This window comes from Myotis myotis, unplaced genomic scaffold, assembly GCF_014108235.1.
Source record: "Myotis myotis isolate mMyoMyo1 unplaced genomic scaffold, mMyoMyo1.p scaffold_m19_p_10, whole genome shotgun sequence".
NCBI classification, from domain to species: Eukaryota; Metazoa; Chordata; class Mammalia; order Chiroptera; family Vespertilionidae; genus Myotis; species Myotis myotis.
Window position 1 is genome coordinate 59399051 of NW_023416314.1, and position 72089 is coordinate 59471139.

The 72089-nt window shown below is 42.1% G+C and overlaps 1 protein-coding gene across 2 annotated transcripts; it reads right to left on the reverse strand.

Moving 5' to 3' along the window:
- Positions 1-11566: 11566 nt before the first annotated feature.
- On the reverse strand, positions 11567-48250 carry BDNF (brain derived neurotrophic factor). Of its 2 annotated transcripts, none has more exons than XM_036325691.1 (2): positions 47943-48250; positions 11567-12653 (listed from the first exon to the last, which is right to left on the reverse strand). In XM_036325691.1, exon 2 carries the CDS (start codon positions 12630-12632, stop codon positions 11889-11891), a length of 744 nt encoding a protein of 247 aa, XP_036181584.1. In that variant the 5' UTR covers positions 12633-12653; positions 47943-48250; the 3' UTR covers positions 11567-11888. The 2 variants fall into 2 exon arrangements, with proteins under 2 accessions (XP_036181584.1, XP_036181585.1); XM_036325692.1 differs by lacking the exon at positions 47943-48250 and adding an exon at positions 46760-47082.
- Positions 48251-72089: the final 23839 nt, after the last annotated feature.

Below are 72089 nucleotides of genomic sequence, written 5' to 3' on the forward strand. Positions count from 1 at the left end.
TAAGTGTCAATCCAGACTGACTGGTTGGCAGTTTGAGGTAGGGGCAGGGAGAGATAAAAGTATTAGAAGGAGCAGAAGACAAAGCCAACAAGTAACCTAATGGTTACTTATAAAAACAGAGAAAACATGACAAATGATCGTTGTGGATGACTTGTTTTTCTTCTCTTTATTTGGACTTTGTAAAGTCCTCTGGAGTCCAGCAGAGTAAGATGGGCATTAGTGAGATGCTCTGTGGGACCTTGTCGCTGGCTCAGATCAGGCTGGTGAGATGTGGCACTGGTGATGACCTGCCTGCTCTCTGGCCCCTGGAACTCTGTTCTTTGCACCATTGGGACAGGTGACGCACACCAACAGGCTGAGCCCTCCCCTAGCAGGTAGCAATGCTCTTGTTCCAGGGAATGTAAAGAAACGTGAGAATCCCGGGTCAGCATTCAGTGTGAGAGGGAGCTTTGGGGTCATCCCATTCTGACATTCTGACTCTGAAGGTTGATTTTAGTATCAAAGGTTGTTTTTTGTTTTTGTTTTTTGTTTGTTTGTTTTTGTTTTTGTGGTTGGGCTCCTATTTGTATTTCCTGTAAGACTAAGGTCTTGGCTAGTCAATCGCCAGCATTAGAATCCCTGGCCACCAGGATAGGACTCTGCTTCCCATGAGCAGAATTCTCTGCTACCTCTGACTGGTGCTTACCTGGAGGAAGAGGAGTCTGGGCCAGTGGTTCTAGCCTGGCTGGTCACAGAACCACTGGGAAGCTCAGGGATTCTGAGTTAACTCATCTGGGGTTGGTCTGGGAAAAGATTTTTTTTTTTTATTAAGTTGCCTAAGTGATTTAAATGTATGGATCAGGATCGAGAGCCACAGGTCTGGTGGTTAATATTGGGGATCTTGGTGTTCGCAATGACATGGATGGATCTTGAGGATATGATTGATGCTAAGTGAAATCAGTGAAGTCAGATAGAGACAAATACTGTGGAATCTAAAAAAGCTGAACTCATAGAGACAGACTAGAATGGTAGTTTCCAAGGGATGGGGGGTGGGGGAAATGGGAAAATACTGGTCAGAGTATAAACTTCCAGCTATAAGATGAATAACTCCTGGGGATCTAATGCACAGCATGATGGTAATAATTAATAATACTGGATTGTATACTGGAAAGTTGCTAAGAGAATAGATCTTAAATGTTCTCACCACAAAAAGAAACGGTAATTACGTGATGTGACGTGTTAGCTAACATGATGGTGGTAATCATTTTGCAATGTATCAAATCAACATATTGTACATCTTAAACTTATACAATATTATGCCAATTATATCTCAATAGGCTCAGAGGGGATGCCAGAAAATATAGGATTATACAAAGAATATCAAGAGATTATTAACATAGGGGCAGCAGTAAATTTACTAAGGATTTTAGGTAACATTTGGGAAATTTAAGGAAATAAAACAATGCTGATTTGAAAAAAAAAAGAGATTGGGGGCATTGGGATTATATGGATGTGGCTTCAAACCTGACTTTATTTTTATTAACTATGTGACCTTGGGGCTAGTCATTTAGCCTTGTGTGTTGTCGGTGTCCTTGTCTCTAAAATTACTCCTATCGCGTGGTTCACATGGATTTTAGATAGCATGCAAAGCATCTAGCATGGCATCTGGTACAAAATAGGGATGTAATGTGACTGCCTGTTGCCAAACTCTTTTTCTTGTGCTCAACCGATGCCTTGAGTAATTACTCCTTACTGGGCTTCTGGAATTGGATTATCTGCCTGTGGCCCTTGGATGCCTCGCCCTATGAACATGTCTGTAGAATATTCTTTACTCTTTTTCTCACCAAAATTCTGCTCACACCCAGTCCTCAACACTTTGACGTTGCTGCTTAGCCCACCACCTATGGGATCTGTTCTTGAGAAACTAGGAAACGAGGATAGCAAACCTAGTTCATCTTTTGGGTCAGTTCTAATCAATTGGTAGTGCTATATAGAGCACAGCCTTAAGGGTCTGAGGCCGAAACTAAGCCAACCAAGATCATGAGTGACATTCCCTGGGAGAATGAGGAGAGATGGCACCCCTCTGCCAATGTTGGTGTCCAGGATGACAGCAGATCCAGAGGCCTGGACCATTGCTCTTTCTCTCCTCCACCAACTCCAAACACAAAACAACTCAGTAAATTTTTGACCTGGGAAGGAATGGGCATTCCTGAATTTAGGAAGTGGTTCCAGAATACTGTTGTGGCAACTCACAGGAAGCCCTTCTGCTCTGCTCTAAGGTAGAAGGGGTGACAGCTGCCCCATTTCCAGGCACTGGAAACAGTTGGCACAGAGCTCTAGAAACCCTGCCCTGGATTGTTCGGCACCTGGCAGTGTTGTGCCAACCTTTGGAAGGGCTTCCATGCAACATGAGCCTCTTTGCACGTTAACCCTTGAGAGAGCCAGCCTATGTTCTCTGGAAAGCTAGAAAGTGTAAACACCCTGAGCGCTCCTCCTTTTTGATGGAAGCTCAGAAGCTACATCTTCTTAGGCATGTAGCTATTTTCCATTTCTTCTGTTTTCACAATTCTCCAGTTTCACACGGTTTCCATGTTGCAGTGGTTAGCGGAGGGGCTCCATATCCTAACTGCATGGATACTCTGCTACTCACTACTATGGGACTTTTGGCTACTTAATTGAACTGTGCCTTCATTTCCTCATCTATAAAACAGGACAACCTGGGTGGGTGGTTAGGGCCTGGGAGGAAGTGTATGGGGGTGGGGGAGATGGGAGATATCTGTAATACTATCAACAATAAAAAATATATTAAAAAAATAAAATAAAATGGGAGTACAAATACTGCCACATGGACTATGGATTGTTGTAAGGATAAGTGAGTGAATCCACGTCGGGTGCCCCTGACAGTGCCTGCTTACAGTGAGCACCGGTCATTATAATTGAGTAATGGGCTGGATGACAGGCAGCTGAATAGTGAGGGAGGACCTTCCTGATAGGCCACGGCTGTTTTTAGAAATGTGACTGGGGCTTCTTGCTCCTCTTTCAGACCATGCGAGTTCATCCATTTCGCCATGGCTTCAGTCATTTCCATTCAGCTGGGAGGGACACGTAAGGATAATGGGCTTCGTTTGGAATGCACAGTCTAGAAAAATGTCTTTTATTGCAGTGTATCTCCTTCTCCATTTGCCTAAGTGTGTGTAGTGGTTGCATCTTAACTGCCAAGGAGTATTACCAGTGAATAAACAAGATGCCTCTTTGCATCTTCCAGAACAGACGAGTGGTCCTGGATGCTGGTGGAACACAGGGGAAATGAGACACCCTGTAAGGGTCAGAGAAGAGTCTCAGGTACCTGCACTAGGTGGACCCAGCTTATCTGTCAGCAGAGGAAGAGCCTGTGAACACTTTTTGAGACTTGACCGCGGGACCCATAAATTTTCTAAGTGCTTTATGTGTATTATCTCATCTAATGCTTACAAGATCCTATGAGGTAAGTGATAATATTTATTTACTTGTCCAAGTAAGGAAATTGGGGTACAGAGAAGTACCTTTCCCACAGTCACACAGCTCTAGTAGCAGAGCTGGGGTTCAGACTCGAGCACCTATACTCTTAGTTCTCAACTTCTGGGAGGTGAGAAGTTGAAAAAAACAGACTGCCAAGGTCACCAGGAAGAGAAGATGGGCGTGCACTGGGTGCCAAAGTGGATTGAGCTAGAAAGAAAATGGAGATTTCTCAAACATTCGGGCCCAGAGGGTGGCTGGAATGAGGAATCCTGGACCCTGTTGTGCCAGGGAGGCCTATCTCCTGAGCTGGCCAAAGCCCCACTCAGCATGCCCTTCCCTATGGTCTGCTTTGAAGAACTCTGCTATTGGGTGTGGTTCTGCCATAACTGATCATGTGACACCCTTGTTTTCAAGGCCATTGTCTCAAGAAAGAACATACATCCATAGTGCTGGGGACGAGTGAAGCAAGTAGAAGGCTGCATGTTCTTGATGACGTCATGAAACGCAAGGAGCTGAGGTGCAAGCCCCTTTCGGTTCAGACAGCTGCTATAAACAGTGGCTCCCCAGGATGCAAGCCCCATGGTTTGATCCAGGTTTTCCTGACTCTGCCACTTGACACCACATGGGATCTCCCTTTGCCAGGTGCCGTGTAATAGGGAGTGACAGCAAACACAGGCCAATACCGTCTGCCTGGGAAAGGGCGTTCAGAGCCAGGCAGAAAGTTTGCACCGTGAATTTTTGGACACGTTCCCCAAGGCCCGATTGTCAAACAGTTGGTAACGTTTTCATAGTCACATATGAAGTGAAAACCTTCACTGGGGCACGTTCCCCGCCTCCCCAACTCCCATGTTGACCTGAGCCCCTCCTGATTTCAATCTTGTCACGAGTGCCCAACAGGAAAACATCAATGATGGAGAAGGCAGGAGATGAACAGTGAATTCTCGGAATGGTCCCCAGCCTTTAGGTGCCTGAGAAATCTCTTTAATCTCTCTCTCTTTTTTTTTTTTTTAAACACCACAGATGAAGCAGGAAGAATGAATGATAGACTCTGAAAGCTGAAATGTACCTCTAACACCTGCTAGGTCAGTCTCCCCCTCTGACAGACAAAGGCTGGAGGCTAAAACTGGAAATGGCTTGGCAACCGACTTAATGGCTAACCTACCAAGACTCCTGGCTCCTAAGGCAGGGTGGTCAGAATTCAGGTTGCCATATCACCTGAGACGGGTAATGTGGACACTCTCCACCCCAGTCCGTAGACAGAAAATCTTCAAATGCCATTTGCAGTGTCTAAACTGTGCACACACAGACACACACACATACACACAAAGTATATGTCATTGTCCTACTTCCAGACACCAGTTCCTACAATCAGAGAAAGGTTGGCCACGAAGATTGGAGAAGCCCTTGGTAGTCACAGTGTGGTCATTCTGGAGGGGCGCACCTGGGACTCCCCCGCTGGAAGGTAATAGCTGATGAATTCAGGAAGCTTATTTAATTTGTGACCAACATAGCAGTTTCACAGAGAGAGGGCCGTGTTGGCAGGTGCAGAGCCCAGCTCCCCAGATGGGATAATCTTTTCCTTATTAATTTGCTGCATGCTGCCTCTCATTTCTCGCAGTCGTTCCAAACGTGTTACAAACGACCACATGCTCTGGGTCCTGAATCCACTACTGCTGTAGCTTTGAAAGGAAAAAGCGTTGCCCATGCACTGCAGTGAGCTCTGCCGGCACACATTTCACAGTTGCCTTGAAGTCACCAGTGCTCTCCCCCAACTCTGAGCCTTGCTCCTCCAGGGATACCCACTGTCTGCTCTCCTGTTTCTTAGGAAATGGAAATCTAGATAGTCAGAATGTGTTCAGGGCCATATCAGTTCTAAGTTTGGGAGCTGCCCTATCTTGCTATTCTCTAGAGTACATGGCAGGCTGGTTGTCTATGGCCCTTAGTCCAATGACTCTCAAACTTGAGTGGGCGTCACCATCCACCTGGAGGGCTTGTTTAAAAACACAGGCTGCTGGGCCCCAACCCCCGAGCTTCTGACTCAACAAGTCTGGGGGCCTGAGAATATGGATGTCTAACATGAGAATATGGAGATGCTGGGAGGCTGACTGCAGGAGTCCAGTGAGAGAGCATGGGTGCTGCTCCCTCCAGGTAGACACTGCTCGGTAGCTTCTGAAGAAGGACACTGTTGTTTAGAGGGTTTCTGGTTTGTTTCGTGTATGTTTCCTCTCCCCTCCCCCATATACATTAAATCCCGGTTCAGAAACTTTAAAGAAAAAAATATTAGGGCTCAATGGAGAATGTAGTTGACTAAATAAATTTGAATGTGTATTGCAGTACTTGATACGGATTTTTCCACAATGTGAGCACTTAAAGCTAGACAAAAATATTTCCCCTGGGTTCAGCCATTCTACACAGATCTGCTCCTGGGTTCTAAGGAACCGTTTGGAGAGAACAGTCCCAAAGTGCAGTGTGCTGCAGGAGCATCCACGGGAGGGCCTCCACGTGCAGAGCACACACCTCCACCTCAGTCTCTCAACACTTACAGGCTTACAACATGCTCTGTCATTAACTACAATGTTTTGTGGGGGGTATTTTGGGACAGGAACTTATTTTTCCAAAGGAAAAGTACTTTTGCTTTTCTAGATGTAAAAAATTAGCAACCAACACTTAAATATATAATGAATGCAAGTCCTGTTTAGCGTGTGGGAGAAGGGGAGGGGGGTTGGGGGAGGGGAGTAGATTTAATTAATTGGAAGACCAGCTTTTACAGTTCCATACTACCGACATTAGCAAGCATACAGTATTGTTACTCAGTCAAGCAAATACCAGGTCGGGGATGTCCTGATCTAGTGTTTTATACCTAGTAAATCATTAAAGGGCTTCAGGTAAAGACCTATGGAAATCCTACAGCGTGTCACATAAATGGTTCTTTTTTTCTTTTTAATGAGGAATATAATGTGTAAAAATCACAATATTTTTGTTACTATTTAAACATATTCCTCAGGCATCTATTCACATATCAAAAAACAAGGAGGTTGTCTTAAATTAAAATGGTGGCTAGAATTGAGGAAACAGATGGAGGTACTTGGGATAGATACTTGAAACAGATGGGCAGGTGGCTCATTCATTCGGTGGATGGACATAAACACCGGCTGCTCTGGAGTGGCTGTACCTACTCCAGTCACTGAGCTGGCTCTTAGGTGGGGACTTACAGAAACAACCACCAGTGAGCTTAATGTAGACAAGAGTCAGATTCCCTACTCGCCCTCCCCCTAAACCAGTGGTCGGCAAACTGGCCCCTTGAGTGTGGCTCTTCCACAAAATACCATGTGCGGGCACACACGTATAGTGCGATTGAAACTTCGTGGCCTATGCCACGGGGCCAAAGAGCCGCATGTGGCTCGAGAGCCACGGTTTGCTGACCACTTCCCTAAACTAGCCAATCAACCAACAGCCTTTAAAGCAAGTTTAAAAAAAAAACCACCCCACAGCTTAAAAAAGAAAAAGCCCAGATTCCATCACTCATTTTGCTGGTCAACATTTTGAAGTTTGATCAAATCCATAGATGATGACTCTTTCTAGGCTAAATACTCTACCTACATTTATGTAGACATATTATTTCTTATCCCAATTATTAACACTCTTTACTTAACAATGGATTGTCAAAATGCAGCAATTTCCATTGACTTACAGAATAGGCTTGATGTGAGAATATGGAGGAAAACGTATGTCTTGCTTTGGGCATAAGCCCTGGTACTGCCAGTGTGCTGGCTGAACTGAGACCGGGTCTGAAGCCTTTGGTTGCCGGGCCTATGGTGTTTGACATTTTACCCAGAGTCTAGTAACCACCAAATGAATAAGGGATAATTCCACACTGATCTATTCTAAAATTTAGTTCCCATTCCCACTCAGAACTGTGATAGTAGTCACAGAGTTAGTACAGCTAATAAAAAGAAAACTCCATAGACACCACTAATGACCACAGAGGCTTACTAAGAAACAATAGGTCAAAGCAATGCTCTGGGTTATTTCCAGGCATCTTAATGATTAAACAGGTTTAACTGCTTGTACCAGGGAATAGAATACAAGTTGGCTACTCCCACTAACTTTAAGTTGGTTGATTTAGTAGATGCCTCTATTTTTTGTTTCTTTCTTTGACCTCATCTTTTAATGAAAACTTCATGTTTACCAAATTCCTTTCACTTCAAGTAATTCACATTTTATTGTCATTTATTTTTTTACCCTTTCAACAATGTTTTAGTCTTCCTTGACAATGAAAATTGTTTAAGCCTGAAGTTTACTAGAGTTCTAATTCCACGGCCGGGTTCAGGCTTTGGTTGGCAGTGGCAGATTGCTCTGAGAGTTTAGAGTACTTTGCAAATTTACTGGTCAGATTAGGATTGAGTAATTCATCTCATTCGATCCGCTCCTCCATCTACACAACACAAGTCAATGTTTGTTATGACTTTCTTGATCCTTATTTATAAGACAATACAAGAGGAAACCATGTGTGTGTGTTTGAAATAGAAATGATACATTGCGCAGATATAGTTCACCACGTTCTGGGATGGGTTGACTGTTCAAATGGAGAGTTGGAAGAGTAGGAACAGATGCTTTTTTTCCTTAATGGCTCTTTCTCTCATTTAAAATCCTTCCATTTATTTCCCTAAGATTTAGTGATAACTTTAAACACTTTAACTAAATTACCCAGCGGCTTGGCAGCCATCACAGAGGCAAATCTTTTTAGAAATCCTAGCAATCTGTTAGATTGTGGGTACAATGACATAAAATCTGTGTGGCTCCATGTACAAAAATTAAATCAGTGCAACGGATACAAACACATAATGCAAATGGCACCGTCTCCAAACCGAGGGTACATGACCCGCCTCTAAATATTGAATTTTATTTTTTCCCCCAGTCATTGACTTTCTAAATTTGGGCCAATTTATTCTCATTATCCCTAAGTAAACCTACTTTGATTTTTTTTTAACAGTTATTTTATAATCAAATAGAGCCAGCCAGCCCTGGATCCTGATGTTGCTAGGATACATAGTTGGTACTTGATGAAAGTATATCACTTCAAAGGGGAAGGTTTTCAAGTGTCCTAGAAAATGACACTCCCGCCTTCCACTGTGGAAGACAGGCCCAATCCTCGAGCTTCTTGGAAGCTCAGGCTGCAGGATTGGCCTCCCATGCTTTGAAGTAAGCATCCTCTCTGGAGGGCTTGTGCAACTGCTAAAACCAGTGAGGTTGGTCTTAAAGCAAGGAACACACGTATTTATAATAAAACACGTTTTCATGTTTGTTTTATAGTGAAGAGAAAAAACCCAGAACCCCCAGATTTTATGTACTTTGAAAATATATTTAAAAACATTAAAAATTCTATATTTAAAACATATATTATATGTTAATTAGTACACTTAAATAGAACTTGTATTTACAATAGGCTTCTGATGCCGTTACGTTTTAATGCCAATTTTTTTCAATAACATAATTATATAAATATACTAAAATACAATAAATATTTTTTGTTTGTTTTACATGGTGAATAATATCTTTACCATAGAGAGAACAAGGCCACAGACATTTACTTACATTTTCAATGGGAATCACCATAAAAAAGCAACAGGCCCGCTGCCATGCATGAAACACTTCTGCCACAAAGAGACCACAGCAAGACTTTAAAACAAAACAAAACGGAACAGAACAAAAATGAACAGCAACAGAGAACGATCTTAACAAAATAAATCTTAGGTCAACGGAAACCACCAAGCGTGTGACTGTGATGTAATTTATTGGGTAAGAGAGAGCCACTGACCACACAATTGCTGAATGTCTCTTATTCAACCACTCAGCAGACCTGCCCTTTGAGCTCTTGGAGACTGTGATGGGGACTCTTTTCTTTTTCTTTTTTGTGTTTTCTTTTTTTAAAATAATTTCATCCCTCAAAACGGTGCTGCAAAAAGTTAACATACAGCGGATATTCCACATATTCATTACATGTTCAAAATAATTACAAAGACAATATTTTCAAACAGTACAAAACAAACCTATGCTATAGAAATGCTTCCTTCAATGACAGGTATTCAGATGGTACTGTAAAAGATAGGCTCATTCTAAATGAAAGACTGAACAAAGGGAAATTATTTGCTGATAGTATCTTCATTCCCTGGGTCATGGTGGACGTTCCCTTTAGCTTATCCCTCACCTTACTACGAGACAGCAATGTCTTGAGGTTTTTTGATACTCAAGAACACTGGTTCAGGACACTCTCAGATTTGGACAGTGGGCTGAAAGGGACAATAGGCTTAGCCCTAACTTTCACTGGAGTCCATTTTTGCCTGGACCACCATTCCAGGCTCCCAACTTGACTTCTCCTAACCCAAGATGGCAGAGGTGAGGCAGGGACTCTCTCCATGAACAGACAGGATGGGCAGGAAGTGGCTGTGGCCTTCACTGGGGAGCAAAACTCTACCAGTTCTGTCCTGGCCTCTTCCATTGAACAAGGCACCTTCGAGTGTTTGGTGTCCTAGCTGTGCAGATACCTTCCCAAAGCTTGTCTCTGGACAAGATTTTCTATTGGTAGCCTTGATCATTCAACCTGAGTTTTTGGGGTCTTTTCCTGTTCCCTTCCCCCTTCCCCAAAGTTCTCAAAAGACAAAACCCTGGTTTCCTCAAGTCTAATTTAAAAGCTGTCAGTGCTCAGGTAGCTAACGCATTGTATCTCATAGCGTAGGTCTCATCATCACAATGTCGCACTTGGTTTTGAGCCTGCTCCAGGCTAAGCCAGCTTTATGCAATTATCCAGGGGTGGAGGGCCTTAAGTCGGCTTGAGCATGGTCCTCCAGAGAGAACCTCTTAGCACAGTTAGGTAATGTAGGCACTTAAAGCGGGAGGTCCAAAGCAACTTAACACGTGTCATTCCAGAGCCACCTCTGAAGGGTCCTTCAGAGGCCTCCCTTTTGGAATGTCTCAAGTACCATTTTCCACCCGCACCTAGACCTCATGATGGCCACTCAGAAATTCCTCCTGCGCCGCCCGAAAATATGTCAGCTCCACACAGCCACCATATGGCCAATGTTCAGTCTCATTTCACCGGCCGTGTGGGTACCTGTTCTGATCTAGGTGTCTCTGGGTCCATACAGAACTCCACCTTTTGCTTGCAAGACATTTTTAAGCCTTACCATGATTTTTCTTTTAAGCCTTACAATGATTTACCCAAATTGTTTACCTCTTATTTTTTTTAAAAAAAAAATCTTTGTCTTTAAGTTTTGTTCTTTTTCTCATCTATAAAAGGAAGGAAAGAAGGAAGGAAGGAAGGAAGGAAGGAAGGAAGGAAGGAAGGAAGGAAGGAAGGAAGGAAGGAAGGAAGAAAGGAAGAAAGAAAGTCACTATTCTCCATGCTTATGAGTGCCACAATGTGACATTTGTTCAAACATTCACAGCAGTGGTAAACTATTTCAGAGCACGGAACTGATTTTTCTTCCTTAAGAGAAAACAAGAAGGGACCAAAGAGGGAGTGGGGGGGGGGGGGGGGAGAGAATGTGCTCTAAGTTAATGTAGGTCTTTGCAACAAAACAAGCTTTCCCTGTGACCAAGGCCCAAAGGGTGAGTGAGAGCCTAGGAGGTGCACTGTGGGAACTGGAGTGAGCACTTCGTTCAGTTGCCTTAATTTTTATTCACTTTCTAGTCATCTGATTGATATTGCAAACATCTCTACAACATAAAAATGAGTCTTTTATCAACCAGAATATATATTGAAGGGGTTCTTTCCCCATCCCTACTCCCTGTGGGAACTTATAAACAAAAACAAAAACTAACAAACAAAAAAAACACAAAACAAACAAAAATAGACCCCTCCCATTCCCCATCCCCTAAGCCAGTAAAGCGATGACAACAGCACCTTGACATTGTTTTAATTCCAATGCTATCAGAATTTTAAAAGCAGTAAAACAGAGTACTAACAAGAATGAAGATACTTACTGTCTAAAATGTAAACGGAATGTTTTGGTTCAAATTTTTGTTGTCGGTTTTTGTTTTGTTTTGTTTTTTTTTGTCTGTTTTCTGAAAGAGGACAGTTTATTATCAATTCACAATTAAAGCAGCATGCAATTTATTATTATCTTTTTAAAACTTTTTACGTTTTTCAATTCTTGGCAACGGCAACAAACCACAACATGATCGAGGAATGTAATGCAGACTTTGAAAAGTTGTGCGCAAAATGACTGTTTCCCTTCTGGTCATGGGTATGTCCAATAAATAGATTGTAGAACCACTGTACTGTATAAACTTCATTTATACATGCAGTTCATAAAATTATTTTTTTTTCTTAACTGAATAATTTACCCTGTTATGTATATATACAAATAGATAATTTTTTGTCTCAATATAATCTATACAACATAAAGCCACTATCTTCCCCTTTTAATGGTCAGTGTACATACACAGGAAGTGTCTATCCTTATGAATCGCCAGCCAATTCGCTTTTTGCTATCCATGGTGAGGGCCCGCACGTACGACTGGGTAGTTCGGCACTGGGAGTTCCAATGCCTCTTGTCTATGCCCCTGCAGCCCTCCTTTGTGTAACCCATGGGATTGCACTTGGTCTCGTAGAAGTACTGCTTCAGCTGGCCTTTCGAGACAGGGACTTTTTCCAGGACCGTGACCGTCCCGCCCGACATGTCCACTGCAGTCTTTTTATCCGCGGCCGTGACCCACTCGCTAATGCTGTCGCACACGCTCAGCTCCCCGCGGCGGGCCGGGTCGGAATGACGCCGGACCCTCATGGACATGTTTGCAGCATCCAGGTAATTTTTGTATTCCTCGAGCAGAAAGAGAAGAGGCGGCTCCAAAGGCACTTGACTACTGAGCATCACCCTGGACGTGTACAAGTCCGCGTCCTTATTGTTTTCTTCCTGGGGCCGGGCTTTCGGGTCCTCATCCAGCAGCTCTTCGATCACGTGCTCGAAAGTGTCAGCCAAAGACGTCAGGCCTCTGGAGCCTGCCTTGGGCCCATTCACGCTGTCCAGAGTCCCATGGGTCCGCACACCTGGGTAGGCCAAGCTGCCTTGTCCTCGGACGTTCGCTTCTTTCATGGGGGCAGCCTTCATGCAACCGAAGTATGAAATAACCATAGTAAGGAAAAGGATGGTCATCACTCTTCTCACCTGGTGGAACTGTGGGGAGAAAGCAGAAACAGGGCATGAAAGTGGTTAGGGCTTTCTTTGGCAGAGGGATACGATGCAGCCCATCTGATTGTCATTCCAGGCCATTCTGCAGGGTCAAGGTTTGGGTTTTTTTTTTTTTATGGATCGGTGATAAACTCCAGCTGCACCAGACACAAGTTAATGTCAGGAGTGTGCTGTACGTGGTTTAATATAAACCAGAGGCGTGCAATGTTTTCTCTGAGGTTTAGCATCTAACCCCGAGATTTGGTGGCGTCCAAGCAAGTGAAAAAGATTGTGGCTTCAAGTTTTCTGCCTTCCTCCTCTCACTTTAGAAGCTCTGGGAGTTAAATTTTTAATGATCTCTGCTCAGGCTGTCACAAGGAACACAACATCAGAAATGTTACTAAGCAACAACTGTAAGTATAATAGTACTTTTTTTTTTCCTCCAAGTTAGCAACAGGGTCCTCTTGCAGGAGTGTGTGGGCGGGGGTGGGGGGTGTGGGGGGTGTGTGTGTGTGTGTGTGGGGGGTCCGAGTGGGCCTTTGTTGCTATGTGATAACTAGGCACGAATAGCACAATAAAACAGAAGTCAGGGAGTTATAAGGGGGCTTTTCATTGACGTGTTTTCTCCCATAATAATCTATTACAGCAAAGAAGATCCAGCATCCTGTTTTACAAATAAGGAGACCAAAGGCCACAGAGGACTTGTCTCATGTCATGAAGAAAGATTACAGTAGAATGAGGGCCCCCAACCCCAGCTCCAGGGTTTTCCTACTGCATCTGGGTGGTCAGAACTGAAAATGTTTTGCTTATTTCCAAACAGAAATCATTTTCTACACATTGATTTTAATGATGTGTCTATGCCTAAGGCTGATATCATGAAAACAATGTCTGCTTAAGAGAAAACTGGAAAAGTCAGGATCAAAAAGGCACCAAAGTCCATTCAAATGACTCCCATAGGCGGCTCCACATTTATTTCCAGAATTCTTGGAGCCCCTCACCCCTGGGTTTCTCAGGCTTATATACAGAACCCATCTAAGAGAGTGCAGCTTCTCTTTTATTGGAAATGGGGTCGTGTGTGTGTGTGTGTGTGTGTGTGCGTGCGCGCGCGTGCGTGCACGCACGCTTGCGCATCTGCGCACCCTGAGTTTATCATACCTTTAAAAAGCTGAGTGGCATTTTGCACGTTTTTGGAATAGGCAGCCAGTGCTTCTTTCTGTGCTTTTGAAGTTTCCTGGGAAGTCCCTTAACAGCACACCACGAAATTAATCTTTTCCTGTTTGCCAGAGGGTTGCTATCCTCTAAATTTGGCTCTACTTCTACACACATGCTCTGGGAGGCCAATTAGAATGGATGAACAAGCAAAATGAAACATACCTACAGACCAACCCAAGGTGACCGTCAGATGGTGAAGGACTTCAGAGCCACTTACCTGAAGCATCAGGTCCCTCAGCAGTAAGAGAAGCCCACTCTAACTTTATCCCTGCGTTCAGTTCTGGAGCATGGACTTGCAAGAGGATACACATGTGCCAATCACAGGGAAAGGGATCATTTTCCTGTCCATGAAGTGTTACTGACTGGAAAGGCAACCTGCCTCATCAATATGTCACACTGCAGAGATGGCTGAAAACTCTGGCCTTGAGAAACAAATGCTTCTGTTCTCCACTTTTACAAGAGATCACATTTTCTACCATCAACAGACTTTATTATCATCCCCAAGCACCAACCAACTCCCGCATAGATTCATTCTCCCTTTGCACGAAGAACAAGCCTGCTCAGCACTGCTTGCAGCGCACAATGGTCTGAGGTTAGGAAGGGTGTGCTGGTTTGAGTAAAACACAGATGTCCATTCTGCTAATACCTGGACTTTTGTGAATGTTCTGGATTCTGTACCATCAAGAAATGGATCCTCCAAGGAGGTTTCTATTCCTGGCAGGCGGTACTTACACCATTGAATGAAAATCCTTCCTCCTAATGTTCCCAGTCCAAATGAAAATAACCCAAGGGACACCTCTAATGTAGGTCGGTGAAAGGATGCAAATTTAGAATATACTCCAGCCATCTCTAGCACACTGGTAGAGATTCGCGGTGATCAGCTCTCTTTTAATATTATATTTCATTAAATCTAAGATATTATCATTGTAAAATATACCATTTTATGTACCACTAAGAAATTAAAAATGCAGCCAATAAAACTACTGTTTATTTTATCACTTAGAACTATTATTGTATATTTACTCAAACGAGTTATTTTACACTTATTTGGATAGATTTATCATATGTAATTTTTGTATGTATCTAATAAAATTAAGCAAAATAAATTGGCTCAGGCAATAGCAATTATATTGAGACTGCTGCATAGCCAACAAGAACAATAAAATGACATCAGCTGTAAGACACAATCCAAATTCAGAGATGCTAAAGAAAAAGTGCATCTTAGAGCGAATGAAGCAGAGTTTCTTGTTTTTTAAATCTTTATTGTTGGAAGTATTACATATGTTCTTCTTCCCCTCTCTCCCATTGGCCCCTTCTAGCCCTCCCCACACCCCTAGGCCTTCACCACCCTATTGTCTATGTCCATGGGTTATGGATTTATGCATACAAGTTCTTGGCTGATCTCTTCCCACCCACCTACCCATCTCTGCCTTCCCTCTAAGATTCCTCAGTCTGTTCCATGCTTCCATGTCTCAGGATCTATTTTGTTCATCAGTTTATTTTGTTCATTAGATTCCGCATATGAGTGAGATCATGTGATACTTGTCTTTCTCTGTCTGGCTTATTTCGCTTAGCATAATACTCTCCAGGTCCCTCCATGCTGTCTCAAAGGGTAAGAGATCATTCTTTTTTACTTGTGCATAGTATTCCAGGGTATAAAGTACCACAGCTTTTTTATCCACTCATCTACAGATGGGCACTTGGGCTGTTTCCAGATCTTAGCTATTGTAAATTGCACTGCTATGAACATAGGGGTGCACACATTCTTTCTGATTGACGTTTTGGGTTTTGTAGGATATGTTTCTAGAAGTGGAAGCACTGGGTCAAATGGCAGTTCCATATTTAATTTTTTGAGGAAACTCCATACTGTTTTCCATAATGGCTGTACCAGTCTGCATTCCCACCAGCAGTGTACTAGGGTTCCCTTTTCTCCACATCCTCACCAGAACTTGTTGTCTGTTGATTTGTTGATGGTAGCCATTCTGCAGAGTAACTTTAATAAGTATTTATTAAGTGTCCACACTAACTGCTTAAATGGCCCAAAGTACTGAGGCATCTTAACTACAGATTTGAAAAATTGTTTTATTACCACTAACATAGTAGTAACAAGTCTTTTCTTAAGGTTATTTTTTATAATGAATCTTTTAATGATACCCTTTTTATACTAGCCTTAAAGAAGTTTATCCTGCCTTTCATTGGTCTCATTTACCTTTGTATTGTTTTTTTTTTTTTTTTGGTTGAAAAAATGGTTAGTTCTTTATATATCATTTTCTCATCAGTTCCACAAGCAAATATCGGAGGGACAACTAGCGTATGAATAAATATTACTTGGCTTTCATCCTGAAGCCTAACACAGGCATCCCTCAAAGCAGAACATCTGCATAGATTTAGTAATTAATCACCTGGTGAAAAAGTCCATCCCCAGGCCCCCATGAGTGACACTTCTTCAATGCTAACTGCCTACTCACAAGCCTTGAAGTCAGGTGTACCTGACAACAAACCCACACTTTTTGTCAGAGCAATGTAACTTCCTAACTTTTCTGTTTCTGACAATAGTTTCTAGATACTTTGGACCACCGAGCCACAGGCTGGAAATCTTGAAATCATGTTTGACAATACATTTCTTGTACAGCCTTCAAATCTGGTCAGTGGAGAAGTCCTGCTCATTTTCCCTTTAAAACACTTCTCCTGTCCACCCCTCTCTCTCCAGCCCACAGCCACCTTCTTGGCTCAGCCCTCACCATCTCATTGTGTGACTGCAATGTTCCTCTGATGTACTTGCCATCCTTTCTATTCCATTCAACTCTAATAACCACTGCCCGAATAACCATGCTCATCTTATCATTCTCTTATACAAAAACTTACAATCGTTTTTCTTTTCCCCTCTACCAGATCAAATCTAGTCTCTTTTATCTTGTATTCAAAATTGGCCTCACCCTACTTAGCTAACTTTGTATATTACTAATTGTTTCATCTCTGCTGTTCTGATCAGGCCAAAGTCCTGGGAGCCCCATACACATTATTGCCCGTAAGTGACTTGTTCCATTCTCTTGGCAAACTCCTTTCTCTCTGTGTGACTAAATCCTACTTATCCTTCATGACCCAGTTCAGATATTAAATCATGTATGCACACCTTCTCTAATTACTCCTACACACACTCTCCTCCTGCTCCTTTAAAATTCCACATTACATATCATTCAGCACTTCATTCCCTACTCATTTGTTCATTGTGAATGTATTTGCCAATGACGGTCAGTCTTTAGTTGAATGATAAATTCTCCGAGGGAATGGATCATGTCTGATCTCCCATCAGCTTAACACAAAATAATGTAATAGTGTCCAGTAAAAACGTAATGATGAGCTCATTAAACCACGAGAAAAGACAGTGCTGACATCATTTCATGATGTCCTTTGGAAGGCATCAGTGAATTCACTGAAATCATTAGATCAAGCATAGGCTGTGCTAAACCCAAATTATAAGCTCTAAGAAATTTGATGGATTACCACCCATGAGAAATCTCTGGAGTTTCTCTAATAGGGTAAAACCTCACTTGAATAATTAAGCAAATAACACTACAACATACTAACTGTCCCTGAGTAGCAGTAGCAGTGTTCCTGAGTAGCAGTGTTTCTGACATCAATAGCAGACTTGGACAGTACTCAGGAATAATCATAATAGTAAAATGGGGAATTTTCAGTCTTTTAACTTCCTTTTTTAAAACTGACCTCTTCAATAATTTCATATACTGCATTAAAAATGATAAAAGTTTAAGAGCTTCTAAGATAATTTTTATGTATTAGCCATTCAGATGAGTCTTTATTACATAAAAGGCAAAGAGGTTGCACAATATTGCTAAGGAGAGCATGAGTTTATATATCTGTTTATAAATAATAAATTCATTGGTGCCATGTAATTCTGCTCCAACATTTACAACAGTGCACAATCACAATCAAGTCAACCAAATCTCTAAAATGCTAGGAAGGTCTTTTTTAGACCAACTCTCAAAAATTAAATATGGTATATAGGGCTAAAAAGGAAATCCATACAGAAGGAATAAAGGTTAGTTTTAAATATGACTCATAAGTCTTAAACATTCAACTAGATGACTACCCATGACGGCATGCTCTCCTGCTATACGAATACCTTGTATTTGTCTAAAAGACTAGAGAACATTCGCAAGTATCATCTAACTTGGTTCTTACAAGGAGAGTGGACAGGTATTATTGTCTCTATTATGCAGATGAGGCAATTATGGTTCAGAAAGGTTAAGTAACTGTCAGGTATCACAAAGCTAATAGGTCATCTGTCTTCTTGCCCAAGCTTTTACCATCAAGACATGCTGGCAGTTTTGGAATATTCAACTGCAGGGAATACGGAGAAGCTATGCTAACAAAGGGTGGTCAAAGAACGAGTTTATACAATATAGACACAGTTGTCTGCAGTTGTGTGTATCCTGGGGCCCAACTTTCTAAAGGCAGCACCATGTAGACACTACTTTGTAGTAGTGGATTATACATAACCTCTAAGACCCTTCAACTTTAAGGCTTGATTACTTCAGTGACTGAAATTTTAGAACATGCAATTTTTCTCTAAAAGAAAGTTTTGCAAAAAAATTGACATGTTAGAACCAAGTTCCTATGGCAAAAGCTAAGAAGGAAAACCAAACAATAATTCGGCATACAGGGGAAAAATGCGAAGCTTTGTTCCCAGTCCCTTTGAGTTTTGTCAATGAGCATGTAATCAAACACAGTCTAAAGATATGGATGCTCATCTTAGTCCTATAAGCAATAAGGATAATGGTAATGTTAAAGAAATTATCAATTTAATTCCTTACACACATAATGCAAACCTATCAAAATACCACCTTAATTAAATCTTGCAAATCAATATAATCTTTAATTTTTGTCCAGCTTAACTATGTGCCTATATTCGCCTTACTTTTGTTTGTTCATTCTATAGACATGGAATCTAATTTTCAAGTCTTATAGTCTAGGGAGGAGTTAGGACATATATGTAATTAACTAAAATATAAAGGTAGAAGCGACCCAGGACAAGTATAGATAAAATTCCATAAAGAGAGAGAGGTTACTTCCTGTTAGAGAATGAAGACTGCTTTGTGAAGAAGACTGCAAGGGATGGAAAGGATTTAAGCATATCCAGAAAAGATGCCAGTGGATGGACTGCAGCTTGGTTAAAAGCATGAAGGTTGATAAGCATGCAGTACATTTCTGGAGAGAAGAGTTCTGGATAGAAATAGTGAGAGATAAGAGCGAATGATTGTCAGATTTTGGGAGGCTCTGAGGATGATGTTAAAGAGTTTGGCCCCTGCCTTACAGGCACAAAAGAACTGCTGAGAGTTTCTGAGCAGAATGCTTCAGGAAGCCCAGTTCATCACCATGTGTAGGAGGACCCAAAAGAATGATAGACTGGAAGAGGTGAATTAATTTATTGGTTTTTCTCCTAGTGGCTATTGAACTTTAATAAGAAATATTAAATAGTTACTTAAGTGTGGGGGTGGGGTTAAGGATCTGGATAGATTTTAAACTTCATTCATTCATTCATTCATTCATTCATTCATTTTTAGGCTGAAGTGAGTTACAAAAAGAAACATGGTTAGAGAGAGAAGTGGGCTAAGTGGTAATCATGAGTACTGTTTGGCTTGGCCAAAAAGACAGCATGTTGGAATGTGAAAGGAAGGCGGGAATATAAACTTTCATTCCAATGATAATTACACTGAACTTTGATTCCACTGCTCAGCACTTTTAATTCAAAGATCTCCAAACACTTTGCAAATATTAAGTAATTAAGAGTCATAGGACCCTGGAGGTATAGGTAACTATAATTATCCCTGTTTCGTACTGGAGGAAAAAAGGACCAGAGTTTTTAATCAACTCCTCTACTCGCTGTGGTTCCCCTGATAGAACAAGGTCAGGACCTCAGATTCCAAAGGAAAACTAGGCCTTCAGCTACAGGCACTAGTTTCTTCCATCCCTCTAAGTTATTTCTGTAGTATTTTCCCATTAGGTATACATTATTTAGCTAAGAAGACTAAAAAACAGAAACAAACAAAACAAAACAAAAAAACACTTCACACTCCTCAAAGAAAATAATTGGTAGTTGAAATCCATAACCAAAATGGTGGTGGGGGGGTGGGGTGGGGAAGGAAGGAGCTGATGATCATTATAGGTGCTCACCTACTTACCTGAATGACCAGCCAATTGAAACCAATAAATATTTTAGTAAATAATGTCTGATAATACAGTTGTTCCAAAGCTTTGAAGGAAGTGCCTTTAAAAATGTAGTTTTTAACCATAATGTTATGTCCATGGTATCCAATTACACTTCTTACAAAACAGTCCTGCAGACCAGAGTACTTGCTGATTCCCTGGTACACTCACAGTGTGGACACTTGCAGACATTTCTTAGCCTCACTAAGAGTGCCAGAGACACTGCTGGTTCTCAGTTCATACCCAGAGCGATACATACATGTAACTACCATGAAAAAAAGTATATTTCCCTGAATCATTAATTTGATAGATAAATTTCCATACATCTTTAATAGAAAGCATTTTACCTCTAGTCCTCTATTAACCCCCTGTATTCCCTGCCCCATACCTAAAAGAATGAGGATTTTTCTATTGGTTAGAGATCTACCTTACCCAAAAGTTAAACTAAACCATATTCTCTATTAGCATAGAAATTGGGTAAAGTGAACTGCAATGATGGAATGAATTCTGGAATAAGGGATAGTAAATGCCTAGAACAAGGACCAGGTTAGGGCAGAGAACACCCCACCTGGCATTCCAATCCCAGGCACAGCTGTCACCATCCAAAGATCTTTAAGTGCTTCCTCCATCACTACTTCCTTGGGAAACCTACTGTTCCACTGTAACTAAAGACTAATCCCTGAAAGCTAGAGCCACCCAGAGCTGGCAGTCCTATCCATGTTCTCACCATCTTCTCCTCTTCCTCAGGGTAAACACTGCCCAAACAGAGCACCTCTCTAGTCCATGATAAGGAAGTCTTAGCATCGAGCATATATACAAATCACTTGCATATCAAATGAGTGGGCTGTCTAAAAATGTTGTTTAAAATATATTTTAGAACCACTATTTTGTAGGTTATAAGAACCAAATGGCAGTCAGCATTCAATAAAAAAGTGTACCCTCTTTAATTAGGATTCTCTGTTTTCTTTAGAATTTCAGGTGGGATTTGTTATAATGAACTAAAGTTCAGATTAAACAATGTTCTAACTACCAAATTGCCAAAAACAATGGGTTATTTATCAAATTCCCATACACAGTAGACTGTAATTTTAATTTAGAAGATACCACCTACCTGGTTCCATAAGTGTCAGTGAGATTTAGAAAAATTATCAAGTATACATCACATTTAATGATAAGGGTGGATGTCTACAGCTACTGTGAAACCACAGGGGAAATTTCCCATAAAAGAACAATGACTCTGGAAGTATTGAATAGGGAGCTACAGACATCATTGTTGCACAGGCATTTTAATTGCATTGAATCATACAGACTTTCAATTTTTAGAAAAATTCCGAGTAAGAGTTTATTTTATGCAACCTAAAGTGTCAAACTTCAGGTAATTTTTGAGTGTTGCATTTATAAGTTAAGTGTATTAATGCAATTCAAATTTGTGACTAAAAATAATACGACAAAAAGAGAAATTTATGGGGCTTGAAATAAGTTTTAGGAAATGTACATATGGACAAACTTCCATGCATGAATATTAAACAAAGCCTGCTTCTCAAAGTGTGGTCCATGGGCCAGCAGCACCACCACAGAGTTTATGAGAAACGCATAATCTTAGCTTCCCTTCGTCCACCCCACCTATCCCCTCCACTAAATCAGAATCTGCATTTTGACAAGATTCGTATATTCAAATTGATTCAGATACTATTAAAGTTGAGAAGCACTGGACTAAATGATAAAGAGAAAGGAAAGAAAGAGTTAAAGTCAACCTTAAGTACTGTGGTACATTCTGAGTATACCACAGGCTTATCTGTCATCTTTCCTCCTTGGTTCGACTTGTTTTATTGGAACATTTATTACGTAGAAAAAACATTTTTGCTTTTGTAATGGTACTAAATAAAATCAGGGTTCCCTGTATGTCAGCTGGCTTTTCCACTATGGTATTTATACCATAAAGTACAAGATACCTATAAATGTGATTGGATGAATGAGAATTTATAGAATACTAACTAATCTAAATCTGGCCTTCCACTTAGTCATTAATTTTTATCTCAATGCTATAAGGCAAGCGCAAGCATAACTGGCTTCCTTGATCAATTACACAGCCTAACATCACTCACTCAATAAGAATCACACTAGAAACTACACGCCGGCTACAGCAGATGGTACATTTCCAGGCACATACATTGTAGCCCAATGTATCGGAACCTTATAAGTTCTCTCTGTTCTGAAGTGGGAAGATAGGGTCAGGCAGAACTGACTCATACATTCAATGGAGATTCTTTTAGTTCTAGACTTGTCCTAAAACAGAGAAACTTCATCTCATACCAAGTACCAAGAAATTTTTTAAAAAAGAAAGAAAAAAGAAAACTCAAAATAAAACAACAGCAACAGCAATAAAACCTTAAAAAACATTAGTGTAAGTATCTAGCATCAAAATCCCCTCTCCAACCCTAACCAGTCTCTACAGGCAACCCAATTTCTCAGTTGGGTTCCAACATTTGGGCTCAAAACTAAAGTACCCAAAATGGTAAAAAGAAAAAAAAAAAGCTAAATTTCCAAAGAAAAATATAAACGTTTTTGAGTTGAACACTGTATGAGGGAGTTATGGGCGTAGTTCCATAAACAGAACTGGAAACTGGTCCAGTAGGCTTTCCACAAAGGACTGCAAAGACAAGCCAGTTTCCAAGCACCAAGAAGTCACCAAGCTCACCAGTACAGATGCAAATGACTCCTACTGGAAACCTTGCAGTGTTGCTGTTAAATCATTTGCAAGTGGGCAGGGCTGCGATGACACAGAACACTATTTTCCCAGGCAGTACCCCAAGTATTATTGGGTTCCACCTCAAGTCCTACATAGTACAGATGCCAACACAGATAAGGGGGTGTCCCCTCCAAATTACAAACAAGGCGCACCTATACCGCCAAGAGGTGTTGCGAAAGCAGAGCAGAGCACTGCCTTCAAAGTTCCTGGACCCAGGAATAAGCCTGCTCTGTACCTAAAAAAAAAAAAAATGCAAGGGTGACCCAATTGCATTCCTTGTCCCTCAGGGGAGAACATGCAGGAACTCTTTGAGACCAGAGGATAAAGGGGATCCCCTTGAAGAAAAGAAGATTGCCACAATGTGGAGATTGGGAATGTGCCAGAATGATCTCAATTAAAGAAATAACACAATGCAAAGAAAGTTAAGACTAGTCTGTCCCATTCCAATCGCGTTTTCAGAATTGGCGACTTTATATCAACAGGTTGCTTTTAGGGTGTTGCTGGACATCCTGAGTTCCTGCCATGAGATGCAATGGGAACTGTGACAGCTGTGAGCCAACACCCACTAGACACCATCACCACACAAACACATCCTTAATGGACCCCAGAGCTCTGGGAAAGGCATACCCTTCTCAGTTTTTCCACAGATGGTGCTCCTGAAATGTTCCATAGCTGTGGTTAATTAGTTACCTGAGCAATTCCCATTATAGAAAGAATATCTGTACATAATTAGAGGTAGGTTCAAACTGGAAGGTCCCAACTGGAAGGCTTTAGCATCATTAATTCAGCAGGGCTAATGCGAGAATGGGATGGATAATGCTCATTGATGAAGAGACCTCTCTAGATTTGAGCCCCCCTCTGAAGGACATAGAACATTACATTTTAAAAAAGCAAAAGAGCCCTAGCTGGTTTGGCTTAGTGGCTAGAGCATCAGCCTGTGGACTGAAGGGTCCCAGGTTCGAGTCCAGTCAAGGGCACATGACCGGGTTGTGGGCTCAATCCCCAGTGGGGAGTGTGTAGGAGGCAGCCAATCAATGTTTCTCTCTCCTTCTTCCTTCCTCTCTGAAATTATATATCAAAAGGTAGGTGAGAATAGGTGGAGGAAGAAACGGGAAAGATAAGTTGCTTCTAGAGACAAAAGAATAGCATTCCTTTTAAAACGACTACCAAGAAATCCTAGGGGAAAGGTAAAATTAGCGAGAGAAGGCTATCAGCTCTCTGTGGCTCACCTTGATGAGGCCATTTTCAGGAATCAGTTCGTTAAATTCCACTGAAGTGCAAAGGCACATAGCACAGCCCTTCTTCTGGGATGCACAGTCATAGCATACAGAGCGTGTGGGTAGATGCCAGAACATGTGTGGACACGCAACTCTTTCTGTAGAAACTCAATGTTCTGAGCATTAGCGAGGATTAACCTGCACACATAGAGAAAACTGGTGGTTCCACACATCCAGTTGTCTTTCGGGTTATTTTTGCATCCAACTCTATAATTTCTTTTAATTGCTTACTGTAAAGCACAGGGAAGTGATCGTTGTTTGTAGCTTAATGCAGGAGCAAAAATAATTGACTATGTCCCCCTGCTCACTGCCCTACCCCAGCCCCCAACTCTTCTGAGTGTCCTGTTCATCTGAATAGCACAAGTAAGCCAGTTTTCAGGCCCTGTGCATAATGAGCCATGTGGACCCTATTTAAGAAACTGGCCATGCTCCAGAGCTACTATAAAATACAAGGAAAATATTAACATCTCAGATGACAAAAGATCCATATGGCTGGTCAGAAAATATCCACATCACTTAAGCCAATAGCATGCACCTATATGGGAACATTCAATTCTGTGGTTCCACGAGTATCAGGGCCTTGAGAATATTTGTTTGCCTCCATCCTTTTTCACTGAGCATTGATTCCTACATAAAATATGCAAACTCGAAACAGCAATGCATTTAGTCTAAGCAATGGAGCGAGGGCTGTGTTTCTACATAGTACTTATAAATAAGTTCAGTATCGGTGGTGGTGGTGGTGGTGGTATGTATGGAGGGGATTTTGGAAGATGCTCTGGGAAGCTGGATGTGTTAAAAATGGTTAAAAATAATAGCTGACATGTATTAGCTATGAGGTAAATAATCTAATTAGCCACAGTTCATGGGGATGGCTGAGGCTCAGAGACGTTCAGTAAATTGCCTGAGCCCATACCCCCAGCATGTGGTGGAAATGGAATTTGATTTAGGCCTGGCTTCCATGCCTCTTTCCACATGGGGTCAGATGTGGACGTGGTGGCTTATATTCTGAGGGAGGTCTACTTGGCAGAGATATCCTGCAGACCTAGCGCATGAATTATTTATTTAAGCAAAGCCCCATATGATCATTCCTGACAAGCAGTTTGTTTATACACTATTTCCACAGGAGTCAAACATAACCCTAATATTCCTTCTTTACTCCCCTCTTCCCACTATTAAATTATTCCTTCAAGGGACTGACCATGCATGCATACTTCATAGGGCATAGTGTCAAAACTATGCATGAAGGTAATTTGTTTGAAATGCCAGAACATTTCCTCCCAAGAAGATCTCTTTGGGTGTTGAGACAGAACCACATGCTATTCATACCAAAAACCACAACTGACAAATACTCTGGTATCAACTCCACATGAGTCGGAATGATTGCAATCAAGATCCAAGTGACATAAAATCTTTATTTTGTACCCTAACCTAATCCCCTCAAAGTCTGGAGGCCTGTTACCTTAGGCCACCCACTCCATTTGACCTATAATTATTATTATTTAAGAATAGAGCTGAGAGGCCCATCTGGTGTGGCTCAGTGGTTGAGCATCGACCCATGAACCAAGAGGTCACCGGTTTGATTCCCATTCAGGGCATATGCCCAGGTTGTGGGCTTTATCTCCAGTAGGGGTGTGCAGGAGGTAGCCGATGTTTCTATCTCTCTCCTTCTTTCTTTCCCTCTCTCTAAAATAAATTTTACAAAAAAGAAAGAATAGAGCTGAAGGTCTGAGATGTGAGTAAAAGAAATGTATGGCAAGACAATCTCACATTTATTCTGAAGGAGTAGTTCAGACAGCTTGTTAGGACCACTAAGGCAGAACAGATGGGCCATTGTGGACAGAGAGCCAATCCTCACAGACTGTGCCAACAAGAGCAACCGAGGTGAAACAGCCAAAGGAACAAGGGCCATGGAGTGGAGACCTCACGCGGACTCTCTGCCACCAAACTGGTTTCCAGAGGCCCTTGGCAGAAACAGCAGAGGCAAAATGGACCCTACAGCCAGAATGAATTGATGCAAAACATATACCTGGGCTGTCATCCTGAATATTTGTGGCAGGTTAGATGAAGATGGCACAGAAGACAGAACACCTTGCTTCTGCCCATAGTCAGTTCTTGGGAGAGAGCAGACTTCTAAAAAAGCAGCTGCCAGGAGCTTAAGAATAAAACTGGAAATGCCTGTTGGGAAAGCCTTCCCAGGTGTTAACAAAAGACAAGGTCTGCGTGTCAGTGGTGTGTCAGCTAGCTCCTGGCAGTCCACCCTTACGCCCGGGAATTATTTCTGGTGTAGGCCAGATACTGTCATTAGTGCAACTCCCCAAGTGCAACTTGTCCTCATAGCAGAAGAGGAGTGGCTTTCCCCTTTAAAGTGGCCCCACCAACAATCCTGTGAAAAAGACATTCAGTTTGGATCACAGAACCATTCTGCCAGGCTCCATTTAGCACACTTTCCTAGGCGGTGAACCTAAGGGGAATTTTTTTCTAAACAGAGTGCCCTGTCCTCTGAGAAAAATAAGGTTGAAAATCAATCTTTTGCATGAGAATGGTAAGGAGTTATGGGAGGACGACCTGGAATATATGTTTTTCAAAATGTAGAGATGTTATTTAGGCTATGAATCCTGTTTTTACAGGATGCCCTATTTGTACAGTGTAGGAAACTGCATGGCAACTTTAAGGGACAAGTTCAGCAATATTGCGTCATAGTTCAATGTTGACGTTGTACCTGGTAGCTTTAATTTCTCCTACAGAGTATGAATTGCTTCATTATAAATCACGGGGGAAGTACAGAATCATTTTTTACAAGAGCACCCCCTGGGGTATGAAAGTTCCAAGCTTAACGGGACTTCCTCAGTGATTTGGGCTATCTCTCTTGACCTCAGTCCCCAGAACTAATGTGAATAGCTGGAAAACAAGCATTGAAAGTCTGGTACACAGGGCACTGTGGTGGTACAATTCCCTTTTCTGTTCCAACAAACATTGCGGGGCTCCTCGGATCTAGCATTACTGGTTAGATGAATAATGAATGCGTGCTCAACTTTCCACCGCAGGAAATTCTGCAAGTGGCAACGTGGGTCCATTCCATGTGTGTCACCAGAGCTGGCCACCAAGAGGCATTATTTCCACTGGGACTAAAGTCAACACCAGCTCCTGGAACTGTGCAGTGTGCCCACTGCAAACCAGGCAAGGTCAGACACTAAGTCGTCACTTAGGCATCCGTCTCCCATTTCTCACCTTTCAGATTGATATGCACTCTTTGGTGAGGCTGTGGAGAAACAAGCATTCTCATGCACTAATGGTGGGAGCACAAACCATTCAAGCCCTTTGCAGGATAGTTAGGCAACATCTATCAAAGTTATAAATTTTCCGGCTGACCCAGCAATTCCACTTCTGAGAATAAATATACACATAGAGGAAGGTGCACATATACCTAAGTGATATATATATATATATATATATATATATATATATATGTATGTAATTAATTGCAACAAGCCATACAATAGCAAAAAAAAATTAGAAACAGCCCAATTTCCAGCTACAGGAAAGCAGATAAACTATAGTACATACTTATAGTAGAATACATGTAACTATAAAGCAAGTTAGCTCCCCATATGCTAAAATGAAAAACTCTGTGAAACATCTTGGTAAGTGATGAAAAGCAAGGTGCAGAACAATGTATGCAAGACATACTACCTTTTGTTTAAAAGTGGGGGGAAATAACAATATGTCTCTATATTTACTTGTATTTCCATAACACACACAGGATTCACATGACACTAATACAAATGATCACATATAGATGGTATGTGTTGGGTGGGGAAATCGGTGGGCAAGACGCAGGTGGGGCAAGACTTCTTAATGTAGACTTTTTACTACTAGTTCGATTTTTGGATCATGTAAATAAATGAACTTCTAAAAATTAAATTAAAAATAACAAAAAAATTTTTAAAAAGTACTTTTGGTCCCAAAGACTGTCCCACACAGTTCTGACACAACAGACAAGAGTTACACCAGTTCCTTTGTTGTCCTGGTGGTGGCTATAGTCAAGGAGTCTGGTGGGTGCCATACCAATTTCTGGGACATTCCCCTAGAGAAAAAGGTACAAGATAGGACAGTTGGGTATAGAGGACACTCCCTGGAGTTGGAAGCTGAAGACCCAAGCTCTGGTCCTGCATTTCCCACTTGCTATTAAGTTGACACTCTGAAATGGCTGATAATTGGCCATTTTTAACCAACAAATTGGGCCAATGTATAGGGGCTCCTTTATGGGTGAAATAACCCAAGGATGGCTGCCTCAGCTCTGTGATGAGGATAAGAGTTCTTGCCCTGCCTGACTCACAGCATCTTGCCCAGGCTCATGGACCCATGAAAATGGTCTCTGTAAGTGTAAAGGACAATGTTGTGGAACTGTTGTGGAACTCCAGCAACTGTTGTGAAACACACCACCAGTCAGAGGGGTGACCTGGCCAAACCCAGAGGGGAATGAGACTCATTCCCAAAAGTGTCTGAGACACTGAGATGGTGGGGAGGATAAAAACTTCCAAAAAGATGGAATCTAAACATAATCAGAAAACAAGGGCATGCTGACAAAGAAGACCTGAAGAGGGAGAGGTGCTGTTTAATAACTCCCTATGTGGTCATCTGCAATTGAACATACTGCAAATTCTGGAAGCTTAACAGGAAAATTGGGGAGACATAGATTAGAGCAAAGTTTATGACTACAGACTTGAATACAAATGCAAGATCCATGTCAAATGAATGATCCAAAAGAATGGCCCTTATTCCTTGTAATCAATATAGTTGTTAGAGGACATGTGCCTGTACATACAGGTAAGCCTCCAACTTCCCTTCAAAATCAGATGCAAACTTCATACACTTCTGAAAATGCTCCCTAGGGGACCTGTCACCCCACACTTAGAAATTGAATGAAAAAACACTCTTTGAAAAGGCAAAAACACACACCCAACTTCTCATCTTCATATGCACCGTCATCTGGAAAGCAGATTTCCCATTAAATGGCTGGTCAAAGCCGCACTGTGATGTTAAACCCATCAGGAAAATCGCAGGGTGGCCTTCCTCATCTTCCTGTAGTGAAACAATTCCGAGAGGCGAGAGGTAACCACAGGCGGAAGTTCACTGGAGGTGCCCTAACTTGGTACTGCTATCTAGACTCTAGTTAGGCAACCAGAAGGTTATATGTGGAACTCCGAAAAAGAAAGCAAAGAACTCCTTTCTATTGTGATTAAGAAAGGTCCTTATGCAAGGTGTCTGGTTCCAGCTACGTGTAAGTAGCCTAAGAGGTGCAATGCATTCTGGGACCACCTCTGAATAAAACGATGCACCGTGACTTTAGTCCATGCTGAGACACTAGCTCCAATGCCATTTTTGGTCAAATACAACATCCTCTCACCTCCAGTTTCATGTTTCACAGAAGACCATCTTCCCTCACAAAAATTTCTCCAGGAGGCCTACTATCTTATATTATTTCAAGGCAGTGTCTCCTCTTGCACAAAAGGCCTTTTAAACTATCTTCGACTAAAAATAACACATTATATTTTAGTTAATAATTCATTTATTCATTCTGAAAAAGTTATTAAGAACTCAGCAAGTGTAGATGCACTTTGCTTTAGAAAAATTATGTTCGAGGCTGCTTCATGTAAAGCAGGAATAAATTAACTTGTGTATTCTTAATGGACTTTTCAAGTGGCTAAATCCTGAGTTTAAATCATCACTGATCTTCAAGTATAACAAGAGACTCAGAGACCCATGGAGGTGGATGCACTCCCAGCCAATTACCAGTAGCTTTCAAGGGAAGTGTTTCAGTGTTACTCTAAATGGTCAATTTTACATGGTTAACCATTCAGATAAAGGTTCACAAGATTAAAAACAATTCTTAAAAAAAAAAAATGTTCACGGGAACAAAGGGACAATGCATAAGCTCATGTTTCATCAGCAGAGCTCTGGGCATTCAGTTGAAGCTGAAGGTCAAAACCAGCTACATTTCTGTCATTCCCTCATGTGAAGGCAACTCGGGGGTAGCCCATGTTTATTCCATGAGGGAAGAAAACCCCACACATGTTTTTAAAGCTCCACTTCTGCCTCTTCTCCCTTCAAAGCTAGAAGGGTCGCCCATTCTTCTGTGGCTGGGTTATCCGTGAAAGCCTTGCATTTGGATGTCAACTTGTCATGACTGTGACTTAGCCTTCTCCTAGAATTTATCTTTTAGCTTTTTGTTCATTTAACAGACATTGTCTGAGCCCAGGTACTGGGGACACTAAAATGAATGAGACAGAATCCCTGCCTTTGGAGACATCACTGCTTAGACAGGGGATGGATAGTGGATTAGACACATAAACCGGTAATTATCATTCAAGGCAGTACATGTTGTAATTGACAAAAAAGGGCATCCCCCAAAGAGGAAATGAAAAGAGGGGGTAGAGGGAAGGTGACAGAGGAGAGGAGTCTGTTGGCCCAGTATTTTTCTCAATACAGATCATATATTGCAGCGCAAAAGATTAGATTACTTGATCTGTTATCCTCTTAGCACCTACAACCCATAAAGCAAGACAGAGTACCCATGAAGAGTTCAATATTGGTGAGCTTTTGGGACATATAAGCTGGAAACTAAAAGACTCATTTATGAATACTTACCTAGAACTGATATGCCATTCGAAATGTTTTCGGAGCTGAATATGATAATGCTGAAATCTGTACCTTTCCATGAAGGGAGGACATGCTGAATTATTTAGCAAGTACCTATGGCCCTGCCTACTACAAATGTGCCCATCAGTTGTCTATGTGCTATGGGGACGAAGATAATATAGGAGACATAGTTTTTGCTTTCAAGGGCTTATACTATTTTAATTGCAAAGTGAAGGCTAAAATACATGGGAGAGAAAAAGCTAACTTATATGACAGCTTCTTTGAGACAAAGACCATATCTCATTTAACTCCGAAAAAAATTACATTTATTCAACTTCCTACTATTTCATATTTGGGATAGCCATGCTTCCTCCCTTCGGGACTCTGAATTGAAATCAGAATAGAAACAAATTGCCAAACAGGAGTCATAATACAGGGTCCAGCCTCATGCTAACAAAGCTGTGTTAGAAAAACACAGTGGAGCCCACTTCCCACCATCTTGAACCAGTGTCCTGGAATCCACACAGTTAGAGGCAGAAAAATGGGAACTGAGAGAGCAGAGATCTTGGCAGGGCCTGCAAGCAACCATCCCTGGGTTTGCTGCTTCCTGTGTAATGGTTAGAATGCCAAGAAACTACAGATGTGGACACAGTGGTCCACAGAGCAAAAGAGAAATGGGCTCAACCAATGTGCAGTGGTCTGTTGCTTTGGTTTACACGCCATAGAGTCCAGCAGATGACTGATCTAGTGGGTCTCACCAGTCGGATTACTCACTCTTCTTCTCATGGAAAGGAGCAAGGAATGGGGACAAGAGAAGCTCCTCTGTTAGTGTTCTCTTTTAGGAAGCAAGTCCCCTTGTGGAAACACAGCATGGGGGAAAAGAACTTCCCTTAACTTTATTCTAGGCATAGAGAACTTAAGTAACTTGCCCAAAATCACAGGTCTAGTAAGTGGTAGACCTGGAATTAAACCTAATCACCAGGCCCAGGAATACAGGAACCTGGCTTAGATTGCCTCATGAAGTTTCTGTTTAGAAATTGTTTCTTTAAAGTCAAAGACTACCTATCCCAAGGAGGATATTCCAGCATATTTTTCTAGACTAGAACATCATATCCAGTCACAGAGAAGACACACAATAATGATTTAATGATTGTATAATTGCTTATATAATTAACGACCAGTTCTGATATAGAGACCATACATGACCTAGGAATTCAGATAGCGCAGGTTTATTCTGGGCAGGAGTCTTTCTAGAGGAAGTAGAACTAGAGCTGGGTTTTGCTGGATTAGTGGGATTCAGATGAATGAAAGGAGAGAGTCATGAATAAACAAATTAGATGACAAGGATTACAACAAAACATTTTTGGTTTTGTCAACTTTGGTACAAAGTAAAGCAAACTTAGTCATAAAGCATGCTGACCAAGTTTTTAATTGTCTTGATAGTAAGTCATAAAGGTGCTCTTTTAGGACTGGAAAGTGCCAATAATAATAGTACGTCCATGAATCATTTACTGTGCCAAGCACTTGTCTAAACACTTCTTTACATGTATTAACATTATCATTACCCTGAGAAGAGATTGTGGCCCAGATATTTGAAATAAACTGTACAAGGTGACAGACCTAGTAAGTGGTGAACCTGGAATCTAACTTAATCCTTGGGCCCAGGAATGCTGCCCTAGGCCTTTTGCTCTCAGGTGGAAGTGTCTGATTAGGAACTGAATATTTTTCATTGATTCCAGAGAGAGAAGAAAAGAGAAGGAGAGAGAGAGAGAAACATCAATGTGAGAGAGAAACATTGATTGATTGCCTCACGCACATACCCTGACCAGGGATCAACCCCACAACCTGGGTATGTGCCCTGAGCAGGATGATGCTCTAACCACCGAGCCACCGGCCAGAGCAGAAGAATTTCTTTAGCAGTCCATGCTCTCAAAACCTCTGAGTTTCTGATTATTTACAAGGCTGCGAATTATTTCTAACCATGCTCTAATCCAAGTATTGGGACAATAAAGTAAATGATGTCTCTCTAAATCACAAGATATTCCATTTATTTGGCTTCCAGTACAGCAAGCAATTCAAACTTTCCTGTACATCTGAACCACTTGTACAAGTTTCTAATCATAACATATACTCAGGCCCTGTCCTACACCTATGAATCTCAGGAACTAGGATCCGATATCTGTATTTTTAAAAAACACCACAGCTCTAGTTAAGTTCTTCAATTATTCACTGACCAGGATCTTCAGCTTTAAGCAAAATTACAACTTTGGAGCTCAAGGAACAAGACATCAAAAATTATATGTTCCTTTCTCCTCTTTTTTTCAAAGAAAAAAAACCCACCAAAGTCTAAAAATCAGAATAAACATTTTTTATCTTCCTATTATCATTTCTTCCTTGACACATAAAAGTTCTCTCAGCTCTAGGGAGAGAGTGGTCACTAGGCCAGGGTGACAATATTGGCCTATATCTGTGCCAGGCACTCACAGTAATGCCTCAAGAGTGAAATATGGTTTCTTTCTTGAATACTGCAAGTCACAGTTGTAGATAGCCAAAGTAACAGTAAGGGGGCTGCGTTAGAAGTCACCTGGCTGTAATCCTCACTCCTGTTCTAGAAGCTGTGCATCTTGGATGAAGTTATTTAGCTACTCTGAGCTACAGTTTCCTCATCTATTATATAGGAATAATATCTGTCCAATCTTTTTTCAAAGGTTATTTGTAGGATCAAATGGAATGAGACATGTGGATGCATTTTTAATGTATGCAACACTACACCTTTGGAAAAGATTATTATTAAAATGTACAATCTTGTCTAGATATGACTTTAGCCAATAAAATCATGCAGGAATGTTAGTGATGACCAACCAGCTGAATTTTAGTTTCAGTACCAATGCTACTGAGGTGCTTCACCAGTGCAAGACCTCAGAACCTCTGATACTGCGTGGAACAGAAATGCTGAGGGTTCCCTAAGTTTTTACAGCAGACTGACTCTGAAGAATAAGCCTGGGCCTGGTCATGGTGGCTCAGTGGTTGAGCTCCAACCTGTGAACCAGGAGGTCACAGTTTGATTCCTGGTCAGGGCACATGCTTAGGTTTGGGCTCAATCCCCAGTAGGAGGCATGCAGGAAGCAGTTAATAATTCTCTCTCATCATTGATGTTTCTATCTTTCTCTCTCCCTTCCTCTCTGAAATAAAAAAATATATATTTTTTAAAAAAGAATAAGCACAGGTTCTGGAATAATAGATACTTCCAAGTTTTAAGAACGTCATTGTCAGGGATGTGAAAACCAAAAATATACATACTGGTATTTTAGAAAAAGCATTTTAAAATAAATTCTACTAATGATGATAAACTTTAATGATTAATAAAATCTTTAAGATAATGTTCTACTGCATTACTTCTCAAGCATTATACATCTATAATTATTTCTAAAAATGATGCAATGAGAAACATGGCACATAGAAACATCTACTTTATCAGGTTACCATTGTGAACACTGACCAAGCAGATGAACACAGCTTTCAATGCCAGAAAATGATGACAGGAAAATTTTCATGGGCAAGGAAGGAAGATTTAGGACTTTGGGATTTCCACCTGTTGACTTTTGACCTAGAACAACATTTTCCCAACTGGGTTTTGAAGAATGTTAAGAGGCTCCTTGCAAGGGTCATAATTGGGTCAAGGGGGCAGGATGCTCCTACCTGTAGTTCAATTAGAACAGACCTGGTTATTTTTATTTTAACTATTGCAGTTCCATATAAGATTTTGTTAGGGAGGAAAACAGTCTCACAATTTACTTATTTGTATTTATACCACTAATTTGAAGGTTGTGTCTATCCCTCCAATTTTGTCTGAAACGAAGAATAGGATGGTCTCTGGCACTATTTATTTACCACTTATTCTAACTGCCCTCCTCAGGAGTGACAGAGAAGGCTAAGTCCATGGCTATAGGTTTGGTATTTGAAGGAAAATGGGACCTATTACAACTTCCTGTGTCCTGTGATTTTTTTAATTTAATTTAATTTTTTAGATTTACAAAGAACTATGTGCAAATTTGCTTCCTTGTTGTATATCAAGAGGTTAAACATTTCTGAGTGGATGACTATGCTCTGGTTATACTGACATATTTACATGATCCATGAAGACCACATACGGGTTCTTACTTAACCACACGTTTGAGCAAAAGCACCTCCTGAGTTCACAGCGAAAGGAGACCCAGTGGATTGAAAAGTGGTTTTTAGTAAACTCTAAAGGAATACCATTACAAAATTTAAACACGTTTTGACTAATGTTTAAAGGCAAGCTAGTAGTCACTGAACGGATTTTTGTCTTCTTTTCCTTAGTATAATCATGAAACTAGCTTCTAGTAAAGTAAATGAAAGCAGTCTCACAATTTAAGTTTTTTTAGGGGGAAAACACACAGGATTTATAAACACTGTCAAATGAAAGACAGATTCCTGAATACTCAGAGGCCCAACTACGTCCTTGTATTTAAGGGGGCGGCGGGGGGGGGGGGGGGGGCGAATCCATCATAAAATCAGTGGTCCAGAGATTTCCTTCTATTGTGGCTTCTATCAGCATTATTACAGGAGTTCCTATGAAATATCTGCAAACACAAGATGTTGAAGATAATGTCTAACAAGCATGTTCGTTGTCTTAATTTGAATGCAGAATGACATCTGAAAATTAGGGGCATAAAAAAAAGGTCAATGAGTTTTTCCAAAATGTTCCAGTCCATAGTATGAGCTGGAAGTTCAGAAATAACTCGGAGAACTTGTTCAAAAGAACTTTTTTCTAGATTTTTGAAGCGAGTCTATAAAGAGGTCATGGGAGGTTTATGTGGGAGAATCAACGGAGTTCCTTATCAAGTAGCAGCTGAAGACAGATGGCTCCATACAGTGAGGGGAAACTAGCTAGCCTGGTGCTGGGTACCCACTGGGCGCTCAATTCATGCTTGGGGAATTAATGAGTAAAATAATCATTTCCAGTGTATAATATCTTTACTTCTTTTAAAGAAAAGCTTTGAAACAGGGGGAAACATACATGCAGGCTATAAACTATAAGATATATCAAAAAGGGGATGTAAATAATAAATTGCTTTGCTGACAATATGAATACTTGAAAGCTGTATGAGAGATCATAAAGAATAAATATTTGTGAGGACTTGGAGTAAGCTATGCATCTGATGGTCTACATTTGCATTTTAATGGCATCTTCATGTTGGTTAATCTCCACCTTATCTTACAGACGAGTAAAGGTAAGTTATAATAAGTTATGAAAAAGTAGCTCTCGGAGGAGAACCAAGATGGCGGCATAGGTTAACGCCGGAGTTTGCTGCTTTGAACAACTACTTCAAAAGTGAAACCAAAAAACGGAAGGGACATCACCCAGAACCACAGGAACGCTGGCTGAGTGGAAGTCCTACAACTAGGAGGAAAGAGAAACGCATACGGACACTCAGAGGAGGCGCAGTGCTGAAGTCAAATTCTGAGGCGCGGAGTGCGCGGAGCGGGCTGGCGGCGGAGGGCGCGGTTGGCGTTTTCAATCGGGAGGGAGTCGCAGACTCTGAGCTCCAGATCCGGGCGAGTCTTTAGGGACCCAGACTCAAACGGGAGAAGCGGGACTGTCTGGCTTCGGTCAGAGCGAGTGCAGCTTTCTCTCTGAGCTTTGCAGCGGGTGCTGGGACTCAGAGAGGCAGAGCCCCTGGGGACAGGACTGAGAGCCGCCATAACTGCTCTCTCTGGCCCACCCTGTTGATCCTGTGCGCCCCGCCCCGCCCAAGCCCTGCACACAGGCATTTGCCGGATAGCCTCAGGCAAAGGCTAGATTAGCACCTCCCTAGAGGACAGAAGTTCTCTCACTGCAGACACAGCTGATTCTCATAGCCACTTGGCCTGGAGGTCAAACCCTCCCTGGAATTAGCTACAACAATCAAGATTTAACTATAAGACTGCGAACAAAGACCACTAGGGGGTGCACCAAGGAAGCATAACAAAATGCGGAGACAAAGAAACAGGACAAAATTGTCAATGGAAGATATAGAGTTCAGAACCACACTTTTAAGGTCTCTCAAGAACTGTTTAGAAGCCGCCGATAAACTTAATGAGATCTACAAGAAAACTAATGAGACCCTCGATCTTATATTGGGGAACCAACTAGAAATTAAGCATACACGGACTGAAATAACGAATATTATACAGACTCCCGACAGCAGACCAGAGGAGCGCAAGAATCAAGTCAATGATTTGAAATGCGAGGAAGCAAAAAACACCCAACCGGAAAAGCAAAATGAAAAAAGAATCCAAAAATGCGAGAATAGTGTAAGGAGCCTCTGGGACAGCTTCAAGCGTACCAACATCAGAATTATAGGGGTGCCAGAAGATGAGAGAGACCAAGATATTGAAAACCTATTTGAAGAAATAATGACAGAAAACTTCCCCCACCTGGTGAAAGAAATGGACTTACAGGTCCAAGAAGCGCGGAGAACCCCAAACAAAAGGAATCCAAAGAGGACCACACCAAGACACATCATAATTAAAATGCCAAGAGCAAAAGATAAAGAGAGAATCTTAAAAACAGCAAGAGAAAGAAACTCAGTTACTTACAAGGGAATACCCATACGACTGTCAGCTGATTTCTCAACAGAAACTTTGCAGGCCAGAAGGGAGTGGCAAGAAATATTCAAAGTGATGAATAGCAAGAACCTGCAACCAAGATTACTTTATCCAGCAAAGCTATCATTCAGAATTGAAGGTCAGATAAAGAGCTTCACAGATAAGGAAAAGCTAAAGGAGTTCATCACCACCAAACCAGGATTATATGAAATGCTGAAAGGTATCCTTTAAGAAGAGGAAGAGGAAGAAAAAGGTAAAGATACAAATTATGAACAACAAATATGCATCTATCAACAAGTGAATCTAAGAAACAAGTGAATAAATAATCTGATGAACAGAATGAACTGTTGATTATAATAGAATCAGGGACACAGAAAGGGAATGGACTGACTATTCCTGGGGGGGAAAGGGGTGTGGGAGATGCGGGAAGAGACTGGACAAAAATCGTGCACCTATGGATGAGGACAGTGGGTGGGGAGTGAGGGCGGAGGGTGGGGCGGGAACTGGGAGGAGGGGAGTTATGGGGGGAAAAAAAAGAGGAACAAATGTAATAATCTGAACAATAAAGATTTAATTAAAAAAAAAAAAAGTAGCTCTCTCCATGGCGAAGCCTAATGGGATTGGGGGAGGGGTCAACTTCTTTGACAGTTTACATTTAAAAAGAAGAACTTTTTGGAAAACTAATCATCTGAAGATTTTTATGGTTCCCAGAGAGAAAGGTGTGTTTTGTTTTTGTTTTTGTTTTTTGTTGTTTTTTTTTTTTTTTAAGTTTAGCTGTTGAACTCTTAAAAAAAAAATCTAATGTCAAAAGTTAATCTCTTGAGCAATTCAATCATCTGAATCTGATCAGAACTATTTTTTTAAACATTCCCTTCTGTCTGATCCAAAATAAAAATAACTACTTTTGAGAATCCATAGGTAAGTACAGAAAGTAGTAAAAGTACTGCACTTTGCAAGGAAATGGGAAGGATTTCTGAGACTTAGTTCATGAAGCTGCACATATTTCAGGTAGATGATTCAAAGATAGAATATATTATTGTCACCACTAAGATTATATAGGAATTAAAGATAAAGAGCATACTTATGATATCAATATATTTGGAAAACTTAGGAGTACAAAAGTACTGCAGAGTATACCTTGTTCCAACCTCCCACGTTCGTATATAACACTTCCTAAAAGAATTTCAGTCTGTTTAAACATCTACAAGAGGAAACTGACCATATGCCAAAGAAGCCTTTTTTCTTTGTTAGATTATAAATCCCCTTAATAAAACTTTGCATGCAGTAAGCATTAAATGTTTGCTTAATTAAATGGAACTACAAGTTCTAGATACTACGCACAGTACCTACGTTAATATCACTGGTCCTAGATCTGCTCTCAAGGGCAATATAAAACAAACCTCCTCCGTCAGCCAGATCTTCACATTTGTGAAGGCTGTCCTCTAACATATCACACATGCCGCCCCTCCAACCTCCCCAGCCATGGCAGGCATTAACAATCAGAACACTTTTTTAAAATGTTAATGATTTGAGAGAGAGAGAGAGAGAGAGAGAGAGAGAGAGAGAGAGAGAGAGGAAGGGAGAGGGTTAGAGAGATAAAAACATCTATGAGAGAGAAACATTGTTCGGCTGCCTCCTACACACCCCCTATTGGAGATCAAGACCACAATCTGTGCATGTGCCCTGACCAGGAATCGAACCAGAGACCTCTTGGTTCAAGGGTCGACGCTCAACCACTGAGCAACATTGGCCAGGCTAGAACGTTCTTTTTCATTGAGCCTGGAGAGCTCCAGAATTCTTAACTCAGCATTCCAGCTAGCGACCATCATGTGATTAGTTTCTAAGGGAGACAAAACCATTTGCCACTCCAGCCTAGTCTTCTTGCCCCAAGCCTCCCATTGTACGTTCTCTGTTCCCTCAACCATTCCCCAAATCCCCTATGCATCCTGGTCACAATGATCTCAATACAGATCAATCTGTCAATGATAAACCTAAAGGAACCTATTTCAGACCCTTGAACGGAAGACAACACTCTTTTAATAGTCTACTTAATAAGTGGAGGAGAATTATTAACTTCTCCATTTCAGTATTATGCTTCTACCAGTATAGACCAGTAGCTATGTTGACTGGCCCTAGTCACGTCACTGGCTCACATGGAACCCTCCATTATTTAAGACATCTAGGTTTCCTTTCCACAGTCCATTAAGTCATCCCCCAAAACCTTGTATCAACTCCCTATTCTATCCTACTTATACAATTGATTTTTAACCTAATCATAGTATTTTCATTGAAGTGAATGTAAATGATCCAGACTCTAGCGTTCAACAGAAGGTCTGCTGGCTTTATGTTTCCATATGATAAGTACATCGTCTGTGCCTTCAGATACACCATCAGCCAACATGTTAATGCTGGATGTCCTTGCCCAAATGTTGCATAAGAGAGAACACCTTCGACAGTTTGGTCTAGGAATGTGGCCTGGGACTCCGCCAAGCATCTCTTCCAGCAGCATGGAGCAAATTTCTCAACCTTCAGTTTCCGCATGATGTAAAAGAAAGTTATCTGTGTTTAAAAACACTTCCCATAATTCAAGAAATAAGTGAGCATGTGAAAAGAGAGAAACTTGTTTTAGTTTGGGCACAGTTTCAGTTTTCAAAAGCACATAGAGGCAGAAAGAAAGCATCAAGAAATGCAGCAAATGCTGATGGTAGCAGCTCCAAAACCAAGACTGATTTAGACTAAATCCCATGTGGCAAAAATTTAGTCAATGAGTTTCTTTCTTTATCTCTCTCTCTCCCCCTCCAACCACTTCTTCCCTCTCTCACTTTCATTTCGAATATTTTTTCCTGAACAATAAAGTTTTCTGCAACTGATCGCTTCTATGATGATACAAAGTGCAGACGATATGATGACTTTCTTTGATTCTGTGCTTACCAGAAATTGGCACAAACTTAATGTCTACTGTTTTCCATTTCCTGAGGTATAATAATTGGCATCACCACTGGCATCCAAATATTTGAAACCATTTAAATGAAAATCCACCAGTAAGTTTATTCTTGCTACTGTCTAAATCAACTTTAACATTCCATATGTTCCAAATAATTTTATGAATGAACCAAACTGTGCATAAGAAAGTTTAGAACTAAGCCAACTAAAGGACATTTATCATAGGTACTAAGAAGAAGCAAGTATTATCACATATATTTTCTCCAATTTTGACCTTTTCACCAGCAAAACAAACAAATATATTCCATAATTATGAAGCTTCATTGTCTACTTTGCTAGCCAGGATCTGAAGCAACTATTAATCAATCTACTTGTTCATTCAACAATATTTGTCAAAGTGCCTCTTCTGCTACCAGTGCTGTTTTAGATGCTAATATGGGAACATACAGAAGTGAATGTATAAAATACAGATTTGGTCATCAAAGCATTTTAAGCTAATTTGTAATGATTGGTTCCTGGTTGCATCACTATGTTTTGGTTCTGGCCCAGATGCATATCTTTAGCTATTTTAAGGTTAAGGTAATTCTTATAATTTCCTTCTCCTTGTGCTCCCACCCCCCCCCCTTTCTTTCTTTGGTGTTTATATACCTTTATTTTATTCTTAAATCTTCCCAAATCATTAAAGTTAGAATTAGATCATAGATTTAAAAAAAATTCTTAAGGTCTCTCTACTCAATTTATCTGGTGTTACTGCATCTTGGAAAGTGCAATGAATTGCCTGTAGTAAATGAATAAAATCAGAACCTTTACATTCAATGCTGCAGTGCATATCCTTGAAAATAATATGTATTAACAAGAGAACCAGCCCTATTCCTGGCAGGCTAGTCTATATTTGGCTACTATATTAAAATGCTAAAAGTGTATATACTGACTTGTGAATCTGCCTATTTTAAAATCTTACCTACAATCCCAAATGTGTATTAACCCCCAATACACTCACCCCACTAATCTGAATAGGACATAGTAACCGTGGCCTTGGGAAATGGCTCACATGGCAAACAAGCCATTTGGCTGGTAAAGCTGGTGATTTTGTTCTCTAGGTGGCACTATTACTTCAACTTTTGATGAGTTGCTTAAATTCCTTAAAAATGCCTGTTTTCCATTATAAATTTCTTAATTTTATATATAGTAGTTGTAATTTAATGACAGGTTGCCTTCTAGTTTTCTTTTAATAAGCCAATTTGAAGGTAAGTGATTTTTAAAAAAAATATCATTTTACATCTCCTAGTTATATTGTCTCCAAATTAAGGAATCTTCCTTTGTCTGCCCCCCCCCCCCTCCAAAAATGAAGAGGCATGTCAAAAACACAGAAGGTCGTCATAAAGTTTCAGTCAGACCAAAGGGAACAAGATGAAAGCACATTAAGAGCTACTAGTTTCTGCGAGCTTTCAAAATCAGGACATTACTACCATGACAACCAATGTAAGTTCTTTCAAGTGAACCTTTGGGAAAAACTGTATAATGTTCGTTACTCTGGGCTCTTTAAAGATAAACTTTTACTTTATTATGGCTGTCACTGGAGCTTAAAATTTACTTTGCTTCCCCCCACTACCCCCAAGTCCTCTCCTGTCCCACACCCAGGCCCCAGTTCCTCTCTAATGGAACCCGTCCTCAATTTTTAGGCAATGTGTAAATGAGACATTAGGGCAATGAGCCATTTTGTAGCATCCAGGATATCTGTTCAGATTTGTTTCACCAAGAGCATAAGTGCCCCAGAGTTTGTACTTGAACGTGAGTACTTGCATTTATTTTTAAAAAATTTTTTCAATTACAGTTGACATTCAGTATATTTTGTATTAGTTTCAGGTGTACAGCATGTTTTGACAATCATATACTTTATGATATTTCAAGTACCTGATATTTCCCCCTGATATTTCAAGTACCCACCTGACATCACACATAGTTATTACATTATGAACTATATTTCCTATGCTGTACTTTACATCCCCATGACTATTGTGTCACTGTACTTCTCAATCCCTTCAACTTTGTCATCCATTTGCATTTATATATTTTTTATTGATTTCAGAGAGGAAGGGAGAAGGAGAGAGAAATAGAAACATCAATGATGAGAGAGACTCATTGATTGGCTGCCTCCTGCACACCCCCCACTGGGGATGGAGCCCACAACTGGGGATGTGCCCTTGACCAGAATCAAACCCGGAATTGAACCTAGGACCCTTCAGTCCACAGGCCAATGCTCTCTCAACTGAGCCAAACCTGCTAGAGCTCAACTTGCATTTAAATGAAAGCTTCCATACTTCTCTGACCACTCATGCTTTTCCACAGAAATGAGAATGCCTTCCTGATGCACTTAGAGAACACACCCATTAAAGAAGTTTATCAAAGTCAGTATATTAGTGAGCTCCACTGTTTCATGTCGGTCACCAGGGGTGGTTCCATATATTTAATAATGGGCCCATGACTCTCCCAAGGCTTGACTGTCAGCATTCTGGGAAGCCAGAGATGCATTTAAGTATAAAATTATTTAGGATTAAACAATTCTATGCCTTCAGTGGAATTTTAAGGAAACTTTGAGGACACATATGCCTGAGTTTAAAAATACTAAAGCCTTCCTCTGTTTCCAGGGTTCAACCCCACACGCAAACGGCATACGGATTTCATTTGCCAACATCATTTATTGTTTAACATTACTCCATACCGAACAGAGTAAATGGATGCAGAGTGTAACTGGTAAGTTTGCTCATTCACTTTTGAAGCCCATATGGGCATGTTTTTCATGCTAATAAAGAGAATATATCACCACGCAACTTAATGTAACTCTTGTTCAAATGTTTTCTTCCTCCACTGAACAACAGCCAGCAGTGAAACCTAGAATTCCCCGGAATTCTCTCCTCTCTTCCTATTTAAAATGCACTTCACAGTGGGAGATCACAGAGCCTGCCAGTGGGTGAATGACTGCACTAGAGGGCTGAGAGTCCTTCAATTAAGCAGCAATTTTGCAATTAGTGGAAACTGAGTGCTCTGTAACAATCGTTTGCAAACAAGTTGAGACAAGTCAGCAATTACCCTATTAGAGGGACCTATTCACACTTGCACTGGGCTAGGCTTAGCCCCCTCTCCAAACTGAAATCTTCCCCGCCAGGAAAGGCAAGCTGAAATGATGTTTTAACCATCACAATAAATTCAGTATTATGAACATCTGAAATGAGAGTGCCTTTCATTTTTAAAAATGTCCAGAGTTTAACTACACGCTGTTTTCATTCAGGAAGTCTGAAATTGTTCTTTTCTCTACTCTAGGACAAACTTCCTAAATCTTAAAATGGTAATGAACTACTTTGTATAAGACCTTTGCATTATGTACATCTTAAATATTTTTGAAGCTTTTAGTAGATTGAGTCTATGATTGAGACCCAAAGCTGCTGGCTGTTACATTCCACAAGTTTACCACCTGGAAATAGGTGAGTGTGTGGTGCGCTATTCACAGAAGGTTGTAAAGACAAATGTGAACAAGCTGTTTGCTATACTATTAGGTGGGCGGGCTCAGCTTGCTGTGTGAGCTGAGCTACAAACCAGAGCTATTTATGTTTGCAAGAAATGAGATTATCAATCATCTGCATTTTCACTATTGAAAAGCTGGGACTCAAAGCTTCCAGGAAGGAAGGGATAACTTACATTCAAATGGTGCCCTATTAAGCAGAAAACCCAGGGACTTTGAGCCAGGATTTTAGAAAATAGCATCATTTACAGACACCCCCCCCCACACACACACACACACACACAGACACACACACACCAGTAAATGAAAATGAGCCAGTAGCATCTCCCCACCCCCTTTGGCCATTATGAGACCTAGGCAATTAACTCACTTGGAATAAATGAATCATTTGAAGTGATCATTGTATTTTAGGCAAAATAATCACTTTCTTGGTTCCTTTTGTTTGCAAGTAAAAGTTACACTTATTGAAAGGACATCCTAAAACAGATTTCCTAAATGCTTTATTTTCTCCATACTTGAATGTTGACTTACACCTTAAATGACCTTAAATATCACTTTATAATAAATATGATTTCCGGGCACTAATTCAGCTCTGAATGGGCTGTGAAAGGCTCCAAAGGTATGTGAAAAATTACTGTTATTTTGCTTTTAAAAAATGTGATGTCTAAGTGTGTCTGCAATGTTCTAATGTTTCAAAATACGTACGCAAGTCTTGTTTATCTGGAAACCATTTCTTTCTGCTTATATCATTTATAAATAGGAAACATTTTGTAACAACTTAAAATAGCCCTACATACATAACACTTTTCCTGTCATAATACTTATTATCGGTCTATATTTACCACCATTTATCACATTTTGCAAAATAAAGTAGAAGAAAAAAACACACAACGACTTTATGGCTCTGGAATTCCAGTAATGGTGACCAACATGTTTTAAATTCCAGTAAAGGTTATGGTTACATTTCAACAAGTGTCTCTTTCCTTTCTCTTACCTCTACTGCTAGTCCAGAGGTTAATTCACAAAAGAAAAATCTTAAGCAAGGTATTTGCGAAATCAGGGAACAGGAGTTAGTAATTATTTTAAAGGGATGCTGTTCGTTCCCAGGGCCAAAACTTTGTAGTATAACTTTTACCTGCAATGTGATCTATGATGTTTAATAATTTAAAGCACTATATGCCATAATCTCAGATACCTCCAACCTAAAAATAATAATGTTGCATGTGGTAAACACTGAGGATTCCCATGTTTAGACAAATTAAATCTGGAATTATACCTCAATAAATAAAAATGTAAAAAATATATGTATATATAAATGTAATTTTATAAACAAAATTACTTTTGACCTTACCGCAAATTCATGTAAAAGTAGATTTTTGGATAAAAATAGAGAGTAGTTATTTTCCAAGAAGTTGGGCCAGTTTGAAGGTTTCATGATAGCGTAACACGTTTTATATGCAGTTAAAAACCAACGTTCCCTATTATATGTTGCTTTGCTTTAAAAGATAACTGTGCTAGGAGAATTAATACACACTCAGAAATATGCTTTTCTTTGCTTCTGGCCAAGAACATTCCTGCACTCTTGTCAGAAAATGTTCACTAGGTACTGCTGACATTGAGGAGTAAGTGTAAGACACCTGGAGAACCCTAAAATAAGGTCCTGAAAGCCCAAATACACCAACAACCTTAGTCTGTCAAAGCTCCACCAGCGAGGAAAATGAAGCCAAAGATGCTGGAGGAGTCAAAATTCATCGGGAGTCAGAAAGCATCATTCAACAAGTCCCTCCTACCAGCTCCCGAAGGGATCCCGCAAAGCCTTCCCTTCCCACTTCCCCACCCCCAGGCTCCCGCCCCCAGCCACTGCTCAGGGCAGCTCGGCCGGCAGAGGGCACCCTCTACCTTTCCTAGCGCCGCTCTCCCTGCCCCCTCCTCCTCCTCGCCCCTCCACCCGCGTTCCTCCACCCGCTCCACCCCAACACACAAACAGCATCCTCCGACTGGGACCCGGGATCATCCCAGCGGCCGCGAGGCCCTTCTCTCCCCGTCCCCCGTCCCCCCCCACACACACACACACACCTCCCCGTCTGCAATTCTCCTGCTCTGCCCGTCGGGCATAAAGCCCCCAACCCTCGGCTATTTCTTTCCAGGCACAGCTCACTCACCCGTTCCTTCTTGCCTGCTCTGCATCCCCAGGGACACACCCGGATCAGGGCATCCCCCCCACCCACACATCCTCCGCAGCCCCCCGAAAAAGACAAAACTTTTCCTTCCCGGGAAGGTGACCCAAAGGAGGGGCGCGGGGTGAGGAGAGGTGTGGGCACCAGCCCCGGAGTTCCGCAGCCTCTTAAGCTACGAGCTGCGGGGGTGTCTCAAGTTCTCCCACAAACGTCGGCTTCTTAGGACCTGTATCAGTCCTCTTTGGTCTCAACTCCCGGGGAGCAGGTGACACCGTGCCGCCGGGATGGAGCCCTGGGGTCAGGATGTGGGCCGAGGGAGCAAGGGGAGCCCCCAAATCTTCGCGGGGACCGCCCAGCCCACGGGAAAGATTCATATGCCAGTCTCCACCCCGTCCCCTCAGTTAGAGCCCCCGACAGCTGGAGCCCTCAATCTCTCTCGGGACCCGTCCTCTCCTGGGAGAGGGTTTGGGGATCCCCGGGGCGCCGTCTTCGCTCCCACCGGGCAGCTCCGTTCTCCCCTAGGCTTTCTCTCTCCCACCTCGGGGCTTCCTGGGGTCCCTCCCCCCGGGGGTCCCGGCTGTGCCTCTGGGTCCTGCGATAGGAGAAGAAAGCTGCGCAGGAACAACTCCACACTCCCCCTTCTGCTGGAGGGGATGAAAGTTCTGGTCTCTTCCCACAACTTCGGGGCCCCCAGGCAACTTCCCCCCGCGGACCGGCGGCCGCCGCGCCAAGCCCCGTGTCCGGCGCTCGCCTACCTCGGGGTCCATACAAAGCTCACGGGTCCCCGGCGGCGGAGTCACATCGTTGTCCCGCTTCTGGCCCCTGCGCCCCGACACGGTCCCCGTCGCCGAGCCGCTCGCCGCCCGCCCCAAAGCAGGGGTGGCAGCCGCGGTTCAGGTGTCTCATCAAAGCTGCGCGCGGAGGATGTGGGGGGCGCGCAGAGCTGGCTACTCGGCTCCGCCCGGGAGCCCGCGGCGCGACGGGGTGCGCGGGACAGCGAGCGGGCGGGTGCGCCCGGGGGCGGCGGCGGCAGCGGCGACCGAGAGCTCCTGCCTGCGCCCGGAGCTCGGGTCAGACATCATTTAGCCCTTCGGTTGCGCTAGGATTGGTCCGATGTCGCCGCCCCCCCACCCACCCACCCCGCCCCCTCCTCCGACTACCCTCCCCTCCCGTCCGGCTCCCCCGCGCCGCGGATCCCAGTGCGGGGCGGCCGCTTCCAGGGAACGGCGGCCGCTTAAAGGGAACGCCGCGCCTTTTCCTCGCCCCGGCTCAACCCCCGGGACTCCCGAGGCGCCCCCGGCCCGCCCGCCCCGCGCCGCCTGCCCCGGGCCCTGAGACGGAGCCCCACGAGTCCCGCGCCCGCCTGGGGCACCTCGGCAGGACGCACGCGCGGTGCTCGTCACTCCTAAGGGAGCCCTAACCCCCGCCCGGGGGAACCCCAAGTCCCGCGCCCTAGCCTAGGCGGAAACCCCGGCAGTGCGCGCGGGGGCGGAAGGGAGCGGGTGCAAATTCGGCACCCTGGGGTCTGGCTCTCCTCGCTGCAAACTCCCTCCGCCCCATCCCAGCACCCAAGTTCTGCGGGAGAGGGCGTGCGCTTCCCGGCCACAGACACACCTTCCCGCACCGCGAAGCTTGCCAACGCGAGCACACAATGAAAGCGCACAGAGCAGGGGGACTCTTGGTTTACTCCGCTGCCTTACACACGCCGGCTTAACCAGAGTTCGCGCACTGACCTCTCCGGAGTTTGCCTAATAGGAATTCAATCAAGATAATAACGGTATTCCTTATTCATGAACGCCCCCAGATAACGTTACACCAAGTTACTTGCTCCAGCCAGGAAGCCAAGGCAATGACAGACCTCACTAAAGCCACATGCTTTCTAGCCGACAAAACAGGAAACAAACAAAATACGGAAAGAGAAAAATAGAAGAAACCCACCTTTTCAGTCACTACTTGTCAAAGTAAACATCAAGGCAGCTGCTCTGGGGAAGACTTCCGTCCCAAAACTCCCAGACTATTTTTTTTTCACGTTCCCTTTCGTTAAAAAGAAGGGGGGGGGGCAAGTCTTTGGTGCCCGGTCTGTACTCCTTCTGTTCTGCAGCAAAGAAGTTAAATTATTGATAGTGGAAATTGCATGGCGGAGGTAATACTCGCACCCCCTGAGCGAGGAGCTCCATTTGATCTCGGCCGAGGCAGGGAGATTTCATGCTAGCTCGCCGGGGGGAGCCGCAGCGCCAGCAGCCCTCGCGGCGGTGAATGGGAAAGTGGGTGGGAGTCCACGAGAGGGCTCCACGGTGCCTTGACGTGCGCTGTCATATGATACCTCCGCTGCCTCGAAATAGACACTCTAGTGCACGAATTACCAGAATCAAAATTCAGCGCATTTAAAATGATACATCTTTTATTAGAAGAGTTCCGTTCCAGGCATGGCATGGTTTTGCAGATGTTTTCACTTCCCTCCATAGCAAACTGACACACATAAACCAACCCTTTTAATGATGAACCTGGGCAGCAAAGATAAAAAGCCTTCTGTTTTAAGGGGGTGGTGGGGGGTGGGGAGGGAGGGAGCAATTGGCTCAGTTGATCCTCCTCTCGCCCATCCCCTCCCCCTAGCTTTTCTGCTAGCAAACAGTCTTTCCGGTTCATATTTGCCAGTGGCCCAGACCCTTGGAGAGAATGAAAGTGGCTAGGGTCCAAGGACCGTTTTCAATTTGCCATTGGACGAACGCTGTCAAGCGTCTACACAGGTTCCTGCATTAAAGCTGAATTTTCTTCCAATTAGTTCGACCTTACGCACGAGGACAGACCTTAAATTTCAGAACAAGGAACCAGAGGGCAGTACTTAACTTGGAGTCATTGGACCTGCTCCCAGCAGAAAGATCACCTGGGAGCCTGTTAAAATGCAGATTTCTCTTTCAGACAAGGTGATTTACTAGGGGCGGGGCAGGGTCCAGGGATTAGATTGAACAAGAACCACAAACAATTAAGATGCAGAAAATCTGAGGTCACACTTTAAGAAATACTCTTTCTTAAAGGATACAAATTGGAGTCAGAGGAATCTCCCCCACCCCCCACATTGGGGTAGGCAGTTTTGTGTGTATGTGCATTTTTCTGTACTCTCAAAGAGGTTTGACCTAATAATTGCTGTAAGAATTTCCCTAAACACTCCAACCTTCTTTTGGGGAAAGGGAAAGATTTATAAACAGTTTCCTTTCCTGGACCCTCTTGCGGTTATCAAGAATGTGCTGTTGAACCGAATATATAATGTTAATATATACTCAGTTCAGTTTACCTAAGGGTTTACAGTTAACAAAATGAGTTCACTTTTATTAGCTGTTTTAAAGCATCTAACGACCAGTGACAGAAAATATCATTCTCATTTTATACACCAAGAACCAGAAGCTCGGTGTCACGAAGAAAAAAAAATGTGCCCAAGTTCACACGACTAAATGCCAATGAACTCAGGAACTCCAGCTAGACCATCCCCACTCCAAAATAAGCGAAGCTCCTTGGAAGTGTTATCAGGAGGTGTGACCATTCAGAGCATCTTGGCAAATTGTTGGACTGAATAGTCAAATTATTCAAATATATGCATATTCTTAGAGTGTTACACATTTAGCTCTGCACCTCTGTCAACTTGACCGAGCACATGACCAATACAAACCGCCCTACTGCACAGATGGTGATGTTTATTGGGGAACAGTCAATGTAAGTGAAATATGCGGGCTATCCAGAAGCAATAAAGGACAGAGGGCATGAATCTGGGCTTGCCCCCCTCAGAGAACCTCTATATTGATTCCCAGGGGCGTGGGCTGAAGGCAGACACAATTTCTTTTAATATTGCAAAGACAATTTAAGAGGCTAGCTTTATAAGTAAATGAAAAATAGTTGTACTACTTTATAAAATACAGGAAGAGTCCTATCCTAAACTTTGTTTTTTATTAAACTTTATGATAGCTTCAAACCTATGCTTACTTTCCAACTTTAAGTTTGCTTGGAAATGAGTTCTTTCCCCAGGTTTTTAAGTTCAGTTGCAATTTACTCCCTTCCTGAAAAATATCTGGCAAGTGGACATCAGGAATCTTAGCAGCCTTCTCAATGCTGCTCAGTTAGAAGTGATGACAAATATTTTACCTTTCAATTCACATTGCTACAGCTGCATTTCTGCTGAAGAAGAAGAAGGAAAAAAAAGTGTTCTCATTTCTGAGAGTCTGGTTGTGTCTGTGGTCAATCTTCTTATTTCTACTTTCCCTTGACATTATTCAAATAAATGTTTGTATCTTTACTTTCCAGTGTGTGGTGCAGTTTCACTGAGGAAAAGGCAGAGGAGTCAGAAGTAGCAGGAATATTTAGAAAAAAAAATCAAATGCCAATTTAGATAAACCTTCTGATGAATCAGACCTCTTGACACTTCCAAGCACTTACAAACTTTGAGTTGTAATTATAGTGTTTTACCAGACTTACAACACTTGCCTTAAAAGTGCATCTTAAATTCAAAAGCAATGATACCAAGATGAGCTAAAGTTGTACCAGTGCCTTGCATGGAATTCTAAATGTTTTTATTTGTTTAATTCAGGTAACATCTAGAGCAGTGGTTCTTAACCTTGGCTGCACATTAGAATCACCTGGGAATCTTTTTAAAATCCTGATTTCTGGGCCTCATCCTCCGGAAATTCTGTTTCTTTGTTACTAATGTTGTGGCCTCACCCCATAACAAAGAAACAATTTCCGGAGGATGAGGCCAGAAATCAGGACTTTAAAAAGATTCCCAGGTGATTCTAATGTGCAGCCAAGGTTGAGAACCACTGATCTAAAGTGTTCAAGGTCTGAGGTCAAACTTTTTACAAGTTTTTTTTCCCCCCCATTGTGATCGAGAGTGGTACTGAGGAAAAGCTTCACTGCTTGAAAAGAAAATGCTCCCTACTTCACTTTGGGGGTTTAAAATTAATTTTGAATTTTGACCTTTTCTTATTTTTTTATTATGGTCTAATACTATGCTAACCCAGTATTCTAGAAAGACAAAGTTCAGGATGAAACGTGAATTCCCATCTATTCTTGTCAGGAAATATATACTTATCTTCATTATCCAAGTGGGAACAGGGGCAGTAAGCTCAGATTTGACATTGACATACTTTTTTCTATTAATAATTTTAATTGGCTGAGGTCAGTTTTAGTACCACTATAAGCATCTATGTTTAATTATGTTTATTTACGCTTCCTAGTTACTGCTGCCTTCAGTCTCCTTGCAAAACAAAAGAAAAAAGAGTTGTTTGGAATCAAATTAAATGCCCTCAAAACTGCTGAAAATTGGAGTAAGTAATTAGCATAAGGAAAATAATAAGCAAACAGAAAACTCTCCTGCTAAGCAGAGTGACAAAGGTATTTTCAAATTCACGCTGGGTGATGTCAAAGGCCCAATCCAACACTGAGCCATGTCGCTCACAATCCTCCAAATTATTAAGTGAGGCCTGTCCTGAGAAAAATCTCAAGGGAGAAATCATATCCCTGTTCATAGATGGCACCATCGCGTGAGGTGTACTCCTCCACAAGCTTTCAATGTAGCATAAGGACAGCTCCACGGCATCTTCAGATGTGTCCAAATTGGTCAACACCTGCTACAGGAACTATGTAACCAGGCATGGCCATTACTTACAAACAAAAGAAAGGAACCACAGTGAGACCATGTTAGAAGGGCCAAGATTAGGAGAAAAGAACAAGAAGGTCAAAAATCGGTCCCATCTGGGAATAATAGTGAGTTGGGTCAAGAAATTCAGCACAAAAACCATTACAAAACAACTGAGACGAACCCCCAAACACATGAGAGTCATCAGCTTGTAACCCTCCACATTACCAGATTTCCCCTGAGAACATTTAAAAATTAATGGTGAAGAATACACGTTGTGATGTTTCCTCAAGTATGGTCGAAAGAGATGTGATTGCGAAGTTAGGACAAAAGTTAGAGCTGACAATGATAAATGATTGTGGTATTGGTTGGTTTTACTGGGAGAAAAACCACGGAAAGAATTAGGAAGTTTAAGCCAAAGGGTTTCAGGATATTGAAACAGATTATAAGGAGTAGATTGTCTTATTTTTGAGAGCCAACTATTGAGGTGGTGTGATGATTGGGGTGAGAGATTTTCCAACATTAAATTTGTATTCTTCATGGGGAAAGCTAGAAAGGTTTGCAAAAAGATAATTTAGAAAAAAATAATAACTGAAATTCCCAAAGTCATATTAAAGAATCACATTAAGAATTCAGCCTATTTTTATGTGATTCTGAATCTACACAGTGCCTATCTTTCTTTTTTTTCTTAGATCTTTAATTTTTAGAGAGAAGGGAAGAAAGAGGAGGAGAGAGAGAAACATCAATACATTGATCAGGCTGCCTCCAGAATGCCCCACACTGGGCATTGAACCCACAATTGGGGCATGTGCCCCAAACCGGAATCGAACTGGCAATCCTTCCATGCACAGGGTGATGCCCAACCAACTGAGCCACACCGGCAATGTAGTGCCTACCTTTGATGGTCTTTTTGATGAAGGACCTGGGCAGGATGTGCAACTGGCTCTCTTGTGCAAGTCTTCTAGATAGCACAGCCATGGTGGAATTAAAATCTCCAATAGCATATGTGTGATCGCAGGGATCAGACTTTAGATTTGTCTGGCATTCAGAACCATTTGGAAACAAATGATGAAAACTTGCTGAGCACCTAACAGCCAGACACTATTCTATGGACAATGATACAGGCAGATGAATAAAATACATTTCAACTCTTTAGGGCCTCAAATTCTAGAATATAAGATTTGTTTTTTAATCCACTTGGGCCACTTGTCAATTAAAGGTAGGAATTTTGTTTTGTTTGTTTTGCCATGGGTTTGGAAGATGAGCATCAGCATGCCCCTAGTGGCCAGGGGATAGTAGTGATGGGCAAGAAACTTGTTCTCACACCTGGAAAGGCCCACCACCTTGATCAGGGCTCTAACTATCCTTGGTTAGCAATGTTTTACAGAAATAGACAAAGGATAAAGGGTTGGGGTGGGGGGGGGGGGTGGGGGTTGGAAAGACTAGAAGGGAGACAATGAGACAGTTCAGGCAAATAACTTTTTCTGAGTATGATTAGGTAGACATAAAACAGTAGCTTCAGAAGAGATCTTAAGAGATTATCTCATCTTCCTCACTACTCATGGGCCTATCATTGCAGATCAGGGGAGTAGACTACTCATCCATTCTCTGAGGACCTTTCTAAGAATCCAGCAATTCTAGTGCTTGGAAGTTCCCACTTGCTACACATTTTTGTTCTTGTTGTAATTTATATCTTATTACATTTCATCCAACCTTAGTGAAGATGGAGAGCAGCTGCTTACTAACCTCCTGGTGTTACCAAGTCACCCTCAGACTTTTCTCACAGCAAGAAATCAGATCTCACAGCCTTTCTTCATAAACTCCAACTTCCAATGCATTAGCCTTTCCCTTGGTCTGCCCTGGACTTCCTCCAAGGTCGCCATATTCTTCTGAAAACGTGGAGTCCCAAACTAGACATATGTGTGAAATTATCCAGGGCTCAGGAAACGTGGGAGTCATGAATTATCTGAACACAGCTGTTGGGAAAAACTACAGGGAAGATTCAATCAGATGGACAAGTCCTCTTGCAACCTGGAGACAAAAGTGGTTGTTTCATAAAAAGATGAGCCTTTATGTCAAAGTTGTATCTTCTAACCTTAGTATTTGGAGGAAGCGTTTTTTCAAAATAAACAGATCTTGATTCGGACATTTGCGTTTACTTCTTTTACTTTCAATAAAATTGCTTAAGAACAAGCGATTTTTCTGTCCTCCACTTAATTTCTCAAGTTGTGGACCTTTAATTGTTAAATTGGATAGTATTCATTTTCATATAATTTTAATATAATTTGATATAATTTTGTTAGTGTTTATTTTGATGCATAATTTATTTCAGAAGGTAAGGTCTACAAAAAGTTTGAACTTTTTTCCTAAATTCAACCTTTGCCTCTCTCTTTTTTTTTTTTTTTCACACAAAACCTGATTAGAATGGTGTAAGACTAAGTTGAGGCACATAAAAGAGAATTATTGTAAACTTCATGATACCCAGCATTAAATTTACCTGATTATTTCACTTGTCAGGTATAGCTCCATTAAGATCTCACAATCCAAAGTGACCAAAGAGTTTGGGCCTTCTAATTCTTGATAGCCTAGCTCAGTGGTCAGCAAACTGCAGCTCGCGAGCCACATGCGGCTCTTTGGCTCCTTGAGTGTGGCCACCAAGTTTCAATCGCACTGTACGTGTGCGCCTGCACGTGGTATTTTGTGGAAGAGCCACACTCAAGGGGCTGCAGTTTGCCGACCACTGGCCTAGCTGAAAGCATGGGATCAACAGAAATGCCATTCCCACTACTCATGGCTGCCTGTTTAGGACATGTTTAGGGCATTCAATGGTAATTGAAAAATCAAGCAGGTAGTTCCAAGAAGAAATTAGGCCATACATGGAACAAAATCAGCACTCCAAAAAGATACTGGGTAAGAGAGGAGAACATTTACTTCCCCTTAATAATATTATTTTGAGAAATTGTCAAGGGATTCTGAGACCAAAAGTAGACCAAGGGTGTTTGCCATAAGTAGGCACTTTTGGATCCTTAGTCTACCAGTGCAGGGCACCACAGAGTGATGAGTCTAGCTGGACCTCAGAAAGGGTGATGTCGATGCAGATGGACAGGACTAATACAATGCTTCATAAAGTTGAGGACAGAGGGATAGAGAGATGGGGTAAAATGGGAAATGAATGGGGGAGCACCTGCATTTAAATTCCAAGACATCCCTCCACCTCCTTTCAACCCTCCCTCCCCCACATACTACTGGGCATGGCTCAGTGGTTGAGCATTGACCTATGATCCAGGAAGTACAGTTCAATTCCTGGTCAGGACACATGCCCAGGTTGTGGGCTCAAGCCCCAATGGGAGGCAGCTGATCAATGATTATCTCTCATCATTGATGTTTCTATCTCTCTCTCCCTCTCCTTCCTCTCTGGAATCAATAAAAATATATTTAAAAAAAATTTTTTTAAGTCATTGTGTATATGTACTCAGGGAAACTCATTTTTCTCTGAGTTTCTTTGGACCTGGGAGAGGGGACAATGTATGTGAGGTGAGAGTGTATATGGCCAGATATCAAATTTTGGAAGTCAGATGTTGATTATATCATACAAATTAAAAATATTTTTGGGATGTAAATTCAGACCACAGTCAGCTTTCCTCAAGACAACCTTCATGTTGAATTAGAAAAATGAAGACCCCAAACTTTATTACCAGTTTCATACTTCATGCAAATGTGGGTTAGCATTGAGAATCTTTTATATCATACATATAGTTTTCCTGGAAGCCTTGGGGAGAGTGAGCCAATACTATCATAAATTTGACTTTTCTAATAAAAAAGTCATATATTTCTAACCTCTTTAGTTTAAAAAAGTGTTTTCAGGATAAACAACTGAAGTTAAGTTGCATTGCTCATTGCTTTATGTCTATACCGAATGCTAATTTGAATTATCATTGTCACATAATAAACATATTCTTATGGCATTACAACCAGATTGTGGATGTTGATCATCTTAGAACTACTTAGCAAGCCAAATTTCCATTGCCTTCCAGTTTATCTGCACACAAAACTAATTAAAGTAAAAATAAGTTGAATTCCATTAAAGAGAATCATGCTAACTCACCTACATGATACCAATTTATCTGAAAAAATATCTAGAAGTTTGACATATTCTTGACTATTTGCTTGACTAATTACCAATTTGTTCTAATATTATTTTTTGTGTTTTTTTGTAATTTATAGTTATTATTTATATGAAGAACTTATAAAGTATCTAATTTACCCTCCAATTAATTGATGTTTAAAAGGACACAACTTCAAAACAGTAATTAATAATATAAATTAATCATAAAAGTGGAATTATATGTATGGATATCATATGAAGAACAAAGAAATAGACTTGAAGAATATTTTTTGGAAAGTGACATGGGTTAAAAATATATAAAGTTTAAATTAGTAAACATTTCCTAACATTTTTAAGACTAGGTATTTTAATAAGTATAATTACTTTTAGAATGCCTCCCTTATTTCTTGATCTTTTTGAAAGAAAAAAGAAATTTTTTTGTTTTGTTTTCCTAGGGGAAGAAAAGAGGAAGCTACAAGAATTTTGTTATTGAAAAATAAATAAAGTCATTGTCAAACATCAGGTAAGAATCTAGAACCAAATGAAGTAAGTCAAAACACAGAGAATAGTAAAGGAATTAATGAAAACTTGAAATTTCAATTAATCTTAGCTAATGTCTCAAAAATCATTAAGTAACTATGGAGAGTTGAGGAACTTTATGATTAGTTTTGTCCTATCATTTTGAAATTAATGTTTTTTAGCATGCTGTTGACATTTTGTTAATTATGCTTACAGTTTAGTAATTAATCCAAGTTAAATACAAAACACTTTATTTTGAAAATCAAAATACTTAAAGTCTTGTACAGACTGTCCATTATTTTCTTACTAGTGACCCGGTGCATGGATTTGTGCACATTGAAAGGAAATTAATTAGAAGGTGGCCGGTGGGGCAGGACTGGGCGAGATGAGCCAGACAGGCCCTGGAGCCAACCTCCTGTGGTCCCTCCCCAGATCTGTGAAATGAGAGGGGTCTCTCCAGCAGGTGGAGTCCCTGGGCCTGGCCTGCAGGGATCAGGCCTGCAGGGATCAGGCCGAAACCAGCTCTCTGTCATCCCCCGAGGGGTCCTGGAGTGCTAGAGGGCACTCTGCAAAGTTGCTGTTGTACAGGGTGTGGAATGTAAAGGCAAGTGTGCAGTAAACCAGATTTGGGGCCGACAGTGCCCCAGCAAAAACATAACCCAGGGGGTCGAAGGTGGAATCGCATGGCCCTGTGAGGAATCAGGCTCCCTCCTCTCTAATTTTGGGGTGGGTCACCCAAGAACCGTCTCTGCCAAGTCACTGCAGCTCAGCAGCTCCTGCATTGAGCTTCGCCCCCTGGTGGTCAGTATGTGTCGTAGCAACGAGTGGGATGGTCAGACACTTAGCATATTAGCCTTTTATATATAGACTAGAGGCCCGCTGCATGAAGAGACTCGTGCAATAGGCCTTCCCTTCCCCTAGCTGCCGGTACCGGTTTTCCTCAGGCACAGGACCCAGGCCTTTGCTGCTCTGGCCAGAGCCTTCAGTCTTCACTCTGCCCTTTGTACCTACGTATGCAAATTAACCGCCATCTTTGTTGGCTTAATTTGCATACTCTCCTGATTGGCTGGTGAGTGTAGCAGAGGGATGGTCAATTTACATGTTTGTCTATTATTAGGTAAGATGTTTTATTGGAAAACAGAAGAAATATCAATGAAATATGATTTTAAGGCCCATATTGTAGTCAATAGTAGTCAAGAGAATTTGGGTCCTCATTCAAACTCTATTATTTTCTGGCCATGTGACCTAGGCAAGTCACTTCACTAGCCCAAGCTTGTTCACATAGATACTATAAGTTCCATAGACATGGTGGTTAAAGTTGAGAGATCTTCACTGCTGTGCACCTCAGTTAATCAATAAAATGAGGGCAGTGGGCTATTAGCTATAACCACTTGTCAAGTCTGGCAGTACATTCAGACCTTAGCTCAGAAAGAACAGATGACCCAGGTGATTTTAGTGCACCAGGATGACCAATGAGCTAGATCATCTCTAAGGTGCTTTTTGCTATGTAAATTTGGACTCCTTTCAGGAACTGCATATCATCTGGTAAACTAAACTTGGATCTTATGTAATTATTTCCCCTAAAGTTAGAGCCTCAAGCCAAGGTAAGGATTCATACTCTTCTTTGATTCTTTACATGACTTTGGCAGTTCTGCAAACATCACTGACTTGTGCTATCCAAGACTTACCAGTATGCATCCAACCCCTCATTTAAAACCACATCTTTCTAGGATTTGCTTTCCAGGAGGGAGATGGATGACATTTATCGGGAAGATGCCCAAGTAGATATGTAACTCCTTTACCCAGACTATGTCCCAGCTTAGTTTCTAGAGTTGGTGTTCTGAGTTCTGAGTTGATGCAAATATACAAGGACCCAGACACCAATTCTTGGCATTCTCCCAAATGAGATGCTATTTCCAGAGAAGTTCCAAGTTTGGAGTGGAGTCTTCTAAGGAAGAACATTGAATTGCACAAGGAAATCCAATAAACATTTTAGTCCCCAGCAGGGACTGTGAACCTTGTAATTATGTTTAGCTTTGCGCTTGTCCAGCCTCTTCTTGTCCCTATCTGTAAACAACATGCTAGCTTTGGAGATTTGTCATTCACTGTGTTTTTGAAGAGGGCGTTCCTCACAGCAACTGCAGTGCTCTAGTCACTAACAATTTGAAAAGGCAAATTTATGAAATGGTCTCTAAACTCTCTAAATCCTAATGTAAACAATTTATAACATTTCTTACTCAATAACTCCCAGGAGTCAATTAACTTGGAACTGCCCTAAACAAGTTAAGAAAGGAATTAGACATTATCCATTGGGTTGATAAAATAAAGTGGAAGGAAGAATGTGCAGGTGAAGAGTTTCAGATACTAATCTTTCTCTTCAGTGAGTATATATTTATTTCTGAACAATTCTCTTTCCTGCTAGTGTTTTAAACATGTCAACAATGATAATAATAACAGCCAAGATCACACAGGGATTTATAGATTCATTTACTGATTAAAAGAAAGGGGTTTGCAATATACGGACTTGGGTTTGAGTCAAGTTTTGCTACTTAATGGCTCTGCTAATTTAGGAATAGTTAATTTATTAACAGATGCCTCTGTTTCCTTATCTTTAAAATGGGAATAACAATAATCTCTGCCTAGAAAGACTGTTGTGAGGGTTCAATTAACTATGAAAATATAGAATGCTCACCACAATGAACTCAATAAAGTTAGATTTTATTATTCATTTATTTGACCCTTACAAAACATTTTAAATATTGTCACTCTCTCAATTTTGTGACTGTGAAAATGGAGCTTCAAAAATTATAGGTGACAATTAGTGGTTTGAAAGTCTTTCATTAGTTAGCAAAGATTCAGTATAATTCTAAAACAGCACTTGTGGCCACTAATTTTGAGATTCTCAGATATCTCATAGGGTTGTGGTGAAGATCTTGTAACAAAATGCACGTGCAAACCTAAAAATGAGAAACCCAAATCAAACCTGTGAGGTAGCTATTAGAGAGGGAGACATGATTTTATAATGGACTTTGGAACCAGAAAACTTTAAGTTGAACTTTAACTTTTCCAATTAATATTTGCTATATAATTTGGGTAAATTACTTAAACTCTCTGAGCTCCAGTTTCCTTATTTATACAATTAGAATATAATCTATCTCAGAGAGCTGCTTTGGGGTTTAATTAATATATGTCAAATGCAAAGCAAAGAACTTGGTGCTGGGCAAATGCAAAATAAATGTTGTCCCATTCCATCATAATTTGCATATACTTCGTAGTATAATGATGACAAAAAATGATGTCTTTATAGTCTGTTGAGGTTAGTGAAGTCATGCCAGATATCTATGGTAATGTTCACTGAGTTAATGAGCAGAGTCTGAATTTTTCTATTTTTCAATAGAGTGATGGATTTCTAAGACAGTGCTAATAGTAAAAGTATAAACATTAGAGTAATAGCAAGTTCAGTCAATATAAACATGTCTATTATACCCTAACCAATTCATCACTCAGTTTGTTCTCCACTTGGCAACTTGTTTAATGGCAAAAGTGAGTTTTAAAATTTTTTTTTTCAAATGCCAGTTTCCTTTTACCCAGAAGGAAAACTCAATGGCCAATTCCAAAAGGTAACAAGAGACTAAATGAACATTTCTGAACCTATGCTATGTAACAAGCTCCCCTACCCAAGTGTTCTGTTGTCAAATATGTTTGGGAAACTAAATAGCAGTTGTAGATTTTGTCACCAATAGAAATTACAGACATCTTCATGTCACATATCAGTTGTTATATTTTAAAATATAATGATGCTTATCACCACTTACAAATCATAATATTTACCTTTAAAGTGCATTTAAAAAGCACTAAATTATTGTCACATAGTATGCCATTTTTATATTTTAAGTGTATTACAATATAATTGGCTTCTTTTATAATCTTATTCTTGATTTTTATTTAGAAACAGTATTCTGAAAAGGGTTTACACAGACTTGACCAGACTGCCAAGAGTGGAGTCCCTGGTACAAAAGTGGTTACAAAGCCGCAAGGAGAAAAATAACAAGGCCATTCTGAAACACTGATTATGGAAGTTGGGGGATAAAGAAGTTCTTACTGGAGGAGATAAAAGCAGAAGAAACCATTGTTTTCTACCAGACTAACCAGAACCATAACGAACATGGACAGTAGAGATCAGTCTCAATGGACAAATGCCCCTTGAGGAATACTCACAGAAAGGACTCTTCAATTCAAAAACCCAATATAAATGTTAACCCTATTTTGGTTTCCTTTTTATGTCTCTGCTTAATTTTCTTCACAGTCCCTCTCTTTTCCATTCACTCACTCTGCAATATCCTATTCAAAGGCTTTAGATATTTGTGGAGCCTCTCTCTAGTCACCCAATTTGGGTATTTCTTCCCACAGTCACTTTATTACCTCTGGAGAGTAGGTAGTTGATATTTTTTTCTTGAAGCTGGAGATAAGGTAAATCAGTTCTAACTCCTTGTGGTTCTGATGTGTTCGGAATTTAGCATATTCTGAAGAAATTTCTAGATTTCGTAACATTCTAACATGCACTCTGAGCACAAAGATCACAGAGCATTTTTTTTTTTTTCCTGCTCTTTAGGGCAATTGATTAGATTTCCCTTTTCCAGTGTGAGAAGATTTTGGAGCGCATTGAACTCAGAGGTGAAAAATTAGCAGAGCACCCCCTGTCTCCTGTGGTAATCCAGAAAATGCCCACGACTGGTCAAAATGTCTCATCGAGGCCACATGTATCTCCTAACTTCAGACTGAGCTGTTAAATTCAGAGGTCACATGTTGCTAAACTGCTGGGGTTTTTTTTAGAAACTAGACTAGCTTTTTATTTTTAAATTAATTATTTGAAATATATTTTGCCATTTGTCTAAAATAGAATCCAAGAATGATGTCTGTCATGCCTAGTACATCAGAAGTTGTTTTAAATATGGCATCTTTATAAAAGTCAATAGCTGCCTCATCAAAGGGGAATCATGTCCAGTGTGGGCGGCTGTGCCAATTGGTTTTGAACCACTGCAGCAAGCCAGCCAATCCTAGGGAATGGCTTGCAGCCTTTCTACACCCACAGTTTCTCTTAATTATCTCCACCAGCCTGAGTTAGCGAAGGACAGATCTATAGCATTTCCTGGATGTCAAAATGCCCACATACCTACTGCAATCATTGGGCTACCAGCTACCTTTCATGTTTCTCCTGGTTGGTCTATTTAATTATCTATTATCATGTGTTTATAATGCATTATTCATGAAGCCCTGACAATTTCAGGAAGTATTATCATTGATTTCAAAAGGAAATGACCTGAAAAATTAGAACTTCTGTTTGCACAAAGAAAGTAGGCATGTGATAGGGCAGTGGCTCTCAGCCTTCTGGCCCTTTAAATACAGTTCCTCATGTTGTGACCCAACCATAAAATTATTTTCGTTGCTACCTCATAACTGTCATGTTGCTACTGTTATGAATCGTAATGTAAATATCTGATATGCAGGATGGTCTTAGGCGACCCCTGTGAAAGGGTCGTTCAACTGCCAAAGGGGTCGCGACCCACAGGTTGAGAACCGCTGTGATAGGGAGTCTCTCATCACTTTAAAATAGAATCTGTGGACCTTTGAGATCGTTGTTCAAGTTAAGATTTTCCAAGTCATCATTCCTCAGAACGATAGGTTCAATATCTAGATTCTCTCTATGCTGGGTTCAAATAAGCTGCTTTGATTTTTCATAATGTTTTCTTCACCAGTTGATGGCACCCCAAAATTGTAAATCATCAAAGGTTAGGATGATTTAGGCCTTACTTTCCACCAAGAAATAGTTAGCCATCATATCACCCAAACTTAGGGCTAAAGTGGTATTTAGAATTTATCCTGAGGCTATCCTCCTTGTATGTGTGAGGAAATAGAGAGTGAGAGGGACTAATTGATTTTTCTAGCTACTGACAACTAGTTGGGAGCAAAGCTTGAACTCAGGCTTTTAATCTGGTTCTCTTAAAAAAGGTAAGACTCCAGAAGCCTTCCCCCTTCTGGAGAACAGAGCAAATTAAAGGACCAATCATGACTAAGCTGTAAGCTCCACTAAAATAGGTACCACTCAGTCTTGCTCATTGCTGAATCTCCAGACTCCTGGCACATAATAGGTTGTCAATTAATGCTTATGAAATAAAATTATAAATGCTAGATTCTATAGAAAGTATACCTCTTGGGCTAATCAAACTCATGATTCCCTTAGGTGTCAGGGTATCTACCAAGATAAGCAAGATCCCAGGCATCCAAGACTGGCATCAAGTTCCAGAGGGTTCCAAGGAAACAAGTCAGCATGAATTCATGCGTCAGATATGTGCGGGGTGGTGACCTCTGAGAACCTTCCCAGCCCTCAGATTCTATGACTCACAAGTAAAAAAGTAAAGTACTTCTTGGCTTTGGCTCTTCTTATTCTCTGTGTTGTTTTGGGGTGGAATTAGTGACTGTGCCTTAGATGGTGTGTCAGCACCAGGAAGATTCCTGCCTTCTTTGACTCTCTAAGTGTGGAAGAGTGAAAGAATGGCTGGTTAAAACTTTTCATTTGGCATGCAAAATTTGGGAAACTCTTTGTAGATCACTTTAAAAAAAAAATTAAGGCAATCAAGACAGGAGGAAATAATTCCCATAACCCCCTTAGATGGCTGAACAGCGTTTGAGATATGGTCTGGAGAGAAACAGGTAGTCTTTAACATTCGAAGAAATAGATTCCAAGTCAGTCTTCACCTCTTACTGGCAATGTGTTCTTAGGCAACTCTGAACCTGAGTGTTCTCATCAGTGAAAGGTGACTGATGATTCCTGTCCCACACAATTGCTGAAGACATTAAATAAGGAAACCTGGAAAGAGCTTTTGAAGCACTCTATGCATATAAGCTATTGTTATTAGGAAATACAAATAAAATCTGCATTATACCTTTACACAACTCTTTTAGAATGTTAGAAAAAGAGAGAAAAACAGTCAATCTGAATTTTAAGAAACTCAGAATGAACACTCCAGACATTGCCAAATGAGAATGAAGGCAGGGAGAAAGAATTAACATCTTGATTTTTGCACTGTGGGGTTTTGGGATGTTAGTCTCTATGGAACACATGTATCTTTCTCAAGAAACACTTGTTAAAGCAGTAGCTTTAACTTCCAAAGTAAAAGAAGAAAGATTTCATTTTTTAAAAAATTATGGTAACTCTTAAGCCAAAGTGGGGGGGGGGGAGGAAATTTTCTTTTTATTGTTCAAGAACTTAATCTTTCTCGCATAAAGGCATCCCCCCTTTCCATTTCCTTAAGATTCAATAAATGGTAAGCTCTCACTAAATGTTAATGCTTATTTATATATATAAAGTACTACTCCCTGTTCTTTACATGGATTATGGCATATAAATTTAAGAGACTAACTGCTTGTTAAATCCACTAGGAAACACACACACACACACACACACGCACGCACACACACACGCACACACACACACACACGCGCACACACACACACACACACACGCACACACACACGCACACACACGCACGCACACACGCACACATGCACACACGCACACACACACGCGCACGCACACGCGCGCGCACACACACACACACACGCACACACACAGCAGCAGCAGTTCAGCAGAGAAAGATACCAGCCAAAGAAAGATAATCTGAGATACTTCTGAGGCAGCAGTTGTAAAATTAAAATGGGCAACTCATTAAATTACCCACAGAGTGAAGGGAGAGCTACAAAAATAAATATTTTTCTGGCAAGTCAGTGCTTTTCAGAACAAATTTAGTTTTAAGCAAAATTCCAAAATCAGATGATATCAGTTCATATTCGTTAGAATCATTTAAATGGTTGGATTAGTCTGTCCTAATTAAAAGCAAAGATTAGCTTCACTGGCATTTGGTAGAAGTATATTTTATAAAAAATATGTTCAGTTAGACATCATTTTAACTGACAGATTGTAAGCAATTGGATAGAGTGAATGTTATTTGAGCAAGTTGGAGCCTGGTCTCTCAATCACAGAATTAAAAATAAAAATCCTTTGTGAGTTATGCCTCAATGCCGACTTTGTCTCGTTTTAATTTTATTATTTATTTATTTATTTATTTGTGGCTGATCAGCTATTTTGTGGTCATCCAGGCCTTTGCCTCTCACACTGTCTGATTTGGGAGTGTTGTTTCTTACTAAAGCTTCCCCTAGAGGACAGGCCAGGAAAAGGAAAGAAGCTAAATTCAGTAGCTTCTCCTCTTATTAAGAATTTAGATCAGAGATGTGATAGGGAGAGAGTGATAGGCAAGTGAATGAAGAAGCTTATGTATGCTGGTTGATTTTAGATCTTTTAAATGTCATCTTTCCAATTTACCCTGATAGGCAATTGACAAATGATATTTTGCAAGCCAACAACAACAACAACAAACACCTTGTTTTTAAAATCCCCATTTACTGCCTTGACCATACAAAGTAGATAATATTTAAAAATAACTAGTTTCTGGTTCAGTCGAATGAAAATGCAAAGCGAGTGTCATAGTGATACCTCCCACTTATGGAGTGTTTGCTTTGCAAAGCCTTTTCAGACATTCCTTTCTATCTTCCAAAAATTGCTGTGTTGTAGGTCTTACTATCATTGACAATGAAAAAGCTACAGGCAGGGTGAATATATTTCCACCTGAATTAATACTGATATATTCCATTGGGGAAGCTAGACCAAGCCAAAATCTCACACACAGAAATATGCAAGACCAGGGGGGACAAAAGTAAGCTAGGCTACTGTTATTATTATTTTTTAGGTTAAAAATATACCCCCTCCAATTATTTCCCCTGTTCTTATCACCTTCTAATCTGCCTGATTTCAGAGGACTACGTATTGAAATGCCTTGCCTTCATGCTGAGAAGCTCTATGTAAATATACATAAACAGTGACTACCAGGTGCACCATTTTTAAAGTGACATCCATTTCCAGGACACTTTAGGTGAAATCATTTCATCTCACAAGTCGAGGATGTGTGTGTGTGTGTGTGTGTGTGTGAGAGAGAGAGAGAGAGAGAGAGAGAGAGAGAGAGAGAGAGAGGATGACGTGACACTTTTGAGGTTTAAGTTGTTACAAATCCCGAAGTTAAAAGAATGAGACTGTTAAGCATTTCCCCTCCTTGTCTCCCAGAGACGTGAAATCTACAATTTTCTCACTTCCGCTGTCAGATAAATTGGCAAGTCGACTAAAAGGATAATATTCCCTTAAGGGTGCATTCATTCGAAACCCTAGCAACTGTATTAGGCAGCAGCGAGTATTCGCTAGCAAGGAATCTAGCGAGGAGAGGGAACTCTACAATTTAGAGTGACAGATGCTTTTTTTCTCATCCATCAAGACGCCTCAAAATGTCACAATATTTACACCTCTTCCTTGGTGAATTAGAATCCAGAGACTGGCAGACAGAAAAAGAAAAAAAAAAAAAAAAGATGCGACTGGTTGTCGCTTGACTGGGGAAAAGCAAGCGTTGCACCTTTAAATTCTGCCCCACCATTCCCCGTGCTCCCCCCTTCTCGGGATTTTGCAATAAATCTCCCAGTTCTGCGTTCAGCCCTGCAGATCCGTATTTAAAACAGCACCATCTGGGAAGGGTGGGTGGTGATGGTGATGCGGACTCCTTGGAGTTCCTTTGCAGCACGCTTGGAATTGCATCAGACTGATCAGAAATCCCCCCGCCCCCGAGCCCAGCCCCTCCCGCCTCGCTCCCCGCCCCGCCCCTCCCATCCCCTCCTTTCGCGTAGCTGTGACTGAGAAAACGACTGGATCTCGGAACAATCTGTGCTCCACTCGCTGCAGGCAGGCTCCGTAAACCCTGCCCTACGCTCTCTTTGTGTGCCGAGCAGCCTATCACCGTCATCTGATCCTAGTGCCTGTTTTTATTTATTTATTTATTTATTTATTTATTTATTTATTTTCCCTTCTAAATCTCCACAATATCCTCGCGTTACCTACGAATCCATCCTTTTCACCTGAGCAGAGAGGAGATGCTTTCTTTGGCTCGCTAGCCGAGTCAGGTCTTGAGTTTTCCCCTACGCTCCCCCCACCCCGAGCCTTGGCCTCTTAATTAAGAAGGACTGATCCGGGAAGGAGTTCATAACGCCCAAGCCCTGGGGTAGAAAACTGCCCGGGGCCGGGCTCCGCGACTGGAACAAAGGGCCGGGGGAAGGAGTGGGCTGAGGGTGATCGCAGTGTGGACAGGTCGGTGGCCCCCGAGCAGGACGCACAAGTCCCAGGGCTCCCAGAGGAGAGGGGGGAGGACAAGCTGCCGCGCGGTCTAGCCGCTCCGGGTCCCCTCGGGATGAGGCGGGGGAGGTGGAACGGAAGGCTGGGAGGCTCTGAGCAGCTTCGATCTCCTCCGCCCCCGGCCCACCGGTGCGGCGGCGGCGGCGGCGGCCCCGCGGCGAGGCGGCCGCCCTCCTCCCGCGCCTCCCGGAGCAACTCGCGGTGGCCGGGCGGTCTGCACGGCCAGCTGATTGGTGGCTCTGTGCATCCTGCGCGCGGAGCGTTCTCCTCCAGCCGCCCGGGTCCCCTCCGCAGCCCTCTCCCAGCTCTTCGGCCCGGAAGGGACCTTCTCCTCTCAAGCAGAGGCCCCCCTTTCCTTAGTTACCCCGACTGACTCGGACTTGGGCTCAGTGAGGCATCCGGCCAGGCGGGGGAGCGGAGCGCAGTCTCCGCGGCTCCCCTTCCCTAATGAAAGCGGGAGCCCTCTAGGGCAGCGTCCGAAACTCGTGGGGAGGGAAGGGAAAAAGGAAAAGAAACATCCAGGGAAGCGTGAGGGCGATGGAGGGGAAGAGAAAGAATAAGGAAGGGATGGAGGCTGGAGGAGGGGGCGGGGTGAAAGAAGGGGGGGGGCGAGAAGGAGGCAGGGAGAGGGAGGGAGGGAGGGATACAGAATGAATCCTTCTCACTAGAGGAGCTGAAATTACCTTGATTCATTTTGTGTTGGAAATGTAACGTTACCTCCTACCCTCTCCCCAACCTCAACCTCCTCTTTCCTCACCGCACATAACCCCCACCGCCTCATTCTAAATGGTACAAAGTAAAAATTTAGAAAACCGGATCTTGTGTAAAAGGTTCATAATTAGTAATGAATCTACTGTACACACACACACACACACACACACACACCCGCAAAGAGAACGGAAAAGAGGGAGATGAAGGAGAGAGAAAGAGGGGGAAATCTTACATTTGAAATCAGACGTTTGCAGGTCCAAGTTAACTAAACTCATTATATTCACAGGAAGACAGCACATTCCCCCCCTTCTCTCTTTACCCCAAGGCTCTCACCTAGGGCAATCCAAACTGGGCAAATACCAAGAAACAACCCCCCTCTCAACCTTTCTACCTCCTCCCCTCCACCAGGCGTCCTCTCGGGAAGCTCGAGTATCAAAATAGCTCAAGAATTGGGGTTGCGGGGTCCCCGCCCCGGTGCTTACCTTCTTTGCGGCTTACACCACCCCGGTGGCTAGATCCTGGAGATAAACACTTGCATTTCCCAAAGTTAACCCAGTATACCAACCCGGAGCTTGCCCAGAGTCTATTCCAGCCTACACCGCTAGGAAGCCAACTTCAGCGAGCTCAATGAGGGGACCAAACTGGGGTTCGCTTTCCAAATGCTCCGCTCCAAAATCCGACTCTTCAGTCCCGATTTCAGTGTGAGCTGAACCTCAGAAAAGGCGCTTCTTAAGGGCGACACGGGGCTGGCTTTACAGTGGGGCCAAGCCGGCTACCTAGAGTGCCACCACCTCGGACAAACCCGTTGGCTCTGTCCAAGGTGCTGAATGGACCCGGCTCTCCTCGATTACACACACCGGGAGCAGCAGGAGGAAAAGGCTAAAAAAATCCCTAATTAAGTGACACTTGATATTACTCTGGACGGTTTCTTTCACTTCCTTACGTTTTGTCACGTGCGGACGGCTTTGCCAAAGCCATCCTGTTAATAGTTGATCACATGTTGATGAGACCCTTTTCTTCTAGGAGAGGATTACCCGTTTCCTTATCAGTGATAAGCTCTTCTGACTTATTTTTCTCCCACCAACTCCACCCCCATTTACACCCAAACTCCCAGTCTCTACCCCATCCTTATCCCCCACTCCTCCACAACCCCACTCTCTAATAACATTATTGTTTTTAGATGGCAATTAATCCCCTCGCGAATGTCAATTACATGCCCATCTATAAATCATAGAATATGCTCATGCACCACACATAGAGGCAAAGAATGAAATGCAGGAAAGCTGGAAGAGAAGCATCAGCCTTGAACAGCCAATATAACACACACACACACACACACACACACCCCTCTCCAGCTCCAAGTTAGTTCCACGCAGTTCCACATTGCTGTGTTAAATCGCAAATGATTCCAATTAAAGTTGCACTGTGTAAAAAACCCGATTCTCCTGGCCTGAGTAGCTGCTGTTCTTTGGCGTGTGAAATGCCCGGAAGAGCTGTGGTGTGCCCGTTGTTAAGCAACATGTCAAGATTTTTCAATTATAATGCAGGGTTTATTGCTACTCACCATTGTGCCTTTGCTGTCCTGGAGACTCAAGTGTCTTAAAATCCCGTCTCCCCAACAGATGCTGGAAGGTAATGTGTCTTGTTTGAAGTCATCATGTGAGAAGTTCGGCTTTGCTCAGTGGATCGCCCACCACTTGGTGTGACTTATGAATCTAATAACCCTTTGCAATATCCGCAAGCTTAAACTCTCAACCACCTTGGCGACTACAGAAGACAAAGCAACTGGCATCGATGTGGAAAAACCTATAGATTTACGCAAACGTCCTCACTCGGAGAGACACGTTTCCTTTTGAGTTCTTACGTGATTCTAATGAATGAGTGAGGATGCCAATGACTGCCCAACTGCCCTGCTCTATAGTGGTTGGTTCCTGGAGCTGCCTCCCAACCGCTCGTCACTGGGTCCTGGTACAGAAAGTTCCCAGGGAAAGTGAGGCGTTTCAGGGTACCCTCATAAAAATAGCCCAGCCTGCACACCGCTCCCTTGCCCCCTGCTCAGGTCACACTTGGGGCTCCGGCAAAGCTAAGCTCGGCTGGGGAGCTGTCTCTGTCGCCAGGTAAGAAAACCTTCGTCTTGTCAGGCTAGGGCGGGAAGACCGCTGGGGAACTTGTTGCTTAACAGCGCCAGCAGGCTATCGCTTTAATAATAAAGCCGGAAAAAACGCACGGGGAGGGGGCGCGAGGGGGGGGGGGGCGGCCACGAAGACGACTGACTCTCTGTCCTGTTTACGTGACCAGCTCACTGTGACTCCCTTGGTATAAGGGAAACTTCTAAGAAAAGTTCGTGCCCCTCCCCCTCCCCCATCATGACTAAGGGTCTCCTGCTGATGAGGTCGTGATTGCTGATCGAGTGGGGGTGGGGGCCAGGCGGGGGGCGGGGGCGGGGGCGGGGGGAGGTTGTGTGTGGGGGGGTGAGTGACTTGTCCTTGGGAACAACTACGTGCTTTCCAGCGCGCCTCCATCAGCCCGGCGACTTTCCCTTTCCGTCTTAGGGACTGATGACTAGGCGAGAGGCACCGGGCCGAGCCACTAGTTGCCCACGGGAACCTGTGTAAACCCAGCTTTGGAGCGGCTGCATTGAATGAAGTTGTAACTGCGTTCATTCCAGTGGGTTAGGGCTTTTCCAAGGCGAGTTAGCAGCCCGGGTACGCAGCTAGGTCGGCCAGGCAAGCCGCGGAGTGTGGAGCCGCAGGCAAAGGCAGGGAGGGGTGCCTCCGCAGCGGCGGGGCGCTCCGCGTCCGCCCGGTGCTGCTTCCCTGGAGTCGCTTCCGCATCATCCGGGGGCTCCAGGTCCGCCCGGGTGCCGAGGTGAGCGCGGCGGGAAGCGGAGCCGCGCGCAGGAGGAGCCAGGGCTGGGACTGCGAGCAGCGGGAGGGGGCTCTCCCAGGAAGCCCCGCGGTTGGCACCCGCGCTTCCCCACCAGAGGCTGCGCAGGCTAGGAAGTGGGGAGGTCACGTGTTGGCAGAAAGTAACTTAGAAGGGAAAAGATGAACTTCAAGGAGAAAAAAGCACTATAAAACAAGTCATTTTCCCACCCCCTTTCATCACTGCTCCCTCCCCCGGGTGTAAAATACAGGTAAAGGCGGGAGAAATGGAGAACGGAGCCTCGCTCTGCTGGAGACCTGGGGAGAACTTGGGGAATCTCAGGCAACAAAGTGTAAGTCGATCATTGGCAACTTTCCCCAGCCTCGGGAGGCGCTAACCCAAGGTATCTTTCCACTGACGCTGCCCTTTGCCTCCCTCCAGCCGGCTCTTGCACAGCTGAGCATGGGCACCGCGGATGACTGTAAACCAGTTGTTATGGAGATGCCGGTTGCTCCGAGGAGCGCAAATGCCCTGGGAAGTCTCTAGACGCATTTCAGGTTTCGTCGTTTTGGCACCATCACCACTATTTTACTCTCCACCCCGGGTTCCCACGAAGGAGAGCCTCCCAACTGCGTCACAGGCCCTGGCTGCGAAGCTATTGACTGCAGGGATGAAGTAGATAGATGCTGCTGAAGATGGTGGATAGCTCTTAAGTTTCAGACTACCAAGCCCTTTCCCATTTCCAGTTTCTTTATGCCAATCAAAAGTGCTATACTTGAGTGTCATTCGTGCTTCCTTATGTGTAAAACCTCAGTTACAGGACAGAATGATCAGAAGCAACAGAACATTAGCACTTAGTGGCTACTTCAAGGTCATGCTCCCTTCCCCTTCCCATCCCAGAAATGCCTTCCTTACGGAAAACAGGCTGTACTTCCTAATTCTGTATATGGACCTATGTTCATTGGAGCTCCCATTGGTACCAGGTTATTACTACTATAAGTAAGTTCAGTGTTTGGTTCAGATTGCTCTATAGATGTTTCCAGAACCAACCTAGCTTATTCTAGGTTCCAGCCAAGGTACATATAGCCAAATGCTGGCCAGACCTCAGTAGGGAAAGTTCTAGACTTGCCAGGCTCCTGGAGACTTAGGGTAGGTCATCATGGAGGGATGCCAGACATCCTCACAATAACCAGTGCAACAGTCCCCTTCAACTGAAAGGACTGCTCAGAGTGCCCACAAACTGCCACTTTTTTGTTGATCCATGAGTTAGCCAGCAGATGCTGCCCTAAGACTGGGACAGCTGGCACATGCCATCCTCAAAGGTCTTGGGGTATAGATTTTGTGGACAAAACTGGTTTCCTGAGAGTATAATACATAATACATAATACTATAATTAAGTTCCCTTGCCTACTCAGTGACTCTAGTATAGATCTAAAATCTTGGAAATAACATAGGTAGATGACCACTATGTGGACATAATTATTCCCCACTGTCATCTATATAACATATTTATCTGACTTCTTTTCAACAGTTTGTGGTCTGTAGAGGGACTATCAGTTATTCTCTGGTGGGTCTTTATTCTGAAAATTAATGCCATTTTATAATGGGGTATCCTGAATTGCTAGCTTGGATGCTCAGGGATTCAGAACATGAATGACTAATTCATTTGAAATTATTTAGACCACATATGATTGCACTAAAAACAGTTCCCAAGGAATATTCTTGACCATTGTCTTTCTTTCTTGGAGTCATTACTAACACCTACAATATATGAAGCAAGATGAGGGGTAAGAGTTGCTATATAAATAGAGAATTGCCATAGAGCAGGGGTGGGGAACCTTTTTCCTGCCAAGGGCCATTTGCATATTTATAACATCATTCGTGGGCCATATAAAATTATCAACTTAAAAATTAGCCTGCTATATTGGTCAAACATTTCATTAACTCAGTCTTAATGCTAGACCAAATGATTTCTCA